The sequence below is a fragment of the Macaca mulatta genome, chromosome 11, assembly GCF_049350105.2.
Source record: "Macaca mulatta isolate MMU2019108-1 chromosome 11, T2T-MMU8v2.0, whole genome shotgun sequence".
Classification (NCBI taxonomy): Eukaryota; Metazoa; Chordata; class Mammalia; order Primates; family Cercopithecidae; genus Macaca; species Macaca mulatta.
Window position 1 is genome coordinate 313195 of NC_133416.1, and position 72089 is coordinate 385283.

General features: G+C 48.6%; 1 long non-coding RNA gene across 1 annotated transcript; it reads right to left on the minus strand.

Annotated features, from left to right (window-relative positions):
• Window positions 1-3816: 3816 nt before the first annotated feature.
• LOC144332722 (uncharacterized) lies at window positions 3817-49665 on the minus strand. Its single transcript, XR_013400751.1, has 2 exons — window positions 47411-49665; window positions 3817-4214 (listed from the first exon to the last, which is right to left on the minus strand). It is a non-coding gene; the product is annotated as an uncharacterized LOC144332722 (long non-coding RNA).
• Window positions 49666-72089: the final 22424 nt, after the last annotated feature.

Sequence of the window (72089 nt, forward strand, 5' to 3'; positions counted from 1 at the left end):
CCAGGACTCTGCCTTCTGGCCCTCGGGCCCCCGAAGCTGCTTTCCCTCCAGGTGTCATGCCCCGGGCAAGAAGGCCGGACAAGGGCCCAGGGCTGCTGTGGGTCAGGAAAGCCTCCTGACACCTCCCACTCCAGGACCCCCCATCAGCATCCCAGCATCTGGACCTGTGTCACCAGCCGCTCCACCGTACAAGAGAATTGGATTTTCAGCTGGGTGTGCTGCTTCCCTAAACAAAGTAGGGTGTTGTTACTCAGGAAAAAGGAAAAAATTGGCATCTTCTTGGCAACCCTGCGACATCCAGCCACCGGTTCTCACCACCCCAGAGATGTCCATCCAGGGCAGATAGTGTCTTCAACCAAGCGCCACTGACCCAGAAGTGCAGTAATTAGTACACTTTCACCAGAATCACCCATTCCTTCACCTTTACACCCAAGAAAAACATGTTTGCCAGGCAAATTAGATGTCCAGGAGGTGTAAGGAAACCCCAAGCCTGCTTTAAGCCTCAGACTTTTGAGACCGTTGAGGGCTGTGCGCACAAGAGCAAGGCTGCACCCGAAAGCTCTGCTTCTGCCGGACGTCATGGACAGACCACACGGCTCAGCCACATGGACCCTTCCAGGACTTCACGAGAGGGACTTCCGTGGTACATGCAATGATGTGCACTTCGTTCAGCCTCGAACAGACCACGCCCTCGTTACAGGGTCGGTGGTCCACCTCCTGCCATCAGCCCCCCACCTCACCGAGGGTCTGTGTCTGCATCTGAAAGAACTTTGCTGTTTTACCTGGGTACCAAAATGCGGCATCGCGATGTTTAAAGGTCTTTAAATATCAACACTCCGGGTGCAGTCCTTGTCACTTTAATGCGGTCACTCGATGCAGGCCTCACTCACAACTCTGAGGTAGCTCATACCTTCCCTACCTAACCAAGGAAGAAACGAAGGCATGGAAGGTGCAGCTCCTAAGGAGCAGATTAGGATTCAAACCGGTGAACTTCGTCACATGCTGACCTACCTCTCAGGCTGAGATAACGTTGAAAATTAACCAGGTAGAACAGCGTTCCATAAATCAGCTGGAAATGGTCCTTGTGGATGGGCCTGTGGTTACTCCCTGAAGAACAAGACCATTAGCCCAAAAATCCACCTGTGTCACACTCAAATGTTTACATATACAACTATTTTTAAAATAACCCAATCAAGCATGTTCACAGCCATTTAGAGCCATATAGATTGTCTGCTTCGCTGACAATCAACCCAAGACCTCTGTCGGCAAAGGCCACGGTGCCAGGTCCAGAGAAGGCGGGACAGAGACACAAGCAGACACAAGCAGGAACCTTTCCATCCCTGGAAGCCTCGCTCTGATCGGTCCGTGAGGACACGGTACAGACCGTGGGGCACAGGCAGACGGCAGGCCAGGAGAAGGGGCTGCAATGCCGGGAGGCAGTGCTTTGAGCTCTAATGGATGGAACACTGCTAACCAGTGAAGGTGGAGAGAGGGCACACGTCTGAGAGCATGTAGAGGCAGCAAAGCACAGCCAGCCTCGGGGAACCAGAAGCCACAGGGACATCAGGTTGGGTGCTGCTGTCTGCCGGCCACTGGCTGGGGGACTGTACTGGGCCTGGAGGGACATCCCTGACACTCCCCACCAGATGCCAGGGGCACCCCCAGCCCCAGGTGAGAACCACGGATCCCATGGTGAATGAGGCCAGCCTGTGGGAAGTGGGCTGGGACAGCTCTGTACAGCTTAATAGGAAAGTTGGGTTCTATTTTGTGGGGTTTTGGTCACGCCGATGGCTAGTCATGGCTGTCCGTCAGGAAGTGATTTGAGGATAGACTAGAGAAGGGGCTGCCAAGACCAGCGGAGCATTCGCTGTCTGGGTCTAAGGAAAAGGAAATAAAGGCTGGCAATGTGACAGTGGGGGGGAGCACAGAGCAAAGGAACTGGTGGAGACACAGGGCTGGCCCCGCACAGGGCTTTGAGCAGCTACCCGGGAGTTGTCCTATTAATTCTCCTCATGGCCCCAAGAGGCGGCTGTGAGGATCCATCTCCTGAGGACAGAACTGCTCCAGAGCCACACAGCGAGGATCCACAGAACCAAGATCCGGGCCAGCTCCAAAGCGGGTGAACTTGACCCCTCAGCCATGGTCCTAAGACAGGGATCGGAGCCCCCTGGACACACAGACACAGGAACTGCAGGAAGGGGAAACGGATGCCCCGGACCAGTGGCGGGACCCAGGGTTTCAGCCCTCCAGGGCCACTGGGACCAGCCACTGCACAGGTGGACACATGATGCTTTAACTCGCGCTGGGGGAAGGAGCCCTCACTCTCAGGGTGGAGACCGCAGCTCGATCGGGCCGGCCTCCCTGCTGGGCACGGCCTGAGCCACACAGGATGCTGAGGTGCCCCAACGTTGGGGTGCTCAGAGCCACTCAGCTGAGATCGTGGTGCTTTCTGTAACCACCCTCGTTTCTTCACGGTATAGATCTGGACTCCATCCTTTGCAATGTGTGAGGTTCTAGGAAGAGGCTGGCCAGCTGGGGAAGTGTCCTGGGCTCTGTCCCAGTGATGACGAACTTGGCTCCCCACAAGGGCGGCCTGTTCACCACAGTGACCCCCGGGGACCATGCCTGCACCCACCTTGCTGAAGATAATTCACTTCTCATCCGTGAAAGAATAAAGCTAGACTAACTCAATTTCACACTCACTTCCAACTTTAACAACTTGTGTTAGGAAATCAAAGACAAGGACTCTGACCACGTCACAAACCCAGGAAGCAAAATCCGAGACTAACGGAATGATGCCACCTTCACAGTTCCGAGCTTTACTAGTTGTTTTTCTGTTCTGGCCTGTTTTTCTCTTTTGGTTTAAATAATTAAAGACCCTCGTTGACAAGAAAAAAAATTCTCTATGAAACTAAAAAAAAGTGGTTCTAATTAAACATTTAAACATTCTTCCATATGCTTTATAAACAGTTGAAAGTACAGCTCTACTTAGTGTTAAGTACTTTAACCAAATGAAAGGTTAATTATACAGACTGGCAATTATAAAAAATAAGGCTACATATTCGTGGCATCATGAATAATTAATAAGAACCGTTTGATTTCATTCAGACCAGGGATTCTGTGCTAATAGGCTCTTAGCTGTCTTGAAATAATGGTGAAATTTTAAAATTACTTTTGTACTTAAACACGTCCCCGAAGTGAAGCACAGCGGTTAACATCCATCATGGTGCCCAGCAGAGCGACCCGCCCTACTATGGCCGACACCCTGATTCCCGAGGGCTGCATCCCGGGGCTGTACTCGTGCAGAGAACGTTCAGGAAACAGACCAGGTGGCAGGAGGGGGTCTTGTCCTCAAGGAACCTCATGAGTCTTGCTAGGGGGACAAACAGCGAGAGAATGAAACCGGCAGCCACGGAATCTGGACAGCGATGCCCAGGCCCCGCCATGCATAACCCCTGGCTGGCACCTCCCTGAGACCCGTCTGGCACAGGCAGCGGCAGGGTCCGGCCCTTGGAGCGCAGGGATGGCAGAGCAGGGCCATCAAAGCGGGTGGCATGCCGACAGCGGCTTCTCCGCAAGAGCTCCTGGCTCTCAGGGAGCTGAGGGCTCCTCAATGGGAAATTCTGGCTGAGCTCCAGGGGAAAGCGGGTGGGAGGCCTGTCTCCTCTGCCCCCATCTCCTCTGCCCCAACCCTGGAAGAGGGTCAGATATCAATGCTAACTCTTGTGCTGACTCAATTAAATCAAACAATTCAGAAAACAAACTTGCTTTAAGTATTAATTTCCTAAAAAGAACTAACATGAATTCAAATAATTCACATAATTAAAATGATTTTAATTGTTAATTTAATTAAAACATCTCCGTTTTCACAGCATCATGTACCCTGGTACTTTCTCCTTATTGCATTTCCCATCTTCCAGGGCAGGTTTCCTTCCACCCAGGGCAGCAGCGACTCTGGTGTCTCGGGTATTCCCAGGCTTCCGTCAGCCCCTGGGGGGCTTACAGTTCTGCAGCGGTCTCCATCCTCATTAATCTGCATAAGAACATCCGTCCGCAGGGATGTCCTGTGGCCCCGTGGCCACATCTGACGTGCAGCTAAACGCTGGGCGTGTCGCCTGGTGACAGCAGATGACACAACTGTGGGCAAGGTAGCACCTCTGGGCGCCGACACTCTCGATGAGTTTTTTACAAGACCATTCTTTAATGGGTGAACCCTGACAGGAAACACTAAAGATTGTTTTTAACTATTTTTATATCGAGACAAATCTTTGTCAAACGTTCACTCAATGCTAAATGTCACTTCTCCAGCCAACCCCTTTAAGAATACCTAAAACTTAAGACTGGAATGACGCTTTCAAACACATACTCTACTCATGCATTCCCGGGAGCAGAGAGCAGCTTAATGTTTTCACGCTACACAGGCATGAAGTTTGGCGAAGGCATTTTAATATTTTTACCTGAATATTTTAATAAAATCAAAAGATCATTTTCACTCTAATACTCTACTTAGAATCTAATTTTCCATTAAATAAACAGTCAATGTTCAGTAACCCACATGCTGATAAACTTTTGAAAACTTTAGAAAGTATTAAGTATAATCAAAGATTACTTTTAATTTTCGAGCTGGTAAGAGCCTGTGTCAGGGAACAGAGTTGAGATTGAAGAGATAAAAGCACGATGATTTTCTTAAAGAAAAGCGAAATTCGTAAAAGAGACCAGGTGATTATATAAAGAAACACAGAATCCGTTTTCAGAAATGGCAAACATTGACCACAGAACACCAGTGTTGCCCGTGATGAGAGAAACAGTTAAAAGGAAGAATTCACGGTGGCCCAGCATAGATCAGGTGTGGGAGGACAGAGACGTGATGAAATGATCCTCCTTCTAACTTCCCAGAAAGGCACAAATGGCCAGCACTGTAACTGAAGACCACGCAGGCACCAGTGTGAACTCAGACTCCATGGCCAGCACCGTAACTGGAGACCACATGGGCAATGGTGTGAACTCAGACCCCACGGCCCGCACCGTAACTGGAGACCACACGGGCACCAGTGTGAACTTAGACCCGACGGCACGTGCCTGGGCTACTCCAGCCACCACCAGAACCTGTTCTGCAGCTGAACTGGAAGCTGATTCTGGAAGGAACTGAGGAGCATGAGGACGAGATCCTTCTACCTCAACAGGGATCAATTTTTTAATGATTTCTTTCTTTTAGAAAACTGTTAATAAAATACTTTGTTCTAAAATGACCAGGATTTCAGCAGCCTCTACATTCCTTCATGTCAATCAAAGCTTAGGCACGTGGGTTACTTCACTGTTCGCGACACCCTTTTGAAATAAAACCCGGGGCCGCCTGTGTACCCAAGAGCCTGGGCACTGAACATTCAGACAAAACGTCCAGGGCGAGAATGTTCACGTCCCAGCGGTGCGGTAGAGTGGATGGGGGGAGTTCGAGCCACAGGTGGCCACGCCTCCCCTGCCTCCGGCCAGTGCCCACTGCTCACGCACTCCTTCCTCGGCCCATCCTGAGCCACGGGGCCCTCGCGTAACCAAGGCCACTGCGGTACCTCCAGGAACAAACTGGTTACAGGTGGACTGCTCTCTACGCAACGTACAAAGATTGTTTTTAAAACTGCTCGTCTCTGGAACTTATCCCAGTAACAGGCTAGATTAAGAAAACTGACTAAAAACAGTAGGAAGAAAAACTCACTCTACCCGTTGAGGCAAGAGAAATGCACACAGCCTCTGAAATAACTGCAGAGGAGTTTTCCTGGGTTAGGTACGCGGTGGGGTGACCCTACCCCATAGCGGGGCGATGGCACATGGTGGGAACCAAGGAACATCTCCGAGTAAATGTAGGAAAATGCACTCAACTCCCAAACAGAGAGAGAAACTGCCTTTTTCCTTAAAAGCTTCTCTCTTTTATTCTCAGAAAGACTCTCTTTGGTGTCTTGACTGCTGAAGGGACAAGCCTGTCATCCCCAGAAAGCAGCCCTGGACAGTCTCCAGATCCTATGGCCCTCAGGCCCACCTTGCCTACTGATGATCCCACATTACGAAACCTAATAATCAGAAAAAGCCTCCCAGTCCGCAGCTCACAAGTGACATTTTATTCAGGGAAATGCTAATAAAAACCTGGGGCTCTGTGTAAACGCTGTCCCCTAGGTACTGAGGCTCCACACAGATGGCACACAGGGAGACAGGCCTCACCCCTTCCTGGTGTCCCATGTCTCTCCTCACATTTTATTAGCTGAGTTTTGTGACGGTTTGTTACTTTTAACCTGACTGTCCAAGGCAGCTGCACTAAACTAATTGTCCAGGGCAGATCCACTCATAATGACCATCAGCTCAGAGTTGGAAGTAGCACTGGAGAATGAGGTGGTGTCAGGGCACTATGCTTCCCTGCCCTCTTTTCCAGGGATGCCAAGTAAGTTTCTGCCATGGCTGATGATGTCAGCACTACACTAACATTACTTCAACGGCAGGCCACCAATTAATACTTAATGAACAATGCCCTTAAGAGCAAAACCCCATCTCTGCCAAAAATACAAAAAATTAGCTGGACGTGGTGGTGAGCGCCTATAATCTCAGCTACTGGGGGACTGAGGCAGGAGAATTGTTTGAACCCAGGAGGCAGAGTTTGCAGTGAGCCGAGATTGCACCATTGCACTCCAGCCTGGGCAACAAGAGTGAGACTCCATCTCAAAAAAAAAAAAAAAAAGAGAAAAGAAAGAAAGAAAGAAAGAAACGATTCTCATGACCCTGTCAACATCTTCAGTTTTTCCCAAGGATAGTGTAAAATTATCACACAAAACGTAAACCCAATTAGATCAACGTTCTCTCCTCACCAATCCATACCTAAATCCATATTTCAAAATGGTCCTCAATTTTTCACAATTTAAGAAGACTGAGAGGAATAACCATGAACAAGCAAGGTTTACACAGACGTCAGTCTTCCCAACTCTCGCTCAGGAGCTCACCCCAAACTCCTCCTGTGGAATCAGCCCGGATAACAGTTCCTGGTGGCCGCACAAGAACAGAGGGTCCCACGAACCCATGACAGACCCCACCATTCAGCCCCAGGCAGAGGAGGGAGGTGGACGGTCACGAAAGACAGAAAAGCAGGGAACTGTGATTCTTCTGAGTTAATGCAGGTGATTGGGCCAAAAAACAAGGCACATCCACCTGTGAATGGGGTGAGCTCCCAGCTGGCTGTGCAGAGGCTGTAGATATGAAGGAACTCACTTCCCTGCACACTGAAGTGCATGAGCATCTCCACATCGACCGCACCTGGGCTCTGCTCGCCCCTCACAAACTAAGATGACAGTGGCTGCTTCTGGACAGAATGTCAAGGACAGATGGACAGACATCCTGGACAGACACTGTACAGAGACCAGGGGCTGGGAAGGGGGAAGCGGCACAGCCTTGGGGCCAGCAGGGGCGAGGCCAGGAAGCCTCGGTGAAGGCCTGCATCTCCTCATCCAACAGAAGCAGGAGGGGCCACCCAGTGAGGGCTGCAGCTGCGGTGAAGTGGCCAGTGGGACATAGCAGGAGGCCGTGGCCAGCCTTACCCCCAGCCCAGGAGGAGGGGCCCAGCTGCGGGCACTGCCCCGGGAGCCAGAATCCTGAGCCCCCAGGGAAGGTGGGAAATTGCCCCTGGGCACTGGGTGCTCAGGCTGGAGGTGGTGAGACCTCGAGGCCCTGCAGTCGGGGAGGTGAGGGCAGAGATGGCCAAACTGCAGCTCAGTGAAGGGCTTTGTCAGGAAAGGCCCTCAGAGGCTGCCTCACCAGCCAGGGGGAGGTTACTTCCAGCCCAGAGGCTCAACAGGGCCCTCGGTGGTGATGCTTAAGCTTGTCCTCTGACAGAGGACCATCGAGACAGAGTCACTCAAACCTCTGCCAAGCTCTGCACCCAAATGAAGCTGTTACCACAGACGCTGAGGCAGGTAGTGCTCATCTCAACTCTGTACAAGTGGTTTATTTAGCCAGTTCTCCAAATTCTTAATGACAAACCACACTAAACGTGTGTTTTCAGTATCACCTATGCTCATAGCTATGTATAAAATAACTACCACAAGGAAAACTAGGTGGTGAACCCAGGAGGAGGAAATCCCCACGACGAGTCGAGAGAACACCAACGGACCGTTGGCTCTTCCCGGCTGAACCCAAGAGCACTTGGCTGGGCTCACTTCCGTTCTAATTTCCAGATTTATTTTTACTTTCCCACATTTTCATTATGAAAATGTTCAAACATATTTAAAAAGTGGAAGAACAGTACAACGAGTGGTCAAGTTTTCTCCACGTGGAGCTCCAACAACTGCTAACATTTCGTTAGATTTGCTTTCTCACTCTCTCTGTAGATCAGACAGAGAGACAGATTTGTTTCTTCTCTGGAGCCACTTGAAGGTGAGAGGCTCCTGCTGCCTCACCGAGTCCTCAGGCACACGTTCCCTAGGAATAAAGGCCCCTCTGCAGCCGCAGTACCATCATCAGCAGACAAGAATGATTTCAGAGCATCGTTGTCCAGGTTATGTTCAGGTAGCACAATCGTTCCGAAAACGTCTTTTCTATCCGGGCCACACACTGTGCTGAGTGACTCTCCTTCCCCGTCTTAGTCAGGGACAGCCTCGCACCCCTTTTATCTGTGATCTTCACTTTTCGAGAAGATCATTGCATTGTCCTGCAGAATATCCCCTACCCCAGAGGCATCTGTTTCTAGGGCCATCATGAAATTCCCTACTATGCACCTCCATTCCCTGTAAACAGGAAGTTTCAGTCTCGAGGCACGATCACCTTCTGTCAAATGCTTCTCGGCAGCTTCCGGGTGAGGCTGCTGCTTCACGAGGGGCGCGAGCTCCTACTCCTGGTCACTGACGGCACGGCCGCGACCAGCACCACACCCCGAATCAGAAACGTCTGGAGGGGCCGCGGGCAGCCGAGACACCTGGAGGTGTGAACGGCACAGGCGTGGGGCAAGAACAAGGTCAAATCATAACGGAACGTCTGATTCCAGACACTTCCACCTGGGTAAGATGGTGACATCTCCCTAGCAAGTATCTGAAGCCAGAAAGCATGACAGAAAATTCACGACCTGCCTTCGTTCACCCAGGCTGCTCTAACAACACACCACAGGCTGGGCAGGGGCTGGCAAATGACACAAGTTCATTTCTCACAGCTCTCAGTCTCAGTCTCAGGCTGGGAAGTCCATAGTCAAGGCCTGACAGGTTTGCCTGGTGAGGGCTTCCTGGTTCATAGACGGCGCTTCTCACTGGGTCCGCACACCATGGAAGGAGCGAGGGAGCTCTCTGTAGTCCCTTTTCTGAGGGCACAAATCCCATTTATGAGACCCTCACGACCTCCTCACCGCCCAAAGCTCCCCCTCCTAGCACTATCTCCTCGCGGGTGAGGATTCCAACTTGTGAATCTTGGGGAGACACAAACATTACAAAAGCCCATCATTTAATTTTTTTTAAAGGCATTTTTGCTTCTGCAAAGTCTCAAGATAAAATCAAAAGAAAGAGGTCTGAGTCAATCCACACAGTTCTCCCAAAAAGGGAAGTGATCAATTGCCACCACTTTTTATCCGAGACCTGCTGGGTGCCCCGGTCTGCATGACTGATTCTAAAACGCCATCCTCTCCTCTGCCACTCAGAGGTCAGAGTCAGTCCAGAGCTTAACACCAAGGCAGAGCTGACTGAATGACACCAGCTAATCCAGTAAGACAAGCCAAGACTCCTGCCCAAGGCCTAATCCTTCCCCCAGGGAAACATGGAAGGGCCAGACACCTGGCAGCCCTTCCTTCCTGCTCTAAAGCCCCAGAGACACAGCGCCGGCCAGGTGTGTGCCTGGGGCAATGCACAGTAACGTCAGCTGGGCACCGAGTCTGAGAACATGTTATCAAGTAAAAATGAAAACAAGACTGCTGAGAAAAGTTCATGCTTAATCACCTCTGGGCTAAATTCTAAATACAATGTTATTTCAGAGCTAGGTGGAAGTAATTCCTTAAAAATATATATGAACAGTGACTAGCAACCAGGGTGATAAGTACTCAATATGTGTTTGATGAATAGATGAATTTTTAAAATTTATGAAAAGAGCACGCTCTATTTAGGAGAATTCTATTTAATTGGATGTCCTAACTAGACAGTGGTTCCTTCGTGCTGACAGCAGAGTTTGTTTCAGTTAACTCAAAAAATGGTAAGTCACTCTAACAGAAAACCAAAAGGCTTTACAGAGAGTCAAATTATGGTGCCAATTCAACCGTGCATGGCAATTTCACCTTAATATTTAAATTCTCGAAGCACCATACTCAGAAAACAAGACATAACATACATAAATGCATCGACTAAAGCACCATCATCTAGAATTTGACAAAGTTTGACTGTGAGTTTCAAGAAAAGGGCTGATGAGGCCAAGAAGTTCCTTCCCCTCTCCCCTTACCTCCCATTTTGGTGACCAACTCAACGCAGAGAAATTCCTGTTTCAGGTTTGCACACATTGGAACAATCCTGGTATCTATTCCCCCAAGACACCAACAGGCTGAAGTCTGCAGGGTGCACATATTGAAAAATCACAGGAGCACTAGAGTGGCGGAAAGAGGTGCCCGTGAAGACGTCATCCTTTCTAAGACAGGGTCTGATTCCGCCTCCGGGCCCTTTTGCAAAAAGCCATTGGTACAAATTCATAGCCACCAGGAGGAAACACGCAAAAGACCCCACTGCCCTCCTGGCTTCCCAGAAGGCCTCAGAAGGATGAGACATGGAGCCTGCGTGCAATCCTGGACCCTCCTCCCTGCATTCAGTTTGACATGTGTCACTTGTTTGACTGACGGAGGTCCCACAATGGGCACAAGGAGACCCGTCAGGTCAAGAGGGTGCTGCCCGGCTCATGGTCCACACATGCGGACCTGTCAGGTCAGGATGCCCGGCTCATGGCCCACACGTGGGGATGCGTCAGGTCGGGAGGGTGCTGCCCGGCTCACGGTCCACACATGGGCATGCGTCAGGTCAGGAGGGTGCTGCGCAGCTCTCAGTATCAGCCACATATGCACATTCTCCACTGAAGCCACTGCATGAAACCACTGCATGAAGCCACGCTGGAAGCACTTTCTGGCAGGTTTAGGAGGCTCGTGTCCAAGGTCATTAAACACATGGCAAGCTCGCCTTGGAGGCATTTTACTTTGCTTATGACAATGAAGCATTCTCATTGCACTGAATAGAGCACGCTTTCTTGTTCAGTGCCTCGTTGAAATAGGCATTTTGTACCTGTCTTACAGATTACATCAAGGCCCTAATACATTTAGACCCTTGTCTCAGGTACACACCAAGCAGCGGCATCTCTAGAACATGTTTTGGACCACGGGAGGAAACCAAATCGCAGCATTATCCATTGATGTTGCTTAAAGTGTATTTCCAAATGTGTCTCCCGAGCCCGGCCTGTGTTCACGGCTTCCGCTGACCACACGCCATCTGCTGGGCACTCTGTGCACTTTCTCTCACACCCGCCACGTCTGTGGTCCTGTGCCTATCCCGCCACACGTCCCCACGTGGCTAAATCTCCCACACTCACCACGCCTGTGGGCCTGTGCCTATCCCTCCAGGCGTCCGCACCTACCACGTGGCTAACGCACACTTCCTACAGGCGGCAAGTGCCTGAACATCCCCACGGCTGGAGGGGCTTTGGGTAGGTTCTACAGAACCCACAGACAGGCATGGCCACCCCGCCCACGGCCACCAGAGGCTTTGCTTTGTCTCTAGAGGTGCCCTTCGATGAGGCGACATGGCAGATGACCCAGTGTTAGGTAATTAAGACTCAGGAAATCACGGCCGTCTTACCTTTAGAACTCACCTCTCTCCCCAGCACTATATCGCGAAGGGTGGGTCGCCAGAGTTGGGGAAGAGATGCCCAAGGCTCCCTCCTGCCCTGACAAGCTGGGACACTGCTCCCCTCTGTTGGTTTCTCACCGCACCTCAATAAACTGAGCTCACAGCAAGAGGCAGGCATGGGCTGAGTAGAAACACACAGCAGACCCCGGGTGGGCAGGACAGAGGACGAGGGTGCTCGCGGAGACGAGGGTGTGCCCCAGGAAGAACGTGCACGCGGGGTAGAGGGTGCGCGCGGGGAAGAGGGTGCACAGGCCCCGAGAACCTGGTGGCAGCAAGGCCGGTCAAGGCTGAACTCCAACAGAGGCAGCAGCAACGGTGTTGGGCAAGTCACAGAGAAAGCACCACCCAGAGGGGCTGCATGAACCAGCAGCGACCCCAACCCAACGTGCTCATCGGACTGGGCACACGCACACGCTGTGGACACGTGTGAATATGTTCCACTTAACGTGATGTTACATAATAATCAACAATGTTAACCCCACGACTTCATTACATGGCATCTGGCACATTGAGACTTTTTATTCTGTCTCTCTTCCTATACAAAGAAGTGGAAAATAGGTCCAAGATCATTCACAACAAATTATTGCTAATTGAAAAAAAAAAAAAAATTCCTACCCTCACCTTGGAGGATCTCAAGGCAACACCTCTTTCTTTGAGGTCATGGTTGGGACCCTCTCCGGACCCCTAGATGGGTCTGAAACTGCAAGGAATCCCCAAATGGGCAGTTTTGGGGCCAGCACAGATGCCAGCCACACATCCAGGCAGGTCTTGGCAGGTTGCTCCGTGACTTCGGCTGGGCCACTAACCTTTTCTTGCACTCAGAACCTGCCAGGAACGAGGGCACTGGCCCGCACGTCTCTGCTCCCAAGGATACATCCCCTATGTTCCGCTGCACTCTGGGTTCCATGCCTTAGATCCCAGGCACCTTAAAGTTGACGTTTCCCCACCAGCCCTCATGAAGTTGATACTCAGATAACGTCCTTCCTCTCCCACCTGGTCAGTACCCGGGGAGAAAGGAACCCGGGTCTCAGATTGATTTTCTGCCAGTCCATCGAAAAAACAACTGGCCAGCAGCACTGGTGCACAGCACTGCCAGGTTACCCGTGACGAAAACAAAGCAAAACGAGATATACTCAAGTCAGCTGCGGCAAGTGCTTCTACATCCCTGCTCCAACAAGGAAAGACAGGAGGCCAGGAGTGTGGCTCACGCCTCTTGTCCTTCCTTGTTGGGTCAGGGGTACAGAAGCATTTTGGGAGACTGAGGCAGGACAAATGCTTGAATTTGAGACCACCCTGGGCAACATAGCAAGACTCGTCTCTACAAAAAAAAAAAAAAAAAAAAAAAATAGCCAGGTATGGTATCGTGCCTGTAGTCCCAGATACTCAGGGGGCTGAGGTGAGACGATCACCTGAGTCCAGGAGGCAGAGGTTGCAGGGAGCCAAGATTGCACCACTGCACTCCAGCCTGGGCATCAGGGTGAGACCCTGTATCAAAATAAAGAAAAAACAAAAAAAAGATAAGAAATACAGGAGACCACTAATAATTCCAAATAGTGCCTGCTAATTTGAAATCTTTTCCAGATATGGTGAAGGAAATCATTTTTCTTCCTACGCCCATTCTAAGGAAACGTTTCTATTTTTCTGCTATACAATTTGGTAACCTGCCATTTCAGATCCTGGCCTCTTTAAGCAGGACTTGCTGGAGTGCCAACAAAGCAGCGCTCTGAAACCTCAGCATCCTCAGCATCACCCTGGAGGGCAGGTGAAGGATGCTGGGCCTCCATCTCCAAAAGTCACACTGGGGTGGGGCAGATCTGGGGTGAGGCAGGGTTTGCATTTCTAGTCTAGGGCCACACCACCCTAAACACGCCCATCTCATCTAACACATACCAGAGGGAGAAGCCACGTAGGGCAAGTCACAGAGCAAGCGTCCAGGCACCAGGTCACCAGTTGTCTATTTAAATGCAAACCCGTCAAACAGCTTAAGTCAAACAGGTTCACCCTCCTAACACATTGGCCAACACAGCTAGTGATAAATATCACTGCTGTTAGACCTTCTGCTCACTGATGACCAGAGCAATGGCCTGAAACATCAAAGCTGAAGGGTGTGTGCCACGGTCAGGGCTCTGAACACCCCCATCCCAGGCCATCTCACACGGGTGCCTTCACTGGCACCGGGGTCTCACAGACCAGCTCCACGCTCACACTTACTGGGACGCAACCACCCTTTCAGCCCTTCATGCATCTGTACCCTATAGCAGTGTTCAAGGGAGGCTAATTTAAGTAAGAAATGTAATACGGACATCTGTGAACTCTTCCTCCATATCCACTGAGTGGCCGTCCAGAAACAGAAATATTAAAAAGAAAAAGAAGATTTAAGAGTCAAACACAGGGCCGGGTGCAGTGGCCCATGCCTGTAATCTCAGCACTTTGGGAGGCCAAGGCGGGTGGATCACATGGGGCCAACAGTTTAAGACCAGCCGACCAACATGGCAAAATCCTGTCTCTACTAAAAATACAAAAATCAGCCAGGCATGGTGGCACATGCCTGTAATCCCAGCTACTAGGGGGGCTGAGGCAAGAGAATTGCTCGAACTGAAAGGCAGAGGTTGCAGTGAGTGGAGGTTGCAGTGAGCCTAGATCATGACACTGCACTTCAATCTGGATGACAGAGCAAGACTCCGTCTCAAAAAAACAAAAACAGGCCAGGCACGGTGGCTCACGCCTGCAATCCCAGCACTTCAGGAGGCCAAGGCGGGTGGATCACAATGTCAGGAGATCGAGACCATCCTGGTTAACACTGTGAAACCTCGTCTCTACTAAAAATACAAAAAATTTAGCAGGGCGTGGTGTGGGCACCTGTAGTCCCAGCTACTCGGGAGGCTGAGGCAGGAGAATGGTGTGAACACGGGAGGTGGAGCTTTCAGTGAGCCTGGATCGCGCCACTGCACTCCAGCCTGAGTGACAGAGAGAGACTCCATCTCAAAAAAAATAACAACAACAACAACAACAAAAACAAAAACACAGAAACTCGTGGAACAAGCCCTTGCCCCACTCCATGTCAGCTGTGCTGTGCCACCCAGGAGCATGCAAAGCTCAAAGAGTCATCCACCTGCCTTGCGTAAATGATGTCAATACTCGAATCACAGAGACTCAGATTCCCTAGCCCTCGCCATGTGCATGTCACTCACAAGCAGGCATGAGGACCCCCGAAATTCACAGGGAATCCCTCTGGCCATCTGATGACCATCCATTCATAAATAAAAAGCATTAATTCCAGCTGGGTTGCAGAGGTGTACACATCAATACTTGTTATTGTTCACAAATGTTCCACTTGAGGATGGAGTGACGTTACAGAATTGGGAAGAACTTCACAGACATACGAGGGGTGCATTTAAGGAAAAAGTGTAAGGAAAAGGTGAGAAAATGGAGTACGCTAACCTCTGTCTTTTCATCGCCTTCTAAATCTTATGATTCCAGTTCTGTTCATTCTGCAGTGAAAAATAACAAGTGATTCACATTCAGACACAAGGTGGCTTAGGAAACTGTGGCTGTTTTACAAAGATGAAACAATTTAGAAGATCAGGATTCCATGAACGTACTTACTTAAAGAGAGAAGAGACTGGGAGTTACACATCAACTTACCAAGGCTGTCCCGAAGTCCAGGAGTCCCTTAGGAGAACAGAGAATGTGCAGCCTCCACAGACCAATGCAGGTGGCTGGGCCCAAGAGTGGGGACGGGGAGGCTGCAGGAGGCTTGCAGAGGGAGCTGTACCGCCAGCCACTCGCAGAAATTCCTAATTAAACCCTGACGGCAACTCTGTTTAATGAATTGTCTCCTGGTCACTAAGAAGAGTGAAGCTGTTGAAAGCCTGCAGCCAACCCTCTGGATAACAGTTGAGATGTATTTTAGAGAAGGAAATGATCCTGTCACAATCCCAGTCCTGCCCACAGCTGCAAGCACGTCCTGGGAGTGCGGCTTCTTGCTCTGTCAGCACCAGAGCCCACCGTAGAGCCACACGGGTTCTGCCCGACGTTCCCACTTCAGGGAGTCTGGGCAGGTGCAGCTGAAACACCCAGGGGGCAACCCCCACCCTCACTTCTCAAAAGTACATGCAGAGGCAGACAGAATGAAACACGGCCCCCAAACCTCAGATGTACGGTTCAGCAACACGGCCCACCATAGGGCCACATGGGCTTTGCCCGACGCCCCCAATTCACAGAGTCTGGGCAGGTCCAGCTGAAACAGCACCTGGGGGGCAACCTCCAACCCCACTTCTCAAAAGTACATGCAGAGGCAGACAGAATAAAACATGACCCTCGAGCCCCAGACATAAAGTTTGGCACGGGCATCTGTGAAACAAGAACAAAAGTCGCATGGGAAACTGAGCACAAAAATGAAAAAAATAACAGAATTACAGTGAAGATGGATGAGATGGGGAGGATTGCGAGGAAGTTGAGAAAGGGACTGAGGACCTGAAGGGGGACATAAGGGCTGGACATTCCCGACAAGGTAACAAACACACCTCTGGATGAGGTTGGACATCATCTTCATTATGGAAATAAAGGGGAAAAGCCTGAAAACATCAGTTTCCTACCAAGAAGCAAAAATCAAACCGGCTTCAGATTTCTCCTCTACAACACTGGGTTCCAAAAGATGAGGATGTGGCATCCGTGGGGTCTTGAGGGAGAGCTGGCACAAACGTCCCAGAGCTGCCGTCTCCAGAAGCAGCTGAAACAGCCTCAGATCCAGCGAACTCTTGTCTTGAAAAATCTATCAGAGTACACCCCCTTATCAAAGGGACGCGTGGCTGCAGGGGTTGTGGTGTAAGGCAATTTAGAAATCTTACTCCGTGCAGACCCTAAACTTGGGAGGCTGCTGGTCACACCCTGGGAGGACCTCAGCCAGCGGGAAGCCCTGTGCCTCCTCTCTGCTCCATCTCTAATGCCAAGAAACATTTTATGCATAATATTACGTTATTTCCAATTTGTTAAATTGTATCTATTAAGTCCATAAAGAGACCAAGAAAATGTATAAAAACATTGATGACTTCACGGTGGTATTATAATTAATTTTTAAACAAAACATGTTGTCTAAATTTTCCAGACTGAAAAAATACTCTTTTTAGCAAGAAAGGTGCTTTTAAAGTCACCATAAACAATTATATATCCATCCTACGAACGTGGTCTTAAAACAAAAAGTGAAGAGCAAAAACAGCAGAAGGAAGTGCATGAATATGTTGATAACGTTTATCTCTGAATGGGGGCGCTGTTTTGCCTTCCATTTCCCTATGCTTGAAGTGTCACCTCTGTAATGTAATAATAGAGCAAACACCATAGTTGAGGAAACACTGCTGCCCACTAGGACATAAACCAAGTCTCCTCCACAATGCTGCGACCCCAACCTCTGATTTTATCTTTTAAATCAGCTAGGTTTTCTCCCCTAAAAAGAAGCATATTGTATCATTACTCTTTAAAGTTAGGTGACTTAACAGGCATACAGACTTAAACACCTTCTGGAAAGGTGATGTGTCAAGTTTAACTAAGATTTCTTTTGTTCTGAAAAGAGCAGGGGCACGTTCCCAGGTGAGGGGACTCCAGGAAACACTGGCTGTGTCCGATGGGCCCTCACCTGGAGAAACAAGCGCTCGACGCCTCCACCCTCCACCCGGACTCAGCAGGAAAGGGATGCAGAGCTGAAGACAGACTCATCTATAAAAACCCCAACGGCTGTTTCCAGGAGCTACTCACTGTCCCGTGCCGCTGCACCCTGCTCCCCTGTGCAGGTACCGGAGCTGCTGTCCAGGCTTCCCCAGGCTCTCCACGCCTCCTTCCACCCCACGTCAACCTGCACCACCCACCTACCCACCGTCTCTTACTGACCACCGGCCTCAATTCCCGCATAGCCTGGAAACTGCAAAGCTGCCTGGCAGCAAGAGGGGACGGGCAGCGAACGCACCAGCCAGGTGGCACCTGCTCCCACCAGACTGCAAGGTCACAGCCCCTGCCTCATGGAGCCGTTGTTATGCACAACTACACTGGGAAATCAATGCAGCTTTAGCTTTCCTTTGGTGCTAAATTAACTTTATAACACTTGGTTATAACATACATTAATTTTTACAGCAATTACTAAAATAACAACTCATAATGCATTCATTTACCATATTCAGAAAAGCAACTGAAAAACCAAACACACAGCAGAATTTTATAGGACTGTAGTAGTTTTTGTTAGGTTGTGAAATTATTTTAAGCTCAAAATTAAAGTAATTAAATCTGTGACTCTCAACTGGGGGAGGTGGGCACACACAGAGAGGGGAAGTTAAAATCCTTTTTTTCTTCCAAACCTCACACAGACCCACTCGGCTGGTCATTCCCATTGCTGGAATTATGTCCTGTTCCTTAGGTTAAAAACAACTGCCTTCATGCCTATTAAAAATAATGTTTCTTCCTTTCCTGAGTGATTGTGAAATGAGCCATGGTGGCAAGGTAGGCACGAACCGAGGGAAACTGAGTCCATGCCCACATTTGATGGTGGGCAAGAACAGAAGGAAATTGGGTCCAGACCCACATTTGATGGTGGGTGAGAACAGAAGGTAACTAGGTCCACATCTATATTTGATGGTGGGCAAGAACAGAGGGAAACTGAATCCGTGTCCACATTTGATGGTGGGCAAGAACAGAGGGAAAGTGTGTCCAAGTCCACATTTGATGGTTAGCAAGAACAGGGGGAAGCTGGGTCCACGTCCACATTTGATGGTGGGAAAGAACGGGGGAAACTGGGTCCACGTCCACGTTTGATGATGGGCGAGAACACGGGGAAACTGGGTCAAAGTCCACATTTGATGATGGGCGAGACCAGGGGGAAACTGAGTCCACATCCACATTTGATGGTGGGAGAGAACAGGGGAAAACTCGGTCCACGTCCACATTTGATGGTGGCTTTTAATGCACTGCAGCCTGTGTCCCCTTGACCTTCACGAATTTTCAGGTAGTAAGAAAGCAATTTTTCTTACTGGAAAGGAGAAAACTAAGTGGCTGCAAAGTAATATAATTTCCTTAAAGCAAAACAACAGAGAACCAACTTTGACTTTTTCCACATTACCCAGTAATTCTAAGACTAAGGGTTTTGTCATGTTACAGCAAATGCCGTTCATTAGGGGGAAATTGGAAGTCAGAACAGTGTGTGCTATTCAAATTCTCAATGAATAATTAACTCAAATGGGTTCAGAGTGCTACAAAATGAAATTAATTTGTTTTTAGTTTAACCCCAAATCCCCAATCCCTTGCCAAATGATCCGCTATGTATCCTACATAAAGGACAGGGTCTTTCTGGCAGAAAACCATTAAAAGCTTTTATTTGCAGTAAGAGAAGCATGCCTTCTTATCAAACAGGTGCATGGCCCCCTTGCGGGGGGGTCACCCATCACCTGCATCCCCGTGTGTCACGGTGTTGCCGCACACCATTAACGCATCAAAATGGAAAAGGAAATGTAAGCAGTGTTTGCTGTCCGAAGTTCACGTCAACAACTCCTTATTATGAAGGCACTTCTGAGCCTTTCCTCCTGCATCTGGGAGCTGCCAGCAACCCAGTTCCAGGAGAGAAAATAGCTCGACACCTCCTGCAGCCCATGGAGTCCTCTTGTTGGGACAAGGTCCCCCCAGGAGAGAGGAGCCCCCAGCAGGGTCAACACTGGAGGTCCTGGGGGTGGGTGGTGCTGGGGAGGCCATGCGGGGAGGGCTGTTCCCTGTTCCCTTCCCCTCAGGAGACAGCTGGCCCAAGGTGACACAGGACCGGATGGGATTTCAGGGTCAGGGACCACGGAGCCCGGGGCTGTGGACCACACCAGCCCAAAGCCACTGCATGCCCCAGACCGGGGCTGTGGACCACACCAGCCCACGGCCACTGTATGCCCCAGACCAACACGAGAAGAGTGCAGACCAACAACATCTTCGTCTACGGTAGGTGTCACGGTTATCGTTCCTAAGAGAGTCCACGGCCACTTCTACCAGGTGCCCTCCACTCTTCCCCTGCCCCAGCTGGTCCCCCTGTGACAGCCGTGTCTTTGAGAACGGGGTGTGGAGCCAGGGGGAAAACACAAAATAAACCACCTGCTACTAGAAACAGCCTCGCTGTCCTCAGGGAGCCGGTCCCGGGGCCAGCCTCGCTGTCCTCAAGGAGTTGATCCCGGGGCCAGCCTCGCTGGACTCAGGGAGTCGGTTCCAGGACCCCATGGACACCAAATCCAGGCACATTCAAGCCCCACAGGTGGACCTGCCGAACCTGCGTGTACAAAGAGTCGGCCCTCCGACACGCGTTTCACATGGCAGGAACACTGTATTTTCTGCGTGTACAAAGAATCAGCCCTCCGACATGCGTTTCACGTGGCAGAACACTGTATTTTCTCCCTGAGTTTGGTTGAAAAAATCCACCTATAAGTTGACCCGCAAAGCTCAAGCTTGTGTTGGACAAGAGTCAACTGTACGCAATTGACACTGATTCCTACCAACAATATCCAAATCTTACCATGACCAGCACGATAAAGAGAATGAGCAAAATTTAAAAACTAAAGCAGAGTTTTTTCCTGCTAGTTGGGGCACTGCGTATCCCCTGTGGGAAAGACAACACTGGCTGCTGACCAAACTCCATCGGCCTCTTCCTCCGTCCTGAGGGCATCTTCCTCCATCCTGACAGCAGCCTGGGCTTACCTCAGTCCCAGGGCGGGGGAGGAGGACGCACTGTGCACCCTCCCAGCTCTCCTCCGCCCCTTCCCTCAGGCTGGCCCAAGAGCAGCCTGGACAGTCAGGTGCTGGGGACACCGAGCTGCCCCTCCTCGGCCCACAACCTCAGGCCACCTGTCTCATTTGTGATGGAGAAACAGAGCTGCAGCTGCAGGCGGGAGGCGGGACACGCTGGGATCTACCCATGGCCAGGCCGAGCTACTCTGATCACTCAAGCTTCACTTTCATCACTTGCTCTACCAAATAAACTAGAATAAAATATGCCACTTCCTCCTTTGCACACACTCCCAAGCCTCCCATCCCACTTCCCGGCGCTGACCCCATAAGAACACTTTCTGTGCCTTTCCAGGTATTTTCTATCCTCCTCAAGCACAGAGCCACATTCAGAGTGAATTTTTTTTTTTTTTTTTTTTTTTACAGAAATGGCACCAGGGCAGATGATTTTTTTTGTACCATTTCTTTGGTTTCTTGGGCATTTTCCGCACCAGGACAGATGGGCTCTGCTCTCCTTCCTCCCCACCGAAGGCTGCCTCACAGCAGCCACACACAGAGCCGTAAGCCCTCGCAAGACTGTGGGTGTCTCGGGGTGCCCCACGTCCCCAAAGACCAAGGGGTCACAGATCCACACTGTCCAACAACACTTCAGACATGGCCTCGAGCCTGGGAACCCTGCTGGCCAGCCCAGGCCAGCAACAGAATAGAGGTGTGAGAGGTAACATTTGCACTTCTTAAAAAAAAAAAAAAAAGGCAGATATTCAGTGCCACATTTAAAATGATCATGGCGGCCAGGCACAGTGGCTCATGTGTGTAATGTAAGCACTTTGGGAGGCCAAGGTTGGCAGATCCCTTGAGGTCAGGAGTTCAAGACCAGCCTGGCCAACACGGTGAGACCCCTGTCTCTACTAAAAATACAAAAATTAGCTGGGCATGGTGGCAGGCACATGTAATCCCAGCTACTTGGGAGGCTGAGACACAAGATTCTCTTGAACCCTGGAAGCAGAGGTTACAGTGAGCTGAGATTATGCCACTGCAATCCAGCCTGGGTGACAGAGCAAGACTCTGTCTCAAAAATAAAAATAATAAATAATAACAAAAGAAAAAATATATATGCATTCCTAGTCCCTTGGAGCTGCAGCAACAAAGCTGGTGATATATTTTGGGTGTTTCTAATCAATGTTTTCCATGAGCTACACTGCAAGTCTCAACCTTGACCCTGCTACAGTAATCATCTATTACAAATTAAAACAAGAGCCATAACTCTGTCTCCTACTAAAATATTCTAACTGAGACATGTTAACAGAATACATTTCTTTGGGTGAGAAAGTATCCACCAGGGTGGGGAACACACGGCCCACCGATTGTGCTGTGGCCCTAACCACCAAGGACTCATGAATCATCCACAGCAAGGCTGGTGACTCAAAAAGAACACTAAATTGCTCTTTGACATCAATTCTTAAACCTTGAGAAACCAAAGTTCTCTTTGTAACAGACTTTAAAAAGGATGAAGTCAGAAGTAGCTCAGCAGAGATGCACCAACTCTTACCTGGGAGAGACACTCCTTGCTAATCACGTCTGGATTAACGGATGTGCTAAAAGCATCTCTTCCAACAGAGACACAAACTGAAAACAGGAATGCCATGAACACCTTCCCCAGATAACCCAGTCCTCACCCATCCACCCCTCAGGAGGTCCCCAGACAAGTCCAATAAGGAAATGACCCCACAGCAGATTCAGGTGCAGGCAGTGAGGGTAGTGGCGTCAGGGAATTCCGCCGTAAACCTTGGCAGCACGCAGGGAGGTGTACCCAGCTGGACAGGTGAAGTCAGAAGTGCAGGATGATCTGGCCATTCCAAATAAGCAGGGCATAACAATTTTGTTAAAATGAAACCCAGCCTTTGAAAAGGCCCGGACTTCCCACAATGTGTGGTATTTATAGTGTGGAGGGCACTGTAGAGAAGTTATCAGAGGGTTCACGACGGCAAGATCCACGGAGGCTCTGCCATGTGCCAGGCATGAGACAACAATTCACACAAAACACCTCATTTCACCCTACACAGAGTCCACAGACTGCTCCACAGTCTCCCAGGTAAGAGTTGGTGCATCTCTGCTGAGCTACTTCTGACTTCATCCTTTCTCAACTGCTTCATGTTTCACCCTACACAGAGTCCACAGACTGCTCCACATTTCACCCTACACAGAGTCCACAGACTGCTCCACATTTCACCCTACACAGAGTACAGAGACTGCTTCACAGAATACTACCAAAGGGGACCATCAAATGATCCCCAAGAAGTAATGAGCGCCTTAAAAGTAAGAAAGCCAACCTCCTCCCCCTCTATTAACTTCCTCTCCTCATTTCCGCAGAACCAAAGAAATATGAAGGGCCAGTGACGCCCCACTGAAGAACGCTCTCCTGGTGGTTACACTCTGTACATAGGGAGAACAACACTGCTCCGTGCTGCATGAGGCTACTATTCTATACTACACTAGTACGATCTGTTTGTTCTATTCTATACTATTCCATTCTCTATGATAGAATACTACAGCTTCACTCCATACTATAAAACGCTGTACTATCTGTTCTATTCTATTCTATTTTCTTCTATACAGAAAGGAGTTAGCCAGCTTGCTTTAGGCAGACAGTAAGGGAAGGGTCCCAGAGAGCCTCCAGCCCATGTTTTGTGCAGATAGGGGGACTTGCACGGGGGGGCCCTCCTAAACATGCTCACAGCAGACTAAAGGTCCCCATGCACACGAGGGAATGGGGTGGAACCACCAGATATTTGCTCCTTAGACAGCGAGCCCAGCCCCATCAGCTGCTATATAAAAGCCCTTGTAGTCAACTGGGAAGGGGGCGACCAGCAATCTGCTCTCAGGACCCCTCTTTTCGCTGAGAGCTTAACTTTTAGCTTAACGAGTTCCACTGCACTCACTCTTCGATGTCCCCGTGCCTGTTTCTTCCTGGTCATTAGACAAGAACCTGGACCCAGCTGAGCTAAAGAGCAAAACTCCTGCATCAGTGCTACAGAACACTATCCTCTCTGTTCTGTGCCATGCGACTCTACTATTCCACACCACACTACGTAATATTAATACTATGCTGTGTGTTCTAATCTAGATTGTATTATGCTATGCAATACTACGTCATTAGTTCAACTGTATACTCTACAATACTATCCCACTTGTTCTATTCTAGACCATGTAATACGATTTTTCCTATTGTATACTATACTACATAATGTTACACTGTTTCTTCTATTCTATGCTACCCTATATAACATTATGCTATTTGTTCTATTCTGCGCTACTCTATATAATTATATTGTTTGTTCCATTCTATACAACACCTTGCATCATTTTACCATGTTCTACGATACAAGAGTAGAGTCAGTTATACTTTCATAATCTTTTCCAAGCTCTTACCCAGTAAGAAATATGATGTTTTACTATGCCTCACATAAATGCACATTTCATGATAATCAATGCCATTTCCTATGGTTGTAGAATTCTGTCTCTATGATTCTACTGATACGGCTTCTTTGGGCTTTTCTTTAAGTCCTTTGCAGTGTCTGGTTTCCTAGTGAAAAGATGACTAAGGTCCCGATAAGATCCTACAAAACCAGCATTCACACAGGCTCACCTGTGTGCACTCTGCTGGACTCCGTGTTGAAGGAGTGACAGGAAGACAGACGGCTGTCGGTGGATGGAAGGCAACAAGCACAGAGTAGATTCCAGAACTGAGACATGTACCAAGGCTCTGGCACAGCTGAGGGTCGATCCCAATTCTAGCCTCTCACAGAAAGGCAGAGGGGACTTAGCACAAAGAGCACGGAACTTTGCTTTAATAAAGCAAATGCTTACCATCCACTGTGAGGAGCTCAAGGAGAAATGGCAGTAGGCTCTACTAATGATACTGCTTTAAAAAATGGAAGGGAGAGGGTACATTTTCACATGGGCCATGTGGAAAGTTGGCTGGACCTGCCGCTGGACCTGACACTGGACCTGCTGCTGGACCTGCCCCTGGACCTGTCGCTGGACCTGCCGCTGAACCTGTTCCTGGACCTGATGCTGGACCTGCCGCTGGACCTGATGCTGGACCTGACGCTGGACCTGCCCCTGGACCTGCCACTTGGTCTGCTACTGGTCTGCTAACAAATGCTGCAGATTTTTATGTAGAAAAAAGTACAATGCGTCTGAGAGCAGCTGTCCCAGCTCTGGATGAAGCCGGCAGAAAAAGGAAGCAGCAGAGACGCTGGTATCATTCAGTGGGCAGAGTCAATGACCCTCCTCTAAGTCCAGCAAAGCTCAACCTGCATGTCTGCAACTAGAAATACCAATCATAAGCCAGACCTCCTGGCAAATACCATTGACCTGCTGTAATTCTGTGTGGTGTATTATGTCCCATGTACAGGAAATCTTTCACAAAGCCTTTAACCAGGAAGTACTAACATGACTTTTAATGCAATATAACAGCTTTGCACCCATTTAACATATATTTAACCCCAGTGGTATATTTAAATATATATTTTATAGAACATCAGGCATGTTTACCTAATGGCTCGAACTTTCACAATGTCTCTCTCCCTGAGAGGACAGCGGAGGATCCCATGCACTGTCTCCAGGAACATGCCCCTCCCAGAGAGGATTCACAAATCAAATGTGCACATGCATGCATGCACAGACACATATCACACACACACACACACACATGGACACGCACACCTATATGCAATACATACATTCACACATGCACACACGTTCACATAATCACATAATACCACCACATAACAGACGCGTACACATACACACAACACTCAAACACACGCACACAAACATACAACACTCAAACACACACGCACAAGCATACACACAACACTCAAACACACATGCATATACATACACATTCTGACACACATACATACGTAAGTGTGTAGACATAACATGCACAAATATACATGTATAACTATATACACATGAGCATCCATGCATGCCTACTTGCACATATGTGCAGTCGTGCCTAAACATGTAACACATGCACACACATACATGCAACACAAATACACATGCACACATATACACATGCATGCACATGTACATTACACACAAAGGCACACATACATGCACAACACATATACATGCAATACACACTTTCATACACATAAATGCAAACACACATACATATATACATCCCTCAAAGACCCCATTATTCAATTCTAAACAAAGTGGTTTATCCCCCAAATGTACCTTCCCGTAATTAATAAGCTCTACTGCACATTTCTTGTTTCAAATAATGAGGTCTCACACACAGCACACACACATTTATACTCCAATACGTGTGAACATATAAATAGAAATAGGCACACGGGCACGAAGACCCTCTTCTGTAAAGGTATTCTCAAACTTGAACTGAACGAATTCTGCTAATTATAGTCAGAGTCAGCAAAGATATATATTTGACCTCGGAATGAATATACTCGTTCTTTTCGTTACCCCTGGCAACAGCAAGAATGTAAAACAGTTGTGCGATATCATGTCACTTATTCAATCCCACTTCCTGGGATCTGACCCACTTGGAATAGCGTTTCTGTCTGAGTGATTTCCTTCTGACTAAAATCATGAGACGATTCCTTCTCTTCCTGCTTTCTCTTTCCCAGGCCTTTTCACTGCCCTTTCATCATCTCAGAAATAAATCATACTTGTCAAAATGGAACGCAAAGAAACAGCCTTAGGAGAGAATCCCACAATGGAATGGACCCAAGAGAGGAAAAAATATTCTTTTTGAAAATGTACAAAAGGAAAAGTCAAGAGGCCTGGGTTCCCTCTCATGACAGAAACAGACGTCAGCATAGCAGGTCGCTCAGCACAGTTCAGCTCTGTGTATGAAACAGAGATTCTAGTCCTTGTCCCTGTTTCAAGCTCTGTGTATGAAATAGATTCTAGCCCTTGTCCCTGTTTCATGATGTTGCAGTGAAGGTAACAAAACAGACAAAGGGCACAGGCTGCAGAAAAGGATTTTAAAAGGATGACTTTTAAAATGTGAGCCTGCTTTTCAAGGGCACAATGAGGACATTTTCAAGTATATTAAAGCTGATTTATAAGAGATAGGTATAAAGACTCTACAAGGTCGTTAGACTTTAGACTTACAAAGAAAACAAATCACATTCTCCTAGCATCACCAGTCAGGTGTTCCACAAATACTAAGAATAGCCACTGCAACGGGGTCCACTATGAGGGGTCAAAACATAACCCATGAAGCATGGCCGAGAGCTCCTATAACCTGATTTCTAGGAATCTAATTTTAAACATCCTCACAGCTAGCACATCACAAAAATACAGAGCTCCAAATGCTGTAACACAAGTGCTAACAACACCTAGCCAAAAATATACGAGGCATTTCAGGCAAAAATCCCAGAATCAGAAGAACACAAGTTTTCTAAGTTCTTCAAAAGCCGGTGCTGGTTGAGGCTCCTCTGCAGACTTCAACAAAAGACACGCTAGAATTAGCCATTGACGGTAACCCTGAGTCAACACGCACAGTGTTCGGAAAAGCACAAGGCCTGCTCCGGCTTGAGACCCCTGGGAACTTTCTCTGGACCGCACCGAGTGGACGACTTTGAGAACTCAAAATAACCAACAACCAGTCCATGAACAGAGAAAGAAGACTGCAGCCTCCCTGGGGACCTGGCTCCATGCCTGCCCCCTTTCTTCCGGATACCTTTGCCCTTCCTGGCTCCCTCCTCCACCTGGAGATGCTCTGGGTTCAGGCCCCTCTCCAGTTGTGTCTCGGTCCACAGCTGGCTACCTGTGTGAAGCACCAGGCCTTGAAGGACCATCTCCACCTGCTTCCTGCACTTCCCACCCACTTCCACCATGACACCCAGGCTCTGGCTGCTCTCAGGGATCAGGGCCGCCAGGCTCCCCCACAGGCTCCAACTGGAGTCCTGCCCCCTGGTTTTCAGCAACACTTGGGACTTTCTCCTGGAAACTCTCGGCTCTGGGCTTTAGTGAACTGCGCCATCCAGCTCTTCTCTGGATTCTAAGCAGGGCCTTCTCTGGGTCTTCCAACCCTTCCTCCATTTCCAAATGTGGGCTTTCCTTTGGCCTCCTCTCTCCAGACATGCACGCCTCACACGCTGGCTACTTGACGTGCACTTCTACCTAAGAGGCTCCCAAATGCTCCCTGCTCCAGATTTTCCCCAAGCCTCCTCCTGTATTTCCAAACTTGCAGCTTGCAGTGGTGTCTCTAAGTATCTCTGAGTCAGGTCCACACTTGCTTCTCCTGATTTCCGGCAAAGCGCAACGGCGACCTCGGGGTGCAGACTCGCAGCTTCATCCGCCTTCCTGTACTCCCTCTTCCCCTCCTGACCCAGGCACCGAATTGCTCAGCTCACTGGCTGCCTTCTCTCCTCCTCCGGCCACAGCGAGTGCCCTGCATGAGCCTTCCCTGTCACCCCCCGGCTCCACAGCATGCCGCACATCAGAGACACGATTCTCTCCAAAACCCTCAGTGGTTCCCTAGTATCCCACAGGTAAGGACTTCCACATTCTGGCCCCAATCTAACTTTCTGGCCTCAGATATGCACATGCATATTTTATCTATGCAAAGAGAGTACAGGTCTCACACCCGCTCTCATTCCTGGGCTCCTAGTTCCTCTTAAAGGTGCTGTATGAGGTACCTATGCACTTTCCAAACACTAACTGAATATGCGCTTGGAGAACACTTACTTGATAATTTTGTGGCATTGCCGGATAACGTGGACAAAGTGAGAACTACGCAGGTGTGTGGACGCTGCCTTGCCCAGACCTCACTTACCCAGACACTCCCAGATGCTCAAGGTGACCAGCCCTATTGGCGCACAGGCAGGCGCAGGCTGCACCCCCACAGCCGGGCCCCGCGAGCTGAACTATAATTACGAAGCAGTTGTTTGCTCCTAAATCTGTTTATGCTGGTGCATTTGTTACACATTACTGAAACCAACAAAGTATGACTCCAAAGAGAGAATAATTGTATGAAAACTAAGTTGGATGCCTTTCAAAGACTTAATATAGGGGAATTTTTTTTTCATTTTAATCTTTTTAAAATTGCTATCAAATTAGGTATGGGCAAAAAATATATACAATGTTTGAGGAAATAATTTTTAACGGTTTCATATCTAACATACCTTGCTTCTCTTGTGTTGCCTATTCTCTTCTAGAAGAATAAAAACTGTGGCAGGCCTGCGATGGCTGTGGTTGAGGAAAGAGGCCACAGCCACAGCCAGCAGAACCATGCTCAGCAGCAGCCTAGCCCCGCGTGGAAGAGGCGTGAACACTCTCGGGAGAGGTGGATGTGCACTAACGGTTCCCAGCTCTGACCTCTTTATCTGAATGCGGTGATTGGTTTTATCTGAATGTCAGACAAAAGGGTGTCTACGTCCAGGAAAGACTCTAAACACTCTGGACGCTGCTGTGGCAGATGGTGACCGTGACCCAGTGATACCACTCTCCAGTGGGCAGCCAACCCAGTCTCCTAACCGTAAAGGACATTCATAGCAACACTACGAAAAAGAAACACTACTGTTCTGACCCAGAAAAGTGAAATGTAAAACATAAAATACACAGGTTCTAACTAAGAGGCAGACAGACCGGGCACGGTGGCTCACGCCTGTAATCCCAACCCCTTGGAAGGCCAAGGCGGGTGGATCACTTGAGGTCACGAGTTTGAGACCAGCCTGGTCAACATGGTGAAACCCCATCTCTACTAAAAATGCAAAAATTACCCAGATGTGGTGGGCACCTGTAATCCCAGCTACTTAGGAGGCTGAAGCAGGAGAATTGCTTAAACCTGGGAGGTGGAGGTTGCAGTGAGCCGAGATCACGCCACCGCACTCTAGCCTGGGCAACTCCTTCTCAAATAAAATAAAATAAAATAAAATAAAATAAAATAAAATAAAAGGCAGAGAAACAAAGGAGATTTCCTCTGATCTTAAAAACAGAAGTATTTGTTTCACAGCGTGGATAATTGAAGATCTGCATAGAAATCACCTAGGGTCCCGCCCTCCCTCACAACAGACTGGGATAGAGGGAAGGAGGGCAGGAGGTGGGCCCCTTGTCCACGAGAGCCTCCTCCCACCCCATCCCCTTCCTCAGGAGGGCGGCCTGCCCAGTGCAGGCTCCCTTCTCCCCAGGTAAGACCCTGGCGTCTCTACAGGAACACCCACCTCCCTTCCCTGCAATCCACTCCAGCTGCTCACGGCCAGTCAAGGGGGGCGCTCTTCAGAGAGGAGCAAACGGTTTGGAGGACAGCCTGAACTCCAACGTCCCAGGTGTGGCTTGCCAGGAAGCACAGAGGAAGGATGCAGGTCCCCAGAAGGAGGAGGCGCAGGAGGACGATGAGAGAGAAGAGAGAGAGACAAGAGAGGCAGACTGCCCAGCCGGGGGCTGAGCACAGGATCTGGCTGAGGCCCCCTGGGGAGGGGCAGAGGCAAACAGGCTGCTGCTTCTAGGCTGCTCGGGAAGATACAAGCTTGAAGGGGCTGCAAGGCAGGACTCACTGAGGAGCAGTCATGTGGATGCCACGCCTCTCACATGGCACACACTGACAACATGCAACTCACATGCAACACAACACAACACGCATGTACAATGGGCTTATACAACACTGACAACACACACTGCACACAAACACACACAACCTATACAACACATACCCAATACATGTGACTCACAACACAATGTGCATTTATAACACACTCATACGACACATAACCAATACATGCAACTCACAACACAACATGTGCGTACAACACACTCATACACACATACAGCACACGTAACTTACATACAACACAACACGCACGTACAATGCACTCATACAGCACACACAACACACAACTCACATACAACACGCACATGCAACACACTCATACAACACACAACACTCATACAACACACAACACACGTAACTCACAACACAACATGCACACACAACACTCATACAACATACATACAATACATGCAACTCACAACATACACACACAACACACTCATACAGCTCACGTACAACACATGCAACTCACGTTCAACACAACATGCACGTACAACACACACAACACACGCAACTCAACACAACATTCACGTACAACACACTCATACAACACAACACTCATACAACGTACACACAATACATGCAACTCATAACACAACATACACATACAATACACTCATACAACACATACAACACATGCAACTCACGCATAACACAGCATGCACGTACAACACACTCATACAACATATAACACATACAACATGCACACAACACACGCAACTCAACACAAATACATGTACAATTCACTCACAACACACAACACTCATACAACACACAACACATGCAACCCATAAACACATGTACAACACACTCATACAACACACAACACTCATACATCACACACAATACATGCAACTCATATACGACATACACATACACACATACAACACACAACACTCATACAACATACAAAGCATGCAACTCACAAATACACGCACAACACACTCATACAACACACAACACTCAAACGTACAATAAGTGCAACTCAACACAATATGCACATACAACACACATACAACCCATGCAACTCACATACAACACAACACACTCATACAACACATTCATACAACACACACTATACAGATTCTAAGTATGAAATAGAAAACAGCACACTCACAGTTTCTAAATTTGATGAAAACTTTTTTCAAGAAAGTCGTCCAACATCCAAACTGGTACCATGTCCTCATTTTCAGTTGCTGTTCAGATTCAAGCATTTTTATCATCTACTCTATGAATTATAATAATACAGCATAAACCCATTTTTCATTTTACACCCACTTTGCTGTGGGGTGCTCCAAAACAGGGGCCAGGAGCCTCAGAGTCGTCCCTCAGAACAAAACACAACCGACACTCAGAGGCCAGGAAGGGAACTCGGGGGGTGACACACACTCTCTCATCTGCAGAGCTCTGCTTCAAATACTTTACACGTAACCAGGCTGGAACGGGTTGGTGAGGGTACAGACATGGCAAACTGAGAAGAAACTGGCAGGTGGAGAAAGATCAGTCAAAATCCAAGGAAAAATGCTGAACATTTTCCACAAATAGTTCACACAACAGATGATACTCAGGCTACTGAAAGTTTATTGAGAGGGGTCTTGCTCCAAAGAAAAAGTTCTCTCCCAAAGTTATCAAAGATTCACAGCAGGCACCTGCCCCCAACACACCATCTTCCGAGGGCCTAGGAGTCAAAAAGAAGGTAAGACAGTAGTAAGGGTACAGGGAGAGGAGAGCGGGAGGGGACCGAGAACTCGGAACCAAGAGATGGGCGGACACTGAATGTCTGACTCCAAGGTTATCACCCCAGAAAACAAGTCTGTTTAAGTCCGTAGTAACAGTGTTAGTACTTTCACTGAACCTGCACTCAACACTGGAGAACCTCCCTGTGTTATAAAGACGATCTGAAAAATAACATTAATTCACAATGTAGAGTGATGATTCAGCCACAGAAAATAAAACTGACATAATCCACTACAAGTCACACTATGTCTGTCTTTAAGACTGGTTTATGATGCAGAAAAGAGGCAGTTTGAGATCTAAAATACTTAAACTGGCAAACACCTTGTTTCCCTGAATTCTCACAACCGTGGCACCAGCTAGAGTAAGACAGAGTGGTTTTCAGAGCTTCCAGAACAGCAGAACAGATCAATCATAAATATGCAAAAGTGATCTGAAAACAGAATTAATTAATATTCCACGTTTTGGCTTAAACTAGTCATGTGATTTCCAATAAGTGGGAAACATTCACACCAATTTTTATAAGAAAGTTCAATGTGAACACATAGTACACAACATTGCCTTTGTTTTGGAATTTATTTATTTAATATGATAATTTCATTTGTATTTAGTTATTCTTGATGTTGAATGCTCATCTTTATTAATGATGAGCTACCCATTTTCTGACTGAGGAAACAGAAAGTTGTCACTGCCTAACAGCAATACTCAAAACAGCCTGTATGAAAGGAAAAGGTATATCTGTGTGCACACAGATGCATACACATGCATACACGTACCTATACATGTACACACGCGTGTACATATGTGCATACACATACACACATACACATGTGTGCATGAGCACACATGCATGCACACATATACACATACATGCATACACACGCATATGCACATACACGTACACTCATATACACACGTACACATGCACACACATACATGCATATACACGTGCACATGGACACGTGGACACGCACATACACACGCATACACACATGCACACACATGCATGCGTACATGCATACGTAAGTATCATCTCAGGTACGTGGATTCAAAATTCTGATGCAAACAAGAATAATTACAAAACAAGGTAGGGTGTCAACAAGTGAGAATTGAGATGAAAGTTCTGATATGTTCCAGAGACGATACGGGAGGTCGTCACATCACATAAATATCTTACCCATTTTAAACGTGACAATTCCTGCCAACATCGGCCTGGATTAAGATGATTTCATTGACATAAGGAACAGAAAATATAGTATTTATTCTAATGAGATTCTGTAATCATTACATTATTTTCACAATTATAAGTAATCACTAAATAACTTCCTCCCAAGGGTCTAAAAATAAAAATAAGATAACAAAAGAAAGTCACAGTCCTGAGAGCTTTATCATGCAAATCACAACTGTGAAAATCAAGCATGTTTTTGAGACTATGCCCTCCTCAAATATCCTTCCTGGAATTTTGTACCAGTAATGGCTGGTAATTAATTGTTATACCAGCTGGAAAGTATATCATTGGGGGTACGTGAAGTAAACATGTAAAGAGAAATGAACACACACACTTGAACCCAGGCCTCATTTCACAACTGTTTCCTACTTTCGATTTGCTTAGTTTACCTCATGAGGTACCTCGAGGAGAGAAAGCAGAGCTGGGATCTGCCCCGAGGCTGCTTCGGGAAGAGCTGGGTGGGCACCAAGACCCTCAGACCGAGGGCTGAGCTGCGTGGCTATGACCCCATCACTGCAGCTCCCCAAGCGTGTGTCCCTGTGTGTCACGCAAACCCCTGCCACACAGGTGACACACGCCACACGCCTGACACAGGCTCAGCACACAGGGAGCGATCAGTAAGTGGTGACTAGAGAGAAGTGACGGCCTTCAGCGTGGATGGAGAAAACAGGCCACAGACTCACAGAGGAAACGCCACAGATCCACAGACGGAGAAAACACCACAGACGCACGGACGGAGGAAACACCACAGACGCATGGAGGGAAGAAAAGTGCCACAGACGCACGGAGGGAGGAAAAGTGCCACAGACGCAGGGACGAAAGAAACGCCACTGACGCACGGATGGAAGAAACGCCACAGACGCATGGACGGAGAAAACGTGCCACAGAGGCACACACGGAGAAAACAGTCCACAGATGCACGAACAGAGGAAACGCCACAGACGCACGGACGGAGGAAACAGGGCAGAGACGCCTATACACCAGTGTGGAACGTCGGACAGGAACGTCCCGGCCATGCACTGTCCACTCCCCCTAGAGACTTCCCACCCCAGAGCACTCAGGATGGCTGTGGAGCGCCTGCCACGCACCCCAGAGGCGAAGCTGGGGAGCCAGAGATGAGCAGGTTCACGTCCATCAAATGCAGCTGCAATCCCTGTAATAACTGGAGGTCACTATTAAACAGAAGGGCACTTCACTTGGAATAAAAGCACTCTGCATAAAAGAACTAAAGATTGGCTGGAGACAGCTTAGAAACCGTCACCATTATTCTTGTTAGTGACAGCGAAGCTTCAAGAGTGGTCACTTTTCCTGTAGAAATCCCACAGAGGTGATTCCTGGAACTCATTTAGAATATTTCTTTCCCAGAAACCACACAACCAAGAACTTAATAGTGCCGTCTCTTGACCAGAAAGATTCAGATTTCTGATGAAACTAAACCCTGTCCAGCCTCCTGATTCTAGAAGATGCTGTACAGAAAAGCTAACTCAAAGGGGTCTCATTTCTTTTGTCATCCACGACACATAAAAAATTTTTTTAAATATACAAAAAATGTAGGAATTGTACAGTGAATACCCATGTGTCTACCCCCTGGATCACAGACTAGATTTAAATGTAAAGTTCTAAAGGTTCCCAGCTAAGGAAATGTGCAGTGTAAGCCTCTACCTGGTTAGAACCAAGGGGAATGGAATGAGCTTTCCCCAGCCTTGCTGCTCAGCTGGGAGGGGCTGCCACAGCTCAGCCACCCCACCCCAGAGCACCCAGGATGGCTGTGGAGTTCCTGCCACCCACCCCAGAGGTGAGGCTGGATCCCCATTCGCGGTGTTAAGAATGAGCCAGCCTTTAGAGGCCATGTGGTCTATACTTGAATAGAAAATGTTCCAGGAAACTAAAGATTCCAATGCGTGCACTGAATTCCTAACCATTTGAAACCCAGGCTCCTCATCTATACACGAAGAACAACGCTCTCTCCTGGGAAAGCATTTCAGAAGGACGAAAAAGGATCCACATGAGAGCAGCTGAAAACTACAAGGCATCATGCAATTATAAGCCTTTTTCTATATCTTTGTTTCAAGGAATGTCAGCATTCTAAATATTGCAGTTCATCCCACATCACCTTTCAGGAGCAAATCATAACGATCAAAAGTATCAGCAGAATCACTACCAGCTCAGTCGCCATGTGCTTCTTCTTCCTGCATGACAATTCCTGCAGAACGATGGGACCATCCAAGAATGGCTCCCTGCCATCATGTGCCCATTCTCCTTCCCCAGGGGGCTATTCCTGTACTCACGGGGCATGGGAAACCTGTATAACGCCACCAGAAAGTCCTTGTTTGACTTACACACTTCCCAGAAGGGCTGATTTTATCCAGAATCCTAACTGTGTCAAACACTAAACCTAAGAAATCATCAAGAAACCAAGGAAATGTAAGGCCATGTCCTGCCCCGGGTGCATGGCTACTAGGGGAGAAATAGAAAATGAGACATGAAAGGAAACTTTTAAGATATTCAGACCATCACTGGATGATTCCAGGAACCCATTACAGATCATTGCTGTTCCTAATAACAGGAAAGAAATTCTAAAATCCCAACAGGCATGGTGAGTCCCTCACTTGCATGAAGTCAAAATAATAATCCATCACTCTCTTCAAAAGGACAAAAGAAAAACTCTACTTCCTCTTCATATTAATTTGTGTACAAGCGACTTAAGTGAGAAAATCTTAATGTCTGGACTGGGATATCAATAGCAAAATAATCCCAAGATTCCCAATTAAAAGATAGAGACGGCCTGAATGAATTTAAAACAAGAAAAACCGACTATATGCTGCCTACAAAAAACACAGTTCAGCTGCAAAGACACACATAGACTAAATGTGAAGGGATGGAAAAACACATTCCACATTAATGGAAATCAAAAGTAAGCAAGAGTAGCCATATTTATTTCAGATCAATCACAATTTAAGTCAAAAACTGTAAAAAGGAGAAAAAAAGGTAATTATATAATAAAGAGATCAAAATAGCAAAAGGATATAACAATTACGAGTATATGTGCACCCAACAACAAAGCACTCAGATATATAAAGCAAATATTAGTAGATCTAAATGGAGAGAGAGGTCGGGCGCGGTGCCTCACGCCCATAATCCCAGCATTTTGGGAGGGATGTGGAGGCAGGTGGATCACCTGAGGTCAGGAGTTTAAGACCAGCCTGGCCAATATGGTGAAACCCTGTCTCTACTAATACAAAAAATTAGCCCAGCATGGTGGCACATGCCTGTAATCCCAGCTACTTGGGAGGCTGAGGCAGGAGAATCACTTGAACTCAGGAGGTGGAGGTTGCAATGAGTTGAGATTGCACCTCTGCCCTCCAGCCTAGGCAACAAGAGCAAAACTCTGTCTCAAATAAATTTATATATACATATATATGTATAGAGAGAGACAGGGAGACACCAACACAACAATAGTAGGAGCTTCAAAATCCCACTGTCAGTACTGGAGGTCATCTAGACAAAAAATAACAACAAAACATCAAATTTAAAGTCCAGTGTAGACCAAATGGACCTAACAGACATTTACAGAACATTTCATCCAACAGATACAAAATGCACATTCTTCTCAGCACATGGAATATTCTCTAGAATCCACCACATGTTAGGCTACAAAAGAATTCTCAATACATTTTTTCTAAAATTGAAATAACATCTAGGATATTCTCAGACTCTAACAGAATAAAGCTATAAATCAACAACAAGGAACAGACACTTCTCAAAAGAAGACATTTATGCAGCCAATAGAGACATGAAAAAATGCTCATAATATAGAATGAGACCACCACTTCTCCTGTTGTCTTTCCCAGCTTTTCCCCGTCTCCCCTTTTCCCTAGTTTATAAGACAGGAGAAGGGGGAGAAAACAAAAAGTTAGAAAGAAACAGAAGGAAGATAAATAGCTAGAGGACCTTGGCACCACCACCTGGCCCTGGTGGTTAAAATAATAATAAAAATATTAACCCCTGACCAAAACTACTAGTGTTATCTGTAAATTCCAGACATTGTTTGAGAAAGCAGTGTAAAACGTTTTGCTCTGTTAGCTGATACATGTAGCCTCCCATCATGTTTTGTCTGAGGCTAGTCCTGCTACAATAATCACTCGCCATCAGAGAAATGCAAATCAAAACCACAATGAGATACCATCTCACACCAGTTAGAATGGTGATCATTAAAAAGTCAGGAAACAACAGGTGCTGGAGAGGATGTGGAGAAATAGGAACACTTTTACACTGTTGGTGGGACGGTAAACTAGTTCAACCATTGTGGAAGACAGTGTGGTCATTCCTCAAGGATCTAGTACTAGAAATACCATTTGACCCAGCCATCCCAATACTGGGTATATACCCAAAGGATTATAAATCATGCTGCTATAAAGACACATGCACACGTATGTTTATTGCGGCACTATTCACAACAGCAAAGACTTGGAACTAACCCAAATGTCCATCAATGACAGACTGGATTAAGAAAATGTGGCACATATACACCATGGTATACTATGCAGCCATAAAAAAGGATGAGTTCATGTCCTTTGTAGGGACATGGATGCAGCTGGAAACCATCATTCTCAGCAAACTATCGCAAGGACAGAAAACTAAACACCGCATGTTCTCACTCATAGGTGGGAAATGAACAGTGAGATCACTTGGACACAGGAAAGGAAACATCACACACTGGGGCCTGTTGTGGGGAGGGGGGAGGAGGGAGGGGGGAGGGATAACATTAGGAGATATACCTAATGTAAATGATGAGTTAATGCGTGCAGCATACCAACTTGGCACGCGAATACATATGTAATAAACCCGCACATTGTGAACATGTACCCTAGAACACAAAGTTTAATTTTAAAAAAAATCAACAACGAGGAGAACTTTCAAAACTGTATAAATACATAGAAATTAAACAATATGCCCTTGAATAGCCAATGGGTCAATGAAGAAATTAAGAAGGAAATTTAAAAATTTCTTGAAATAAATGAAAACAGAAACACAACATATCAAAGTTTATGGTATACAGCAAAAGCAGTATTAAGAGGAAAGTTTATAACAATAAACTCCTACATTTAAAAAACAGATTTAAAATAAACAACCTAACAACGAACTGCAATGAGCTAGAAGAGCAAGAACAAATCAAATCCAAAAGTGGTAGAAGAAAAGACATAACAAAGATCAAAGAGGAACTAAATAAACTTGAAACTAACAAATATAAAAATGAAGAAAAAATGTTGGTTTTTTGAAAAGATAAATAAAATAGACAAACCATTAGCTACACTAAGCAAACAAAAAGAAATCCGAAAGAAATAAAATTAGAAACAGAAAAGGAGAATGACAGTTGATACCACAGAAATACAAGGGATCATTACAGACTATTTTGAACAACTATATGTCAACAGATTGGAAAACCTAGAAGAAATGGATAAATTCCCGGACACGTACAACCTACCAAGATGGAACCAAGAAGAAACGGAAATCCTAAAACAGACCAATAATGAGTAACATGTATGACTAAGTAATAATAAAAAGTCTCCCAACAAAGAAAAGCCCAGAACTAGGTGACTTCGCAGCTGAATTCTACACATTTTTGTTTCAATTCTTCTCAAACTATTCCAAAAGTATTGAAGAGGAGGGAATCCTGCCAAGTTCATTCTTCAAGACCAGCATTACCCTGATACCAAAATAAGACAAGGACACAATAAAAAGAGAAAACTATAGGTCAATATCCCTGATGAACACAGATGCAAAAATCCTCAACAAAATACTAACAAACTGAATCCAACAGCAAATCAAAAAGATTATACACCATGATCAAGTGGGATTTATCCCAGGATGCAAGGATTGCTGAACAAACACAAATCAATAATCATGCTACATCACATCAACAGAATTAAGGACAAAAACCATAATATCATTTCGATAGATACAGAAAAAGCATTTGATAAAATTCAACGCTGCTTCATGATAGAAAGTCTCAACAAAAGAGGCACTGAAGGAAAAATACCTCAACACAATAAAGGCCATATGTGACAAACCCACAGCTAACATAATGGGGAATGGGGAAACACTAAGAGCTTTTTCTCTGAGATCTGTAACAAGACAAGGACGCCCACTTGTGCCACGCCTATTCAACACAGCACTGAACGTCCTAGTCAAGAGCAGTCAGGCAAGAGAAAGAAATCAAGGGCACCCAAAGTAGAAAGGAGGCACTCTAATTGTCTGTTTTCAGACAATGTGCTCTTATATATTAAAAAAAAAAAAAAGACTCCAGCAAAAATCTCTTTGAACTGATAAACAAATTCAGTAAAGTTACAGAATACAAAATCAACATATAAAAATCAGTAGCATTTCTATAGACCAACAATGAGCCAGTGAAAAAAGAAATCAAGAAAGCAATCCCATTTAACTACAAAAATATAAAATAAAAATAAAAATACCTCAGAAGAAATCTAACCAAGAAGGTTAAAGATCTCTATGAGGAAAACGATATTCTACCCTCGGAAGGTAGAACAGTGGCTTCTAGAGACAGGAAAGGGCGGCGGGAAGGCAGAAAGGGAGAGGTTGTCTAATGGATACAAAATTACATCTAGATAGTAAAAATAAGGGTTAGTGTGCTATAGCCTTGTAGGGTGACTATAGTTTACAATTTATTGTATATTTTCAAGCAGCTAGAAGAGAGGATTTTAAATATTCCCAGCATTAAGAAATGACAAATGTTTGAGATGATGGACATGCTAATTACCCTGAGTTGCTAATTACACACGAAAAACATGTATTGAAATATCATACTGTATCCCATGGATATGTACTATAATGTGTCCATTAAAAATAATAATTGTTAAAAACCCAAGGGTCATTTCTCATGTGTCCTATGTCAGTGTTGTGGTCCATTGGTGGAGACCTAGCCATTTGCAAGTAAGACTATAGTCACTTGAGCTGAAAGCAAATGAATCGTCACAAAAATTACCACTGGCACCGAGTCTTCTTTCCAGAATTTCCTGCCCACAGCACTGCCACAGTCACTGTGGGCAGGAAAGACACACTAGCACCCAAGTTTCAACCCCAGTACAGTTGATGCTTTTATTTCTCTGGTTTGGAATAGGTGTGTGTTCATAATTTACGTTTACTCCAACTGTCCCCTTGCTTAAATAGCTTCTTAAGGATAACTTCCTCTTACTAAATCCCAACAGCTTCTGAGCATCCGTTATATTCTCCAAAGTAAATAAAAAGAGAAAACGTGTTGAAAGCCTGATAATGTTCACTTAAGAATCCAGCATGATGTACAGCTTGAAATGGCTACTCCACCTTGTTCCTTTACATGACTTTTAAAGTAGCCCCAGTTATTATACATAATTGAGGTCATAATTTCTGCAATACCATTAGGTCCACAAACGGTAGGGCCAGAGGACTTCAAAGTCTGTCTCCGATTTTTTTTTTTAAAAAAAGGGAAAGCTCATGAGAGTAGGTAATGAAAATAAATATTCACACAACTCGGAACAGGGGATGGTGAAACATAAAACTCCAGCCTGGCACAGGTGTCCAGCCAGTGAGGGTGGGGACACAGACTCATAGGGTCCCCACAATCCCTCAAAAATGCCACAGACAGGTGGGTGGCCTGAGACAGAGCCAGGCTCCGAATTCCGGGAGCTGTCTGGCTCATGTGCACCTCATGTGGTCCACACTGCACGAGGATGCCCAACGTCACCAGTCCCGGTGCAGAACACAAGAATGCCCCATGGCATGAGCCCCCGCTGCACAGCATAGCCCGAAGGTGCCAGCTCAGACTCCTACACACGCTGGTCACCAAGGCACTGCCCTCCAGGAAGGAGGACCCCAGAGGTCGTGGCAGGGTGAGGTTCTGCTCTTCATCATCCGCGAGCAGAGGGGAAAGTCCCAGCAGACATTTGGGGAGCCTCTACACGTGGTTCTGGGACTCTGAGTGGAGGTTCAAAGATGTCCCCAGGTACGCCAGACTCAAACCTAAAAAAGACCCATTCTTCCAGATATGCCCAGACTGGAACCTATATAGGCCATCCTTCCTAGCTTTTCTCTGGAAAAGCAGGCTTAAAAGAGTATCGACTAAAAGGGGCCACCAGGAAGACAGAAGTCCTATCTTTAAAAAAAGATTTTTTTTTTTTTTTTTTTAAAAAGAGGCACTGAGGCTCTGACCCATCTGAGCACAGAGTACATGCTCGGCAGCCTCTGTCAGAGCAGAGCAAGTACACACATGCTCTCCATGCCCTGTGCTCCCAGCACCCGTGCTCCCCGCACCCATGCTTCACACGCCCGTGCTCCCCACACCCGTCCTCTCCACGCCCATGCTCCCTACACCTATCTGTGCTCCCCATGCCTATGCTCCCTGCAGCCGTGCTCCCCGCACTGTGCTCCCTGCGCCCATGTCTGCTCCTCGAGCTCTCTTCCACTGGTTTCCTCTGTACATCCCTCTTGATAGTCACTGTCACTGTCACCTCGAATCACCTGGCTAAATGGAGGTAAAGAAAAAGTCTAGAGTAGCACATTGGAGGACAGAGTGGAAGTGGCTATTTACCAAGCAGGGCTATGAGATGAGCGCATCTGATCCCCATTAATCCTGACGGTCAGTTGATTAGCCCTGTTCAACAGCTGGGGACACTGAGGTGTGGAAGGACGGGCTTGCTTACCCCAGACGATGCTGACAGTGTGGGCCCAGCCCAGTCCCACAGCCACCAGGAGGAGGCTCCTCACTGGGCAGGCGCGGATGTGCAGCCCAGAGAACGCTTGAGACCCTGGCACAGACTCCTCAGGAAGGAAACAGAGAAAGGCCCACAGAGACTCAAGCAGCACAGAAGAAGGTCACCCACAAGTTAAAAATAGATGTTTGTGCTTTACCGTCCCAGAGTGCTAAAAATCCAACCCACTCACACGCACAGCCTGACGTGAGCCTGGCCTCCTGCAGCACTGGGCTAAGCGAGAGACGTACCTGCCTCTCTCCCGACAATAGCAGACTTGGCAGCTATTCTTCAATGTACTTGACACGCTTCTGTGAGGATTAAGCGACACTCTGTCGACACTGGCTAAGTTTAATCCTGACACAGCCAACCATCTAGATCTGCAGTGAACAAACAACTTACTTTGGATGATTCTGCCACTAACAAAGACCCTGAATCTCCCACCAAAGCTTAGTGACACGACTTACCTTTCTGTTTTCATTTCAGGTACACTGGCCCACATGATCTAATTTACCTGCTGATAATGCCTTGGAAAGACCACCAGGGGGCCCCACACCATTTTCAGCTTTAGAGGGATGTGAATTTCCCTTTGATGAGAAAGGTGATGGGGAAATAAAACAAGGATCCAAAACAGATGCCTGTGTGTTTCCTGGGAGTGATAAAGTCAGGAACTGCCTCTGTGTGTCAGGCGAGGGAATAACAGAGACAATGGCACCAACTCCTGAGACAGAAGACCTGATGCATGGTGCAGCCACCGCCTGTGGCCAAGGAAATTCCAGGGAATGTAGACCCCAGTTGTATGGTACAGCCACCATGTGCGACCACAGAAATTCCAGGAATGCAGACCCTCAGTCACATGGTACAGCCACTATCTGCAGCCACAGAAATTCCAGAGAACGCAGACCCTCAGACACATGGTACAGCCACTATCTATGGCCATGGAAATTCCAAGGAATGCAGACCCTCAGTCACATGGTACAGCCACCATATATGGCCACGGAAATTCCGAGGAATGCATACCCCAGTCGCATGGTGCAGCCACAGCCTGCAGCCACAGAAATTCTGGAGAACGCAGACCCCAGTCGCATGGTACAGCCACTACCTATGGCCATGGAAATTCCAGAGAACAGAGACCCTCATTCCCATGGTACAGCCACCACCTATGGCCACGGAAATTCAGGGGAACGCAGACCCTCAGTTACATGGTACAGCTACCACCTGTGGTCACAGAAATCCTGGGGAACACAGACTCCAGTCGCATGGTGCAGCCACCACCTGCAGTCACGGAAATTCCAGGGAATGCAGACCCCAGTCACATGGTACAGCCACCATCTATGGCCACGGAAATTCCAGGGAACATAGACACCAGTCGCATGGTGCGGCCACCACCTGTGGCCATGGAAATTCTGGGGAATGCAGGCCCCAGTCTCTAAAGTATGAACTTCACTGCAGTGAATGTGGAAGAGTTTCTCTCTGTGCAGAGCTCAGTATCCAGAAGGGGAGATGGCCCCAGGAATGCCTTCCTCCTCTTCAGAGCTCAGGGCCTAGGGCTGACACCCTGGGGAGGGGTCCTTGTTCAACAATTGTGCCTGTGGAGGGTCCCCCAACACTCACCGTGCACCTCCTAGGAGCGGAGGCTACAAAAGGGAGCCAGAGACCAAGCTCTGCTCAGACAACAGTGAGCTGATGGCCTTCCACTCTAAGTTCAACAGGGACCCAGGGACCAAGCTCTGCTCAGACAACAGTGAGTTGATGGCCTTCCACTCTAAGTTCAACAGGGACCCAGGGACCAAGCTCTGCTCAGACAATAGTGAGCAGATGGCCTTCCACTCTAAGTTCAACAGGGACCCAGGGACAAAGTTCTGCTGAGACAACAGTGAACTGATGGCCTTCCACTCTAAGTTCCAACTGCATGGAATGTGTATTCCATGAATGCTTGTTAAATGAATGATTCATATAAGGTAATCTGTGCTGACCTTTGCTGGTCTGCTGAATGTGAGCTTCAGAGCATAGGCCTCATTCCTGGAGCAGCCAGCTCTTCCCAGAGCGACGGCCGCTGCAGGGCAAAGCCCAGAGCTTGTCCTGCAGCAACACACTCAGGACCCTGCGCTGGGCACGCTGGGGGCCTCTCCAGCAGAAGATCCCCAGCCCGGACCGTGCAATACCAGTGAACCCCAGGGGAGTCCCAAGTGCTCAAAATCATGTAAATGTCCATTGTGATTTAACATATCAATTTTAGAAGAAAGGGCATATTGCCACCTCTCTCCTCAAACTAGGGACTATAAATCGATCCATCACCCTAACTGAGACTCTGCCTTAAATTCTGCTAAAACTACCATCCAAACACTCAAATTTACATTAGCGTTAAGGGAAAAAAAAAACTAAACCAAACACCTGTAAGAAACGGTCAAGTAACCTGTGATACATCAACCCAAAGATTAAACATGAAAACAATGAAGTAGCAAGATATTAAAAGAATATAAACTCTATGTACATCATGGCCCAAGGTTCTAAAATTACACAGAGACAAAGACTGGAATGGAAGGGGGATACGTTTACAGATACATTTTTTATTTTTTAATTTTTAATATTACTTCTCTAATGTATGATTTGACTAACCAGATAATTCAGCAAAAAATAAAAAAATAAATTGTGCCTATAGATAAATATGTAAAGAATCCTTTTCTTTGATGCCAATGGAATTAGTTTGGGTCTGACCCACAGTCTTCAATCTTTTAATTAAGACACAAAAATCATCTTTCAAGCTGTTAGGAAAAAAAGAAGAAAAAGATTGAAAACCAGGAGCCCAGAAAAAAAGGACTCGCTATGTATCACAGCGTCTCTCCACGCCTCTCCACCCCGGACAGTGCTCCCTCTTTCCCCATTTTCATACCTACTGCACAAAACACTTAGTAAAGAACTATCTCAATTCATGAGTCACACAGCACAAAGGGCCAGTGTCTCTGCCAAACATACCCTGCAGCCCCAAAACGAAGAGGCAACTGGTTCCTTCCTTCCTCAGTGAAGGAAGAATGAGAGGCTGCTGGTTGTCATTTTAAATCTCACACCTCAATGTCTTAGCACTTTCCTGCTTTGTTGGTTTCCAGGGCTTATTAAAATTAACCACCCCCCCCCCCCCGCCGCGGATATTGAAGAAAGAAAGCAGGAAGGTTGTGCAGGCTTCCAAGAGGCAGAGCCCTGCTTCCGCGGCCACCTCTGTCTTTCTACCCACAGCAGCCGGGTTTACCAATTAGTCTCCCTTAAAGAGCAGTTTATGCTCATCGCGAACAAATGGATGCAATTGCTTCTTTTGAGATGCAGCAAGTTTTGGGCCCTCAACAAAAAAAAGAAAAGAAAAGAAAAGAAAAGAAAAGAAAAGAAAAGAAAAGAAAGAAAGAAAGAAAGAAAGAAAGAAAGAAAGAAAGAAAGAAAGAAAGAAAGAAAGAAAGAAAGAAAGAAAGAAAGAAAGAGAAAAAACAGGGCACTGGCACAACAGTCATAACCTCTGCGTGGCACACACACAGAAGGAAAGTTAAAGCCCTGGAGGCGGAGGCGTTCGGAAAGGGAAGGTGGAAGCAGGAAGGACGCCCACGGGATAGAGTGGTCAGAAACAGACCACCTCACCAAAGGGCGCCTTAGACGTTCCAGAGGACAAAATGCCCCTCTTTCCAGGGTAAACACCCATTTGCCAAACTCAGCCAGTGACGGCAAGCAGGAGTTTGCTTTTTTTTTTAAGGCGTCTGAGTAACGATGACAAGAGCAAGAAATGAGCTTAATAATGGGACTGACAGGGCCCCGGGCTGGTGACTCAGCTGATGTGCACAGCATCAAAACCCAGGTTCCTCAATGCGCTCCCTCTGCAGTTCAGGACAGCACTACAACTCACCCCATCAATCACTGCTTAAAAAATCAGTTCTAAAAAAAGACGACCCATTTGAAAGCAGCCGGAGGAGGAAGACAGAGAGTGTCTCACAGAATCCAACCGCTTGTAGCCTCGGAACCATAACAAGAATATGAAACTAGCGGGTCCAGTGTGAGGCAGAACAGAGACGCCGTCACGGCTCTCAGGAGGCTGAGCAGGAAGCGCATGGCTCACGCCCTGCAACGCCCTAAGGGCGCCTGGAGCAGCCCACAGGCCTGTGTCCTTCGTGTGGGTTCACCTTCCTAGTTTCCTGGGTAAATTCAATGTACAGCATTTATTCGCCAAGAAAAGAACATTCAAATCAAACTACTGTCATAACTCTGAAGGGCTCTTAACACTCCAGTCCACACGTTCAAAAGCCCACAAATATCAGTGCTGCCACTGTGCAGGTAACAATGTTTTGGATGCATCATGCACGTAACCAGTAACGACGTTTTCATGTTTTCCGTAGCCATCTCATTCAGGATACTAAAATGATCTGTGACGACTTGATACTTAGTTATCTGTGATTTTCAGATAGATTTAACAAGGCTACCTGGCCAAGAAGGCCTCACCCTCCTGAACCCGGGCACCGGTGCCCCTACGTGCACCCGGGGCCTGGGGAGTGCAGTCTCCACCACCTCTCGCTCTTCAATGTTAAATGTCCTCCCGGAGCGCCTGCGTCGTGGGCCCAGGCTCGGCCCCTCCTGGAGAGCCCTTTCCACATTACAGGACAGGGGAAGCCCAGAGCCCGCGCTGCGGCGCCGCTGACGTCCCGGAGTCCCCGCTTCCTGGTCCTTCCCGTCCGCGGAGGCTGGCGGGGAGGGCCTGGGACCCATTTTAGTTTTCGGTTTTGTCACGAGCCGGAAGGCGACAGCACATGCGAGCGCAGGAAACCCTTTTTTAAAATCTTCCAGCGGAAACGCGAGGGGCTGCCGGACTGCCTCGGAGACGCCAAGCGGGAACCCAGAGCACCCCTGCCGTTTCCCGCATTGCAGCAGCCGGGACCCCGCCCACGCCGCGGGGGGCCCGAGGCGACAGGAGGCCCGCCGGGATCCGGCCGTTTCTTCCTCGACATGCTGGGGGATGGCGTGGGGCGGAGTTGGGGGGCGGGGGCAACTTAAGAAGTGATCGCGCTGTACCCAGGATTCGGAGGGGAAGCCCGGCCCCATCCTACAGCTCAGAGGCAGAACGACCCCGGAAGGTGTTCCAGGCGACCCCCTCTACCAGGCTCAATTTAAAACATAAACCGGAGAGGGTGGAAAGCTCACTATTTTCCGAATGGAGGTTCCTACCGCCATGTTCCTTCCTCCTCCGCCCCACCCGGCAAGGACCCCGGGGCTGCCTTGCCGGCTCCCGCCGCCCCGCAGGTACCCCTGTCGCTCCCGGGCACGGGCTTCTCCCCAGTTCTTCCCATCGCTTCCCCGCTCTTCTCCCCAGTTCTTCCCATCGCTTCCCCACCTTTCCCCGGGTCCTTCCATCGCTTCCCCCTCTTCTGCCCGGTTCCCCCATCCCCTTCCCCTGTTCTCCCCTTCTCCCTCTTCTCCCCTTCTCCGTCCGTCCCTCCCTCGCCGCCCGGAGGGGGGCGCGCACCTTGAGCATGTCCCCCGCTGGTCAGCACGCCGATGGCCTTGCCGGCCCCGGAGAGCTGCTCCAGGAACTTCCGCAAGGAGCCCTTGGGGGCCCGGGAGTCGTCCGCGTCCAAGGCGAGGAGGCCGAGGGCAGCCGCTAGTCCGGGTGCGCAGCAGGCAATGGAGACCCTGCCGGCGCGCGCCCGACTCGGAAACGTTGCCCCGCCCGCGCCCCCGCCCGGCCCTAGCGTCAAAGGGCCTTGACGGGCGGGGCCCAAGCGCACAGGAGGGGCTGCGGGGGTGGGGGCGCGGCTAGGGGCAGGGGCAGGGGCAGGGAAAGGGGCAGAGAAAGGGGCAGGGGCTGGCCGGGGGCGGGTGTGGGCAGGAGGACCTACGCGGGGGTCGTCGTAGGTGGCTGCCGCGCTAGAGGTGGGTGAGGTCGCGGAGGCGGGGGTAGCACCACAAGTGGGCGGAGTCCCTGGGGGTGGGGCCGCGTTGCCGGTGCGCTAGCCTCGCGGGTGGGTTGGAGGACTCTGGTTGGGGCCTTTAGAGATGCCCGGAGCGCCACAGGTGGGGGCAGGGGCAGCGACCGGGGGAGGGGAGACCGCAAGGGGGCGGGGTCACATCGTTCGCTGGGCGGGCCAAGGCAGGGCGGAATAGAACGCCGGGAGCATCTCCCGGGGGCGGGGGGGCAAGGGAGACCGTGAGTGGGCGCGAACGCCGGGGCCGGTGGAAACCCCGCACTTGCGGGGAGCGCCGATGGCGGGGCGGGGTGGAATTGGGGCGCGGAGACCCCACCTGGACGCGGAGGCTCGCGGCAGGCCCGGTAGATCCGGCTGTTGTCAGCGCCGAGCCCGGCCGCGCGCACAGCTTCTTGGTGGCGGCAGGATTCCTCCTGGGGCTGCGCTAGGAGCCTCTGCGCGCGGCTTCCTCGATCCCCGCCCCCACGTTTTCTCTGCAGCCTGAGGTCGGGAAGGACGCACGGAGAGTGGATCCTCCAGGTGGTGGGAAAAGCTGAGCGCGGCGAGCTTAGCTATGACGAAGCTGCGATTTCCCGGGTCCACGGGGTCTGTGGCGCTCCCGGGCCCCCAGCCCGTCCCGTGGGGAGAAGAATCCTTGGGGTGGGGGAGAGTATCGGGGCGCTACCCTCAGAGACGCCTGGGCGCGCGAAAGTCAGAGTGGGACAGGAGGAGGCGCAACGGGACTGACCTGGCGGGGAGGCGGGACGACCCTTCCTCCCTATGGACAGGCGCGCTGCTGTACGCTGTGCCGACCTCGGCTGACTTCACCGGCCAACTCCACGTGCTGAAATACGCACATCCAAAGCGCTGTGCCAGTTGCCCATCCACAGCTTAGCAACCTGGTGCCAGTTACCTGCGATGGGAGAGGGAGCAGCCCCTACAAAAGCACGGGCTTATGGGATCCCGGTTCCTTCAGTGCTCACCCCACGAAGAAGGGCTCCCAAACGGCCCCACTCGAGGGCTTTCCGGAGGATGGTCCTGCGCAGTGGGTGTTTGTTGAACAGATAGGAAACAACAAAAGAGACTAAGAAGAGGTTTGTTCTATGAACCCGGGAAAGTGAAGCAATCGCAAAGGAGAGTCTCACCAAAGGGCAATCCTGGGGAAAAGATGGAGAGGCATGGATTTTTCTTGGATGTGTGCCTCATCCTGGGGCTCATCCCGCTGAGCATCAAATATTCATTGCAAAAGAGGAAAAAAATATATATGCTGCAGACAATGCTGGATGGTCTAATCTCTCCCTTGGCCAGAATTAACGGCGAAATTCCTAACCCCTCGTGGTCCTCAGAATCACCTGTCCTATGCACACCCCCATTAAACCACTGAAGTCCAGTTTCTGGGAGCTCAGCCAGGAAATGTGTAGTTTTAAACAAACCACCTAGGTTATCCTGATGAATGCAAAGTCAGAGAGCGCTGCTCTCATGCAGTGAACCTGAGCATTATTCTATTAATTAAAAGGGAGAGGCGAATCCTGGCTGTCTTAAGGTGGCAGTTGAGTGGCCTTTGCCTTCTGGCGGGCAGAAGAGCAGACCGAGGCTCTAAGCACCTGCACCCACAGTTGGGCTCAGGATCTGTGCTGGAGAATAGAAGGGCTAATTTAATTATTCATGCCTTTTTAGAGCATGTTACATGTGGAGAAGGTGGGCCACACTGAATTTTATTTTAGCCAAATACCCGTTATCTCCTTATACAATTGATATTTTTATATTGAACATTAGGGGATTGGTCATTTGTCATCAAATTGTCTGTAATACAGAAAATGATAGATACAACCTAACAGTTCAAACATGATGAGTTAAATAAATGATGGTAAAAATATGCGCTGCAATAATATTTAGTTGCTGTTACCGCTACAAAGATATGTGTCTACTGACATGGAAATATGTTCAGGACATACAAATAAGTGAAAAGGCAGGCCTAGACGCAGTGCGAGCCTGTGTGTGAGTGTGTGCGTGTGTGTGTGTGTGTGTGTGTGTGTGTGTGTGTGTGTGTGTGAGTCTGCATACATATGTAAATGTTTCTGAGCATTTTATTTCCTTTCTTTTGCTTAGTATAGGCAATGCCATTTTTCTCTGCGATGAACAGGTATTGTTTAGGGAATAGAAATAGCTAATGAAAAACAATAAAATTTAGAGTGTCAAGACCCCCAAGGTTACGGATTATGTTCAAAAGTTTGTCTGTGTATAAGGGCTAGGGTCAGGGTGGTCACTGACGGTCCTCACACATCTGTTCTTATGAGTTTGGCCCATTGCTCAGTCAGTCAGGGAATTAACATATATTAATATATACCTGTAGCAAAGATGGAAAAGAATAGCTATGGCTTTTTTTTTTTTTTTTGAAAGTCATGTATTTCAATGTTGCTACAACTAGAGGTTTTTGTTTTTGTTTTTTTTTAACTTTGGCCTTAGCAATGAATCTTCTAATTCAAGAGGAAGATATTACATGCCGTGCTGACCGTACAGCTTCTACCCAGTAGGACCTGAGGTGTGTGCTTGTTCTTTATTGTCCCTTGACAGATTACTCCAAAGGCCCACACCAGCACACACTTATACCCCAGGAGTGATTACTCCTTGGGCCAGGAGTTCAGGCAGGCTTCACTGGGCCCTCTGCCCCAGGGGCTCTCCAGGGCTGCAGCAGGTGTCTGCCTAGGGCTGCTGTGTCTTCTGAAGGCTCAGGCTCATCAGGGGAGGAGCTGCTTCCATGCTCACTTCTGTGTTGCTGGCAGGATTCTGTTGCTTGCAGGCTGTTGGACTGAAGGCCCCAGTCTCTCTGTGGCATCAGCTTCAGGTTGCCCTCTGCCCTGGGCGGGTGACTGGCTTTGCCAGAACTAGCACCTACCAAGAGCCAGGGGGAGAGTTCCAGTGGACAGAACCTCAGCTCCTCCCAATCCAATCTCAGGAGAGACCACCATCTCTTTTGCCTGGTTCTATTCATCAGAAGTGAGCCGCTGAGTCCAGCCCTCTTCTAGGGTCTGGCTGTGAACACTAGAGACAGCGGCCAAGGGGAGCCACTTGGGAGGGTGGTGCTGCCTGGGACCTGCCTAGGACAAGGTGAAGGAGAACATGCATAGGGACAGCTGCCCTTCCCACTTCCCCTCAGTGGTGAGCGCAGGAGTTGCCGATGTGCCCTAAAGGAGTTCTGGCATCCCAGGAGGGAAGCAGCTCCCAGCCATGAGGACACCATGACCCAGTGCCCCAGCATGTGGGGCTGCACATCCCAGGGCTACCTGAGCTGCAGCCTCTTCCCCTTCTCTGCTGTCTCGGCCTGTGCATGGAGTGGGCATCTCAAATCTGCAGGGGCCAAACTGAGCTCAGGCCTCTGCACCCCCCACACAACCCCCCATCGCTCAATCTTCCTTACCTCAGCTCCTGGTGACTCCATCCTCCCAGGGGCTCAGGCTGAAGCCTTGCAGTGCTCTTCCACCCTGGCATCTAAGTCCCTCAGGAAAGTCCCCATTGGCTCTTCATTGCATCTGGAGCCACTAGGGCCAGGCCACCACCTTTGACCTGGACCGGAACAGGCTCCCTCCTCATCCCCTGCTCTGCCCCAACCTCCACCCCACCTCCATGTCTCGGGTGTCCTCAGCTTCAAAGTCAGGGTGCACCTATCAGGATGTAATTCAGGCATCTTCTCTGCTGACTCGGAGTCACAGACCCCACACAAGCCACACTGGCCTGTCCTCTGGTCCCTTCAGATCCTGGTGCTGCCCAGAGGCCCATGCAGGCACCCGACAACCTCAGGCCTAGCCTGCTCTTTCCTCAACCCAGGCCCTCCTCTCCCTACCGACTCTGCCCACTTTCCACAGGTCTGTCCTGCAAGGTCTCCTGCACGGTGAGGCCTCCCCAGATCACCCTCTTAGAAATTTTGGGCTCCATGCACACTCCTGTTCCCTCCCTGCTGCTCTTAAAACATCCTCGTCAGTGTCACACATGGGGCATTTCACCTATCTGCTGGGCTTCTCGAAAGGTCCCCTGGCTGAACTCTGAATGCCGTGGATTCAGAGATCTTTGACTATTCCCTGCTGCAGTCCCAGGGCAACAGCAGAGCCCAGGACAGAGTGAACCTGTCATGGGTGCTGCTGAATGAATGAATGAAGGAGGGAGTGAGTGAGTGAGTGAGTGAGTGAGTGAGTGAGTGAAGGAGTAAATGAGTGAGTAAATGAGTGAATGGGTGAGTGAGTGAGTCAGTCAGTGAATGAGTGAGTGAGTGGATGAGGGAAGGAGAAATGAGTGAGTGAGTGGGTAAATGACTGAATGAGTGACCGTGAGTGGGTGAATGAATTGCCAAGGGAGTCAATGAGTGAATGAGTGAGTGAGTGAATGGGTGAGTGAATAAGTGAGTAAGTGAATGAATGAGCGTCTTAGTGAATGAGTGAGTGAATAAGCAAGTGAATAAGTGAGTGAATGAGTGAGTGACCGAGGGAATAAATGAGTGATGAGTGAGTGAGTGAGTGAATGAATGAGTGACTTAGTGAATGGGTGAGTGGGTGAATGAGTGAGTGAACAGATGAGTGGGTGAGTGAGTGAATGGGTGAGGGAAAGAGTGAGTGAATGAGTCAGTGAGCGAACAAGTGAATGAGGGAGTGAAGAATTGAGTGAGTGAATGAACGAGTGAGTGAATGAGTCAATAAATGAGTGAGTGTGTGAGTAAAGGATGAGTGAATGAGTGAGTGAAGAGGTGAATGAGTGAGTGAATGAGTGAATGATTTGAGTGAGTGAATGATTGAGTGAATGAATGAGGAAATGAGTGAGTGAGTGAATGAGTGAGTGAATGAGTGAATGGGTGAGTGAGTGAAAGGGTGAGTTAGGGAATGACTGAGTGAGTGAATGAGGGAATGAATGAGTGAATGAATGGGTGAGTGAATGAGTGAGTGAGTGAGTGAATGGGTCAGTGAATGAGTGAGTGAATGAGTAAATGAATGAGCAAGTGAGTAAAAGGGTGAGTGAATGAGTGAGTGAGCGAGTGAAGGAGTGAATGAGTGAATGAGTGAGTGAGTGAATGAGTTAACGAGTGAATGAATGAGTGAGTGAATGAGTGAGTGGGTCGCTCAGAGGAGATGAGGACAGGAGTTGCCCTCTGACTGCTACAGTAGACAGGAGCTGAAGGAGTCTGAAGGGTGGGATGTGCTCACTCGATACATACACCCTGCTCCACACATCCCCAGAGAAACCTAGTCTCACCAGAGTGGTCGCTTGAGAATTATTAGTAACAACCTTTTCCCCAATATTTCATATATGCAGGATGATTTCTTACTTTCCTTGAAAATGCCAATCGTTTTTTGGACTTGGAATTCTCCACTGCTGGTCCACGCCACTGTATTCTCCCATAGGGGTATCCCCCGAGTTGGAGAAAGAGTCATTCCCAGGAATGGATAAAAGCCAGAAGGGCATCATCAGGTGGGGCACCTTCTCCTATCATCCTCCCCTTCCTGTCTGGGTTACCCTGAGTGACTTGGTTTGGAGGTCTACAAAATGCGGACATATCAAATTTAGATAAAAGCCTAAGCAGTTTAAGAGGTTGCAGTGCTAGCAGGAAGGTCTTTGGCTCCCGGCACCCTCCCCCTGTCCAGTCTCTGCTGGACCCAGGACTCTGACTCCACCTTCGGCCTTGGGGGTTTCCTCCCTTCCTTCCCAGCCACTGAGCCGGCTTGGGCTAATCTGCAACCGCAGAGGTGCAGCCCTCCTCCTTTCCTCCTGCCTCTTCCTCTCTTCTCACTTTCCTTCTGCTTCTTTCAGGACTTTGGAAAGTCCAAGAATAAGCAAAACTGTAGACCAGAAAACGCTGCCTTGAGCCCATTCCCCTCCCAGCAGCTTCCCTTCAGACTCCTTGATCTTGAAAACTTATTTTGCTTCGTATCTAGATGCTAAACTTCATATAGAAAACAGGTGGGGTTGGTTTCTTGGCCGGGTACAGTGACTCACACCTATAACCCCAGTGCTTTAGAGGCCAAGGGGGAACGATTGCTTGAGGTCACATGTTTGAGACTAGCCTGGGCAACACAGGGAGACCTCGTCTCTACAAAAATTCAAAAAAAAAAAAATTACCTGGAGCGATGGCACATCTGTAGTCCCAGGTACTTGGGAGGTCGAGGCAGGAGGATCACTTGAACTCAGGAGTTTGAGATAACAGTGAGCTATGATTATATCACTGCACTCCAGCTTGAGTAAGAGAGTGAGACACTATCTCCTAAAAAAATAAAAATAAAAAGTGCTGGAGTCCAAGCCCACAGCCAATTGCGACATGTAGATCTTTCATTTTTATAATCCGCCTCTCTTGTCTAAGTGCCAAATGACACTTTCATTGTGTGCAACTACTTCCACTTTTGACTGGCTTCTCTCTCCTTATGTATTAAGAATCAGGTTGCATAGAGTTCTGAGAAAATAAACTAATAAATCAGCTGCGTGCCATGGCTCATGTCTATAATCTCAGCACTTTAGGAGGCTGACACAAGGATTGCTTGAGACCAGGAGTTTGAGACCCGCTTTGGCCACATAACGAGATCCTGTCTCTACAAAAAATAAAAAAATAAAAATAAAACGTTAGCAGGACATGGTGGCACACCTGCAGTCCCAGCTACTCAGGTGGTGGAGGCCTGAGGATTGGCTCGAGCCTGGGAGGTTGAGACTGCAGTGAGCCGTGATCATACCACTACACTTTGGCCTGAGTGACACAGTGAGACTCTATTTCTAAATAATATAATATAATATAATATAATATAATATAATATAATATAATATAATATAATATAAAAACAGATGGAAGCTTTCCAAGACTTTGATGCAGAAACAGGTCACCCTGAACCAATTAAAATTCATGTCCAAAAACCGGAGAGAAATGAAAGAAAGAAGTTGGATTATTTCTGTAAAGTATGAGGCCACTACAAGTTTTACTTTCTCTAGGACGTTTTCTCAGTGGTGTCAACTGAAGTCCACTTCACAGAATGACTTCATCTCCTGAGCACGTTGGAGAACGATGATTAAAGAGACTTCCTGGCACTCCCGATATTTTTAGTGTCACATGGAAGCAGCAAGAGTCATATGTGTGAAATAGGTGGTATTAAAGCGGAAGACACTGGTTTGTTCTTTCATGAACATCATCGGAACATTTCTCTAACGACTAGCGTTATGTCAGAAAATGGGGAGAGAGAGATGGTTGTTTATTGGCAAATAAGTTACATAAATTTCCCAGTTAGAAAAACAATCATGATTTTAGCCTTGTCAGATGAAGTCAGATATGCCCTATGCTTCAGTTATGGAATGCTACCTCTGTATATTGATTGACCAGTATCTTCCACAGACCTGTGATCTGTCGCTGTGTATAAGCTTGAATTCATAACTACCAGTCCTTGAAGCTCCCTTGCTTCCTGCGCTGAACTGAAGTGGCTCCCAACTGAGGCATTCAAGGGAAAACTCACTGAAATATTTGAAACCACCGCCATGAACAAGAATGCTCTTCCTGTATGCTAGGATGTACACCCAGAGCGTTATCTCATTAGTTGTATATGCCAGCATCCCGCAGGATCTTTTACCTTTTTTGGGTGTCAACTTCGAGATTCTGATGTAAGCTGCAGACCTCTTCCTCTTCCAGGCGGGCTGGAGGAGAAGGCTGGGCTGGAGAGGAAGGCTGGGCTGGAGGAAAAGAGTGGGCAGGAGGGAAGGGTGGGCTGGAGGGGAAGGGTGGGCTGGAGGAAAATGGTGGGCAGGAGGGGAGAGAGGGAACCTGTGGTCTTCCTCAGGTTGCAAGAGAAAGAGAGCAGATGGGGAAGGATCAGTTACGTCTTCATCTCACATGCGGTAAATCAGTCCTCTACATAAGCCTTTATATAAGATAAGGTGAACATAGACCAGCTTCCTGTGGAGATGTAGCTATCTGTAACTATCTGCTTAGGAACAAAAGGAAAGGCAGTTTCTTGCATGATTCAGCTTCCAACTTAATGATTTTTTTCCGTTTTGGCTGTGAGTTGGGGTCCCAAGGCTTTATTTTTCCCTGTACACTATATTGTGTGTGAAAATTGTTGTTTGGGACCTAAAGTTGTTTACTTACTCCACCTGCATCCGTTAGCTCCATTTCCATTTGGAGTGGCTTCTGGAAGGCTGGAATTGAAATCCACCAGTGCCCATTTCAAGGTATTCCCAACATTGCCTGGGAAAAAGGAGCCCGGATACGCTTCCCTGTGGATGCAGGTCAGTCATCATAACGCACAGAAACAGCGTTGACCTCAGCCTGGAGCCATCGTCCTGAAAGGGGATTCTTCTCAGCTCGGGCCCGAGACTGATCCCTGAGAAGCGGCCGCTCCATCCCTGAACCCTTCCTGCTTATGTCTCCTTACTTCCTAGTGATCAGGACATTCAGGCTCAGAATGCCGCAGGCCTATCCCACTGGAAGCTGCCGAGGTGCCTCCTGCCACTCAGGACGCCCGGCACAGCAGCAGGATCAAGGGACCAGCAGGGAAGAGGCTGCAGTGATTTGGGGGAAGAGCCCGAAAATCACCTGGAGCCTGGTGGCAGGTGGTCCCACCTCCTCCCCAATATTAGGTCCCAGAGAAAATGACAATATGAGCAGCTCACGTCACCATTATTAGCAGAGTCTTTTTATTCTTTCCTTAATTTTTTGCCATTAAATGGAGCTCTATAGGCCCATTTTCTTTTTTCTTTTTTTTTTTTTTAGACAGAGTCTTGTTCTGTTGCCCAGGCTGGAGTGCAGTGAAGCGATATCGGCTCACTACAAGCTCGGCCTCCCGGGTTCACGCCATTCTCCTGCCTCAGCCTCCCGAGTAGCTGGGACTACAGGGCCCCATCACCATGTATGGCTAATTTTTTGTATTTTTAGTAGAGACGGTGTTTCACTGTGTTAGCCAGGATGGTCTCGATCTCCTGACCTCGTGATCCACCTGCCTCAGACTCCCAAAGTGCTGGGATTACAGGCATGAGCCACCCCGCCAGGCCTATAGGCCCATTTTATGCTTTTAAGGCCACCAATACATGAAATTCCAGAGCTGCTTCTGTGAAACATACTTTCATTTTCATTATTTTATTATTCATTACATTAATTCTAGTATTTTATTCTCTTTGTTTTTTTAAGAAGAACTTCAGCGAGAGAGGGGCTATCCCTGCTGCCTTGTGGCTGCAGAAGGAGAGAGAAGGAGCCTCTCCTAAAAAGGGTTTCATGAAAGCCCTGAGGCGAGATACTCACTTCAGAGGGTTCAGGACAAGGACACTCACTTTGTTCTGTGCGGTGTGGAGACACGGGTGAGCGTTCCTCAGTGACACCAACTGGTTCCCTCTTGTCCTCAGCTGCCAGTGCCCTGGGACATGTCATTTGGACAAAACCATTTTCCATGTCCTGCCATCCATTCCACGGAGGCAGGAGAAAAGGGTCTGGAGGCAGGAACATAAGGCCGATTCACCTTGACTTCCGAGAACGAAATCAAATGGAAACTCTTGCGGTATGACAAGAAATATCCTCTCCATTTACACAGGGCTTACACCGAGTACATGACTTTGTAATTTTACTTCATCCTCTTCATTTACGTAGGGTACACACCAAGTAACCAATGGAAACCTCGAGAGGGGATTTAAGCCCTAGAAACTTCAGTAACGGGCCCCCTGTGCTCAGGCGCTCTCACCCTGTGGAGCGTGCTTTCATTTTCCGTAAATGTCTGCTTTGCTGCTTCATTCTTTCCTTGCTCCATTTTTGCATTGCGTCCAATTCTTGGTTCAAGGCACCAACAACCTGGACACTTTCAACCAGTAACATTATCTTAATATCTTGTTTTAAAACTGAATTCTGTTTTTCATCTGTTCACCTAGTTTTTAGAAAATAACAATGAAATACCAATTGGAGCTTACCACAGCTTAATAGGAGGGTCACTATGAGCTATACAACAGGTTTGATGTTTAAAAGCTTGCAACAATTTTTATTGCTCTTTCATTTACAAACTACAGTAAACATTTAGTTTTTTATGTTTAATTATGAAATATATGACACCTAAGAGTCTATAAAATTTGGCTGGGCACGGTGGCTCATGTCTGTAAGCCCAGCACTTTCGGAGGCTGAGGCGGGTGGATCATTTGAGGTCAGGTGTTTAAGACCAGCCTGGCCAATGTGGTGAAACCCGTCTCTACTAAAAAAATACAAAAAGTTAGCTGAGCATCATGGCAGGCACCTGTGATCCCAGCTACTCGGGAGGCTGAGGTGGGAGAGTTGTTTGAACCCAGGAGATAGAAGTTGCAGCGAGCCGAGATCGTGCCATTACACTCTAGCCTGGGCTACATGAGCAAAACTCCGCCTCAAAAGCAAACAAACAAACAAAACTGAATGCATAATCTGATAGATTAATAATTGCGCTGTTGTCATCATGCATTAGCATCGAGTGTCTTGAAAGGCTACAATGCACCCTTCTTTCATCACCTGGGTCTCCCTTCTTCACCCAGACATAGGACTAATGTGTTAATGTTTGTCTTGCTTTTCATAAGTTATATCATTTCTCTGTATATTATTCAGCCATGTCATATGTTATAGTTTGTGAACTGTATGTGGAATAGCAGTGTATTTTTCAGTAATTTCCTTTGTTCACTGTAATTTTTCATTGCTGATGCTTCTAACGGCAGTTCATTTTCACAGCTGTATCATATTCCACAATGTGACTATGCCAGCTTTTTTCCTTGATAGAGATGTATTTGGGTGGCTTTCAAGTGTTTTCTATGTCTACAATCACTGCCTAAATATTCTTGCCCCGTATGTGTCTCTTGGAGAAGGCAGTGCAAAGGCATTTCTGGGGCAGACATGCCTGAGAAGGCAAGTGTGAGGCCACAGAGGGGCGTGTCTAGCTTTTTATGAAATACAGTCTCTTAACGGGAGCAACAGCAGTGGATACTTTGCCAGCAGTTGATCTTTTCCACATTTTGGATTTTTGTGGCTCTGCTCAATTTGTTTCTTGAATTATTGGATGTATCCACAGTACTTTGTTTACTTATGTTTGGTAACTTTTTGCACGGGGACTTATCTTTCTTGGAATTTTAAGTGGGGAGATATTTTGAGGACAGGGTTGCATTGTTTCAGCAAAGATGTTCACTCACATGGGGTAGAGGTGAAGTTAGCAGCCGCCTGGTGCCACGTCGATTTGACCCATGCTCTCGAGGTCTTCCAGCATGAACTCCTGGAGGACTGTTTCTCATTGGTTCTCAGGGTCAGTGGTTTTCCCTCCACCCAGCACCAATGCAGGGACAGCTGCTCTCCTTGCTGCTCCTGCTCTGAGGTGGGCTTTTATTTTAAGTCTAAGATGTCAGATTTCTGACCTCATTTTGGAGAGACATCCGGTTTTGTTTCTGATGCCCCATCCTCTGTGCAACTGTCTAAACAGAAAAATAAATTCCACTTTGGTTCCCGCCAATTCCTTATCGACTGCTGTGGATTCCATCCTTCAATGCCAGCCCAGTAATGCACTTACAAAGATGCATTTTTGTAGGTTTTACCCAACATCTCAGTTGTTTTCGTTGGGAAAGCTATTTAGTGTCCCTTATGTTGAAAGTTGGAAGCGCCTGGCAGCACTATAGGTGAGAGAGCTGCTCTTCCCCCTTTTCATCATCTTCACGCTGGGTCCAGGCCTTCTTCACTCTGTGATTAAGATGCCACAATGGGCCGGGCATGGTGGCTCATGCCTGTAATCTTAGCACTTTAGGAGGCCAAGGTGGGTGAATCACCCGAGGCCAGGGGTTCAAGACCAACCTTGCCAACATGGTGAAACTCCGTCTCTACTAAGAGTACCAAAAATTAGCCCGGCATGGTGGTGGGTGCCTGTAATCCCAGCTACTCTGGAAGCTGAGGCAGGAGAATTGCTTGAACCAAGGAGGTGGAGGTTGCAGTGAGCTGAGATCATGCCATTGCACTTCAGCCTGGGCAACAGAGTGAGACTCCATCTCAAAATAAATAAATAAATAAACAAAAAAATAAATAGCTGCTATGGCCTCTGAGCTGCTTGCTCTGCCTCTGGCATCCATTCTCATGCCCCACATTAGCAGAGATGCACTCACACCCAGTGGGAAGGCAGGACGACTGAAGGACTGTTATTATTAACAAGAAAGATAAAAAAATTCTGAGGATAATGTATAATTCTGTTTCCTAGAAATATAAAAATGCTCTGATAAATTATTAGAATTAACAAAATTCAGTTTAGCACTCATGTTCCAAATGATCACCAACTTTAATATGCCAACAGTAGCAAGACTAAATAATAAGAGGGAGTGAGGGGGTTCACTCACAAGGGCCAGGCCTCTGCAGAGAGGGCAAGAAGGTCGACTCACTCTGCAGCTTCCTGGCCCATCATCGTTTTCCATGGTGAGAGGCTTATGGGGCCTGGCCCTCCCTCTCCTGCCTGGGGACTCCAGCTTATTCTCAGGGCTGGGCAAGGAATAAGCCCCATTTAGGTCATTTCCTCACTTGACCTTCTTCTGGACTGAAATGCATTTGCTTTCCGAGTGCTCATCAGGGAGCCGCACATAGAAGCCCTTGTTTTCTCCCCACTGCTGACTGATTCTGGGTTCGAAGATGCCCCCATTCCCCTGACTCCTTGGACACTGCATCTTTGGCTTTCACTCCAAGATTTTGACCTCAGTTAAGGGTTCAGAAACTCTCTTTTTAAACTTTATTCTCAGATTGGTTTTCTAAAAGTCAGGCCAAAAAAAAAAAAAAAAAGACACATAAAGTGGGTGAGTCAAGTGTGAGTGTAAAGTTCCGCGGATGAAGCCGAGCATACACGAACCTCTGTGAGGGCGGCGTCTGTGCTCAGGAGTCATGTTCATCCCAGAGCTTCCCAGGACACAGACCTAAACAAAAGAAAAAAAAGGAGGATAACAGAAGTAAATGCTAAGATTCTCCATAAAATCCCATTTTTTTGGTGAATGGGTTTTCCTCTTAATTTCTAGGCATTTGGCATCATGGAAATAGAACAGCAGCATCTTCTACCTGCATGGCCGAGCTTTTTCAGGTGGGCAGAATAAACCAGGACAGTATACAGATCAGAGGGCAGGTTGGCAGGTGTGGATGGCCACAGAGGATGTGGGATGATCCTAAGGGGCCTTTCTACCATGATGTGTATGGGATGCAGGGAGGGGACAGAGAAGCAGGCAGGGAGACAGGGGGCGGGGGAGAGTGGGGGAGAGAGAGAGAGAGAGAGAGAGAAAGGGGGAGATAGAGAGGGAGAAAGGGAGGGAGGGAGAGACAGAGAGAGGGAGAGAGAGAGAGAAAGGGATGGATAGAGGGATGGAGGGAAGGACATAGAGAGGGAAAAAGAGAGAGGGAGAGAGAGAGGGAGAGAGGACCAATTCACCACTTTTGTCCAAAAAACCAGGCCAAAGGTCTGGAGCCCGAGCGTACCTTCTCTAAAGGGTTTTGGAGCATATTGTTTTTAATTCCCTTATTCCTACAGCTCTTCTAGAATATGACCATCTTCTGACTGTTCTATTCTTTTCTTTCTTTTTTTCTTTTAGTAAATACACTCCTATAATTTGAGCTTGTTGTCCTATCTTGTAAGCTATATCCTGGCAACATTCCAGGAATGAGTCTAATTTTATTGTTTTATTTATTTATTTAAACATTGTGCTTTTTCTTTAAGAAAGATTCAAGAAGTGGAATTTCTTGCCCATGGATGCAATTGTGAGGACATTTGTGAAGCTCTTGTCCAATGCCAGTCCAGAAGGCTGGTCCCGAGAAGGCTCCTTGAGAAAGAGGGGGTCTGCTGCACAGCTCCCGGTAGGCACCTGTGCCATTGATCTGGGTTGGCAGGATGCCAAGCTCCACAGGTGGCCTCACAGCCTGGGACCTCGGTGTCCTAGAACAGCCCTGAGGTCCTACTTTGCCCCTCCTGCCACTGTTTCTTCTTCCCTGATGTCATTCTGCTTCTAGGAGGACTTCCTTTTGGTTCCTGTGACCTGGCCTTCGGTTTGATTCGTTACTGAGCAGTCTTAGTTCATTCAGGCTGCTATGACAAAGTGCCATAGACTGGGAGGTTTATTTTATTTATTTATTATTTATTGATTTATTTATTTATTTATTTTGAAATGGAGCCGTGCTCTGTTGCCCAGGCAGGAGAGCAGTGCTGTGATCTCAGTTCACTGCAAGTTCCAACTCCCGAGTTCAAGTGATTTTCCTGCCTCAGCCCCCCGAGGAGCTGGGACTACAGGTGCGCACAACCATAACTGGCATTTTCTCTCTTTTTTTGTATTTTTAGTAGACATTTCGGGGCGATGGGGCTCCCAGGGGCCAGGGGGGCGGTCCGGGGGTGGCGGCAGGGAGCCCGATCGCGGGGGGTGCCTGCACCCCCGGCGATGGGGCTCCCAGAAGCCAGGGGGGCGGGCCAGGGGTGGCGGCCGGCAGCCCGATTGCGGAGGGTGCCTGCACGCCCGGCGATGGGGCTCCCAGAAGCCAGGGGGGCGGGCCGGGGGTTGCGGCTGGGAGCCCGATCGCGGGGGGTGCCTGCACCCCCGGCGATGGGGCTCCCAGAAGCCGGGGGGAGGGCCGGGGGTGGCGGCTGGGAGCCCGATCGCGGGGGGTGCCTGCACCCCCGGCGATGGGGCTCCCAGTAGCCGGGGGGCGGGCCGGGGGTGGCGGCTGGGAGCCCGATCGCGGGGGGTGTCTGACCCCCTCGCGATGGGGCTCCCAGAAGCCAAGGGGACCGTCCGGGGATGGCTCCTGGCAACCTGATCTGGATATTTGGAAGAGTATCACAAGGGGTTGTCCAGTGTCTGTGATACTGAGATTAATATCTGTCTCTCGGCCTTGGAATATTGAGAAGGATGAAACAGGGTGAATGTCCACCCTGTGCCACATTGGGAGTAATATCAGCCTGTCCCCTCCATGGATATTAGGAACAATATCCCAGACTGGGTGTACGCCTCCTGCTGTACAGAGTGCAATATCATCCTCTCCCTCCCAGGATAGTAATTACAATATCACTGGGCGGGAGCACACAGCCTGTGAATTATTATCATCCTCTCCAACTCCGTATACTAGGAACTATATCTCAGAAAAACTGTACCCTCAGTGCCATATGCGGACTAATAGCAAAGGCTTCTTCCGGGAATATTAGGAGCAATATTACCGCGTAGCTATCCATCCATTGCTATAATTGGAGTCATGTGATACTCTACCCCCGTTCATATTAGGATCAGTGTCACGTGGTGAGTGTACACCTGCTGCGATATTAAAACTAAAGTCCTGCTTTCCGACCCTGGTTATTAAGAACAGCATCACAAGTAGGTTTACACTTCCTGTGACATGAGGAATAATAATATGATTATTAATCATCAATGATCGATTTTAATAATTATCAATGATACTAAAAATTCATAAGATACCATTATTAATTATGGATAATGATTTTGAATACATGATTATGCCTGCTTTCAATTAATTATTAATATTAATGTCATCAAATAATATTATTAGTTCCTAATACTAATCATTATTGTATTCCCAGCATCACTGGGTATTGATTTAAGTCACATTAATTGCTAATATCATCATATAATTATTAATAGTGATATTACTAATAATTATGATTACAAATGGTTAACCTTTTAAACCAGTATTCATTTTTACTCTCTTTATTGTGATCATTAATATCAATAATTATTATTAATATAAATATAATTATTAATATTAATGATTAATAGACTTGCTCCTGATGTAAACCCGGGAGAGGACGATGTTAATTTCTATATCACAACGGTGTACACCCCCCGTGACAGAGTTTCCAAGTTCTGCTTGGGAGAGGAGGATATGACAACCAGTTTCACTGGAAGTAGAAACAACGGTGGGATACTGTTCTGAATATTCAGGGAGGAAGAGGCTGATGTGACTCCTAATACAGAGGGGGTTACTCCCTCTGAGGGTGTGCACACTGGGGGTGTACAATCGTCTGAGAAGGAGGTGAAAATTTTCCGATGGGGAGATGATATTACTCAGAATATGAGAAAGAGGCAGGGGGTCCACAAGGCTCCCAGAAGCCAGGGGGGCGGGCCGGGGGTGGCGGCTGGGAGCCCGATCGCGGGGGGTGCCTGCACCCCCGGCGATGGGGCTCCCAGAAGCCAGGGGGGCGGGCCGGGGGTGGCGGCTGGGAGCCCGATCGCGGGGGGTGCCTGCACCCCCGGCGATGGGGCTCCCAGAAGCCAGAGGGGCGGGCCGGGGGTGGCGGCTGGGAGCCCGATCGCGGGGGGTGCCTGCACCCACGGCGATGGGGCTCCCAGAAGCCAGGGGGGCGGGCCGGGGGTGGCGGCTGGGAGCCCGATCGCGGGGGGTGCCTGCACCCCCGGCGATGGGGCTCCCAGAAGCCAGGGGGGCGGGCCGGGGGTGGCGGCTGGGAGCCCGTTCGGGGGGCGTGCCTGCACCCCCGGCAATGGGGCTCCCAGAAGCCAGGGGGGCGGGCCGGGGGTGGCGGCTGAGAGCCCGTTCGGGGGGCGTGCCTGCACCCCCGGCGATGGGGCTCCCAGAAGCCAGGGGGGCGGGCCGGGGGTGGCGGCTGGGAGCCCGATCGCGGGGGGTGCCTGCACCCCCGGCGATGGGGCTCCCAGAAGCCAGGGGGGCGGGCCGGGGGTGGCGGCTGGGAGCCCGATCGCGGGGGGTGCCTGCACCCCCGGCGATGGGGCTCCCAGAAGCCAGGGGGGCGGGCCGGGGGTGGCGGCTGGGAGCCCGATCGCGGGGGGTGCCTGACCCCCCGGCGATGGGGCTCCCAGAAGCCAGGGGGGCGGGCCGGGGTGGCGGCTGGGAGCCCGATCGCGGGGGGTGCCTGACCCCCCCGCGATGGGGCTCCCAGAAGCCAGGGGGGCCGTCCGGGTGTGGCTCCTGGCAACCTGATCTGGATATTTGGAAGAGTATCACAAGGGGTTGTCCAGTGTCTGTGATACTGAGATTAATATCTGTCTCTCGGCCTTGGAATATTGAGAAGGATGAAACAGGGTGAATGTCCACCCTGTGCCACATTGGGAGTAATATCAGCCTGTCCCCTCCATGGATATTAGGAACAATATCCCAGACTGGGTGTACGCCTCCTGCTGTACAGAGTGCAATATCATCCTCTCCCTCCCAGGATAGTAATTACAATATCACTGGGCGGGAGCACACAGCCTGTGAATTATTATCATCCTCTCCAACTCCGTATACTAGGAACTATATCTCAGAAAAACTGTCCCCTCAGTGCCATATTCGGACAAATAGCAAAGGCTTCTTTCGGGAATATTAGGAGCAATATTACCGCGTAGCTATCCATCCATTGCTATAATTGGAGTCATGTGATACTCTACCCCCGTTCATATTAGGATCAGTGTCACGTGGTGAGTGTACACCTGCTGCGATATTAAAACTAAAGTCCTGCTTTCCGACCCTGGTTATTAAGAACAGCATCACAAGTAGGTTTACACTTCCTGTGGCATGAGGAATAATAATATGATTATTAATCATCAATGATCGATTTTAATAATTATCAATGATACTACAAATTCATAAGATACCATTATTAATTGTGGATAATGATTTTGAATACATGATTATGCCTGCTTTCAATTAATTATTAATATTAATGTCATCAAATAATATTATTAGTTCCTAATACTAATCATTATTGTATTCCCAGCATCACTGGGTATTGATTTAAGTCACATTACTCGCTAATATCATCATATAATTATTAATAGTGATATTACTAATAATTATGATTACAAATGGTTAACCTTTTAAACCAGTATTCATTTTTACTCTCTTTATTGTGATCATTAATATCAATAATTATTATTAATATTAATATAATTATTAATATTAATGATTAATAGACTTGCTCCTGATGTAAACCCGGGAGAGGACGATGTTAATTTCTATATCACAACGGTGTACACCCCCCGTGACAGAGTTTCCAAGTTCTGCTTGGGAGAGGAGGATATGACAACCAGTTTCACTGGAAGTAGAAACAACGGTGGGATACTGTTCTGAATATTCAGGGAGGATGAGGCTGATGTGACTCCTAATACAGAGGGGGTTACTCCCTCTGAGGGTGTGCACACTGGGGGTGTACAATCGTCTGAGAAGGAGTTGAAAATTTTCCGATGGGGAGATGATATTACTCAGAATATGAGAAAGAGGCAGGGGGTCCACAAGGCTCCCAGAAGCCAGGGGGGCGGGCCGGGGGTGGCGGCTGGGAGCCCGATCGCGGGGGGTGCCTGCACCCCCGGCGATGGGGCTCCCAGAAGCCAGGGGGGCGGGCCGGGGGTGGCGGCTGGGAGCCCGATCGCGGGGGGTGCCTGCACCCCCGGCGATGGGGCTCCCAGAAGCCAGGGGGGCGGGCCGGGGGTGGCGGCTGGGAGCCCGATCGCGGGGGGTGCCTGCACCCCCGGCGATGGGGCTCCCAGAAGCCAGGGGGGCGGGCCGGGGGTGGCGGCTGGGAGCCCGATCGCGGGGGGTGCCTGCACCCCCGGCGATGGGGCTCCCAGAAGCCAGGGAGGCGGGCCGGGGGTGGCGGCTGGGAGCCCGATCGCGGGGGGTGCCTGCACCCCCCGGCGATGGGGCTCCCAGAAGCCAGGGGGCCGTCCGGGTGTGGCTCCTGGCAACCTGATCTGGATATTTGGAAGAGTATCACAAGGGGTTGTCCAGTGTCTGTGATACTGAGATTAATATCTGTCTCTCGACCTTGGAATATTGAGAAGGATGAAACAGGGTGAATGTCCACCCTGTGCCACATTGGGAGTAATATCAGCCTGTCCCCTCCATGGATATTAGGAACAATATCCCAGACTGGGTGTACGCCTCCTGCTGTACAGAGTGCAATATCATCCTCTCCCTCCCAGGATAGTAATTACAATATCACTGGGCGGGAGCACACAGCCTGTGAATTATTATCATCCTCTCCAACTCCGTATACTAGGAACTATATCTCAGAAAAACTGTCCCCTCAGTGCCATATTCGGACAAATAGCAAAGGCTTCTTTCGGGAATATTAGGAGCAATATTACCGCGTAGCTATCCATCCATTGCTATAATTGGAGTCATGTGATACTCTACCCCCGTTCATATTAGGATCAGTGTCACGTGGTGAGTGTACACCTGCTGCGATATTAAAACTAAAGTCCTGCTTTCCGACCCTGGTTATTAAGAACAGCATCACAAGTAGGTTTACACTTCCTGTGGCATGAGGAATAATAATATGATTATTAATCATCAATGATCGATTTTAATAATTATCAATGATACTAAAAATTCATAAGATACCATTATTAATTATGGATAATGATTTTGAATACATGATTATGCCTGCTTTCAATTAATTATTAATATTAATGTCATCAAATAATATTATTAGTTCCTAATACTAATCATTATTGTATTCCCAGCATCACTGGGTATTGATTTAAGTCACATTAATTGCTAATATCATCATATAATTATTAATAGTGATATTACTAATAATTATGATTACAAATGGTTAACCTTTTAAACCAGTATTCATTTTTACTCTCTTTATTGTGATCATTAATATCAATAATTATTATTAATATTAATATAATTATTAATATTAATGATTAATAGACTTGCTCCTGATGTAAACCCGGGAGAGGACGATGTTAATTTCTATATCACAACGGTGTACACCCCCCGTGACAGAGTTTCCAAGTACTGCTTGGGAGAGGAGGATATGACAACCAGTTTCACTGGAAGTAGAAACAACGGTGGGATACTGTTCTGAATATTCAGGGAGGATGAGGCTGATGTGACTCCTAATACAGAGGGGGTTACTCCCTCTGAGGGTGTGCACACTGGGGGTGTACAATCGTCTGAGAAGGAGTTGAAAATTTTCCGATGGGGAGATGATATTACTCAGAATATGAGAAAGAGGCAGGGGGTCCACAAGGCTCCAAGAAGCCAGGGGGGCGGGCCGGGGGTGGCGGCTGGCAGCCCGATCGCGGGGGGTGCCTGCACCCCCGGCGATGGGGCTCCCAGAAGCCAGGGGGGCGGGCCGGGGGTGGCGGCTGGGAGCCCGATCGCGGGGGGTGCCTGCACCCCCGGCGATGGGGCTCCCAGAAGGCAGGGGGGCGGGCCGGGGGTGGCGGCTGGGAGCCCGATCGCGGGGGGTGCCTGCACCCCCGGCGATGGGGCTCCCAGAAGCCAGGGGGGCGGGCCGGGGGTGGCGGCTGGGAGCCCGATCGCGGGGGGTGCCTGCACCCCCGGCGATGGGGCTCCCAGAAGCCAGGGGGGCGGGCCGGGGGTGGCGGCTGGGAGCCCGATCGCGGGGGGTGCCTGCACCCCCGGCGATGGGGCTCCCAGAAGCCAGGGGGGCGGGCCGGGGGTGGCGGCTGGGAGCCCGATCGCGGGGGGTGCCTGCACCCCCGGCGATGGGGCTCCCAGAAGCCAGGGGGGCGGGCCGGGGGTGGCGGCTGGGAGCCCCATCGCGGGGCGTGCCTGCACCCCCGGCGATGGGGCTCCCAGAAGCCAGGGGGGCGGGCCGGGGGTGGCGGCTGGGAGCCCGATCGCGGGGGGTGCCTGCACCCCCGGCGATGGGGCTCCCAGAAGCCAGGGGGGCGGGCCGGGGGTGGCGGCTGGGAGCCCGATCGCGGGGGGTGCCTGCACCCCCGGCGATGGGGCTCCCAGAAGCCAGGGGGGCGGGCCGGGGGTGGCGGCTGGGAGCCCGATCGCGGGGGGTACCTGCACCCCCGGCGATGGGGCTCCCAGAAGCCAGGGGGGCGGGCCGGGGGTGGCGGCTGGGAGCCCGATCGCGGGGGGTGCCTGCACCCCCGGCGATGGGCCTCCCAGAAGCCAGGGGGGCGGGCCGGGGGTGGCGGCTGGGAGCCCGATCGCGGGGGGTGCCTGACCCCCCGGCGATGGGGCTCCCAGAAGCCAGGGGGGCGGGCCGGGGTGGCGGCTGGGAGCCCGATCGCGGGGGGTGCCTGACCCCCCCGCGATGGGGCTCCCAGAAGCCAGGGGGGCCGTCCGGGTGTGGCTCCTGGCAACCTGATCTGGATATTTGGAAGAGTATCACAAGGGGTTGTCCAGTGTCTGTGATACTGAGATTAATATCTGTCTCTCGGCCTTGGAATATTGAGAAGGATGAAACAGGGTGAATGTCCACCCTGTGCCACATTGGGAGTAATATCAGCCTGTCCCCTCCATGGATATTAGGAACAATATCCCAGACTGGGTGTACGCCTCCTGCTGTACAGAGTGCAATATCATCCTCTCCCTCCCAGGATAGTAATTACAATATCACTGGGCGGGAGCACACAGCCTGTGAATTATTATCATCCTCTCCAACTCCGTATACTAGGAACTATATCTCAGAAAAACTGTCCCCTCAGTGCCATATTCGGACAAATAGCAAAGGCTTCTTTCGGGAATATTAGGAGCAATATTACCGCGTAGCTATCCATCCATTGCTATAATTGGAGTCATGTGATACTCTACCCCCGTTCATATTAGGATCAGTGTCACGTGGTGAGTGTACACCTGCTGCGATATTAAAACTAAAGTCCTGCTTTCCGACCCTGGTTATTAAGAACAGCATCACAAGTAGGTTTACACTTCCTGTGGCATGAGGAATAATAATATGATTATTAATCATCAATGATCGATTTTAATAATTATCAATGATACTAAAAATTCATAAGATACCATTATTAATTATGGATAATGATTTTGAATACATGATTATGCCTGCTTTCAATTAATTATTAATATTAATGTCATCAAATAATATTATTAGTTCCTAATACTAATCATTATTGTATTCCCAGCATCACTGGGTATTGATTTAAGTCACATTAATTGCTAATATCATCATATAATTATTAATAGTGATATTACTAATAATTATGATTACAAATGGTTAACCTTTTAAACCAGTATTCATTTTTACTCTCTTTATTGTGATCATTAATATCAATAATTATTATTAATATTAATATAATTATTAATATTAATGATTAATAGACTTGCTCCTGATGTAAACCCGGGAGAGGACGATGTTAATTTCTATATCACAACGGTGTACACCCCCCGTGACAGAGTTTCCAAGTTCTGCTTGGGAGAGGAGGATATGACAACCAGTTTCACTGGAAGTAGAAACAACGGTGGGATACTGTTCTGAATATTCAGGGAGGATGAGGCTGATGTGACTCCTAATACAGAGGGGGTTACCCCCTCTGAGGGTGTGCACACTGGGGGTGTACAATCGTCTGAGAAGGAGTTGAAAATTTTCCGATGGGGAGATGATATTACTCAGAATATGAGAAAGAGGCAGGGGGTCCACAAGGCTCCCAGAAGCCAGGGGGGCGGGCCGGGGGTGGCGGCTGGGAGCCCGATCGCGGGGGGTGCCTGCACCCCCGGCGATGGGGCTCCCAGAAGCCAGGGGGGCGGGCCGGGGGTGGCGGCTGGGAGCCCGATCGGGGGGCGTGCCTGCACCCCCGGCGATGGGGCTCCCAGAAGCCAGGGGGGAGGGCCGGGGTGGCGGCTGGGAGCCCGATCGCGGGGGGTGCCTGACCCCCCGCGATGGGGCTCCCAGAAGCCAGGGGGGCCGTCCGGGTGTGGCTCCTGGCAACCTGATCTGGATATTTGGAAGAGTATCACAAGGGGTTGTCCAGTGTCTGTGATACTGAGATTAATATCTGTCTCTCGGCCTTGGAATATTGAGAAGGATGAAACAGGGTGAATGTCCACCCTGTGCCACATTGGGAGTAATATCAGCCTGTCCCCTCCATGGATATTAGGAACAATATCCCAGACTGGGTGTACGCCTCCTGCTGTACAGAGTGCAATATCATCCTCTCCCTCCCAGGATAGTAATTACAATATCACTGGGCGGGAGCACACAGCCTGTGAATTATTATCATCCTCTCCAACTCCGTATACTAGGAACTATATCTCAGAAAAACTGTCCCCTCAGTGCCATATTCGGACAAATAGCAAAGGCTTCTTTCGGGAATATTAGGAGCAATATTACCGCGTAGCTATCCATCCATTGCTATAATTGGAGTCATGTGATACTCTACCCCCGTTCATATTAGGATCAGTGTCACGTGGTGAGTGTACACCTGCTGCGATATTAAAACTAAAGTCCTGCTTTCCGACCCTGGTTATTAAGAACAGCATCACAAGTAGGTTTACACTTCCTGTGGCATGAGGAATAATAATATGATTATTAATCATCAATGATCGATTTTAATAATTATCAATGATACTAAAAATTCATAAGATACCATTATTAATTATGGATAATGATTTTGAATACATGATTATGCCTGCTTTCAATTAATTATTAATATTAATGTCATCAAATAATATTATTAGTTCCTAATACTAATCATTATTGTATTCCCAGCATCACTGGGTATTGATTTAAGTCACATTAATCGCTAATATCATCATATAATTATTAATAGTGATATTACTAATAATTATGATTACAAATGGTTAACCTTTTAAACCAGTATTCATTTTTACTCTCTTTATTGCGATCATTAATATCAATAATTATTATTAATATTAATATAATTATTAATATTAATGATTAATAGACTTGCTCCTGATGTAAACCCGGGAGAGGACGATGTTAATTTCTATATCACAACGGTGTACACCCCCCGTGACAGAGTTTCCAAGTTCTGCTTGGGAGAGGAGGATATGACAATCAGTTTCACTGGAAGTAGAAACAACGGTGGGATACTGTTCTGAATATTCAGGGAGGAAGAGGCTGATGTGACTCCTAATACAGAGGGGGTTACTCCCTCTGAGGGTGTGCACACTGGGGGTGTACAATCGTCTGAGAAGGAGTTGAAAATTTTCCGATGGGGAGATGATATTACTCAGAATATGAGAAAGAGGCAGGGGGTCCACAAGGCTCCCAGAAGCCAGGGGGGCGGGCCGGGGGTGGCGGCTGGGAGCCCGATCGCGGGGGGTGCCTGCACCCCCGGCGATGAGGCTCCCAGAAGCCAGGGGGGCGGGCCGGGGGTGGCGGCTGGGAGCCCGATCGCGGGGGGTGCCTGCACCCCCCGCGATGGGGCTCCCAGAAGCCAGGGGGGCGGGCCGGGGGTGGCGGCTGGGAGCCCGATCGCGGGGGGTGCCTGCACCCCCCGCGATGGGGCTCCCAGAAGCCAGGGGGGCGGGCCGGGGGTGGCGGCTGGGAGCCCGATCGCGGGGGGTGCCTGCACCCC